The following is a 72,089-nucleotide window of genomic DNA, read 5'->3' on the forward strand; positions in this document are numbered from 1 at the left end:
TGTCAGATAGCACATAACGTTGTGTGGCATTCATAGCAGGGGTATAATCCACACAGGTGACTCTTGTGGGCTGGCCATACTCCAGCTCACTGTGTAGTGCTGTTTGTATTCCCCACATGTGTAGTTCTGATCTCTAGTACATGTCCCTACAGTGAACCACACCTCCACCATTATGCACAGCTGCCCACACATCTGGCAATGACAGTTTGTGAGGTTTCATGTCGGTGTTTCACATAGTTTTCAATTATTGCACATGGGTAGCCATTGTGATGCATTGCAGGTCCGAACTGTATATTGTGACAGAACCATACATTATGTGTACATGTGGTAAATGGCCATATGGCAGATAGATCTATGCATTATCATGCCTGATAAATAATAACAGTCTCACCTACAATAGGCTGCTGTCGCAGCAGAATGCCGGAGGTACCTAAATAGGAGTGACACAGCAGTATGATCATTATCCACACCTGTATGATAGCTACCGGGTGCAATGTGCATGTTAACACATATGCCAGTACAATGGACTATACTATGGAGTATGCAGATGTGTGCATACACAGAGTAGCAAACTATAGTATGCGGCATGTGTGTATATATGCCTTGCATATGATGTTACATTACATATTGTACAGTGACACATGTAACTATATAAAATATAGTTGTTATATGTGCAGTAGTGACTTGCCAGGCAACTCCAGGCTTGGTGGTTGAGAGACACCCACCTCCACGATATCAGCTAAAGCTTGTGGATGTTGTTCTGCAGGTGTCCCCAGGTTGGCCAGTAGCTCCTTGGTACATGTGAATGGGGGCTGGGTTGGTGGCCCACCACCTGTTGCACCTTGTTCCCTGGCGATTGCATTTGCACGCTGTTTCGCCCATCTAATTAGATCTGTACAGTGTCTGCTCACCTGCTGATATGTGCAATTGTGGCCATTTACATCATTAACCCTCCTGCGAAGTTCCTGCCACTGGGCATCCTGCTGCTGTCCATCCTGTGGCACATGGCTGAAGAGTACATGATGATTATCAAGGAGGTATGGGATGAGGACCTCATCCTCCAAGCGGGTATAAGGTGGCAGCCTTGCACGGGGCATACCTGGAAGACATAATGATGGAGACAGGTCACAGTAACTCACAGAGACGTACAGAGGTACAGCTGAACATACATGTGTATCACATTTATTACAATTAAATAGTTGCCTTTGCAAATCTACGTGACACCGACACCACTGACATGTTTGTGTCACACACATTTGACACTCAGTGGTGATTGGATATTATCACCATATATGTGTGTGTCACCTGATGACATTGCTCATACTCCATGTGTATTCTGTCTTGATGTGGGCATGTCTGTTTGCCTGTACTGGTGTTCTTACCTATCAGCACATGCCTGGATGTGTTCACATTAATGCAGTAGACCTTGATGCTGTGTATATGTCACATATATAGACTTACACTGCCTTAACGGACATGACCTGTGACCTTGCAGACTTGCTCACGGAAGGTTTTACATGTATATGTTTTGCCATATACATCTACATGGCACTGCACAGCAGTTCAACATCCTGCCATGTATTAACTGTTGCACATGTGATACACATGGGACACTGGCTAGCCTGATGGTATTTGCAGGGTTGGATATCAACTATAGCATGTACGTTCAAAGTCAACTAGTAGGCTATATGCTCTGGGCCATGTATGAGCCTAGGATGAAAGGTTACCTAGCTGTAGCAAACAGGCAGGTTTCTGGGGCCAGGTCAAGCAGTGCCACATAACTGATCCTCACAGAGTTAATGATATATTTACCATGGGGTCATCACACCATGTATGAAAGAGGGGCAATGTGCAGCTTTGCTGGACAGGGATGCATAGTATGGCAGGAGTATGTAAAGTGTATGGGACAAGGATCTGTCCAGCATGTGGTGATCCTTGTACTAGGAAGGTGGATGTCCATGAAGTATGTGTTTGAGATCAGGATGTGTAAGTGTAGCATGTCCAACATCACTGGGTTGGACATGGCTTTATTCAGGGTAGGCATCATGCTACATAGTGGAGATAGGGATTGGGAAGGCTGGTTTAGGCCATCTGAACATGGCCAATACCCCTTAAAGTAAATATGTGATCTGATATGGGTCACTTGAGTGGTGAGTATGGCTGAACAATAATCTCTATATTCATGGATGGCACCCTGTCATGATTATGGTTGTCACTTATGACTACCTGACAGGTGTGGTGATGTAACTATCAGAGGAAACACAACTGTCCAGCTGCATCCCTTACACACATTGTCCATTATGTTGACCGCTGCGTAGGTGGTAGTTCATGGGTACAGGGTTTTTAACATAGGGGTTGACAATGCAATATGTAGCGGTCAGATTGTGGCCATATGTCACACACCTCACCCACAAAGCCTCTTCTGTATGTTGACCGCAACACTTATTGAGTCAGCTATTGCTCCTAGTTCATAGTCATTTGCAAACTTCAATAGGCAGATGCCTTCTGTGTTAGTCTGTGTGGTATAGACTACAATGAGGTGGAGTACAATGAATTAACCCTGTCTTACTGTAGCTGGCACTGGTGTGATGTGCATGTATTATTCAGACACCTTCTGTAGTGTTGGTTCTGCCAGCAGTCCAGTTGCAAAACACTCCTGTGACATAGGAATGTACATCTAGTATACTGAGTGTAGCTGGAACACAGTATGGGTGATGATGTCCTATGACCTGGCAAGGTTATGATATGCTGTGTGAAATCAACCTTACTGTCATCTACATCTCCACTGCTGACATCAAATAAGTTGATCAAGGTTCATGGCCTGTCAAACCAGACTCAGCAGGGTAGTAGTGCAGTAATTCCCATTATCAGTGGTGTCTCCCCCTTTGTGGGTTGTGATAACTGTTGGTGTGCACCATTCAGTGTGTACACAGCCTGACATGAAGCTATGATTTTACATGATGTTTATGTGGAGAGCAAATTGTTTTCACATTTGTGTATGATACAACCTGGGATGTGGACAGGTCCCATGCAGCCTGTATGTATGGTATTGGAGAGTGCAGCTTGTACCTGCATAGTTGTGATTACAGGGGCTCTGTAGTGTACATGGATATATGAATGTGTACCTGTTGGGGTGGACAGTGTGTTTATGTTATCCAAGAACCTATCTGGATGAACATGTGCTATTTCCACAGGCGCAGTACTTCTCATGCCATAGTGCTGTGAAGCACAGCAGGTCTTGTTGTTGACATTATGTTTCATGACACAGCTATGGAATCCTCTGTGGTTGGCCTCATAATATGTGGATGATTAGTTTCACAGTAGCTTTGTGTGGCATTATATGGTGTATCTGCATCTTACAGAGGCTGACCATGGGTCATCTTTCCTCATGTGTGTTGACTCTTGCAACAGTTACTGCCTTCTGTGGTACACTTTAAGGCAGGGTACCACCGGTTTATGTTTGGTTGAATCCTGTTCCTGTTTCACTGGCACAATCACTGCACATATGTGAGTGCCTAAAGTGCATTTGTGTAGCCCAGCATTTGCACATACATTGTACATCTGCATGGGTGCCATGACAGTCACCACTTCACTCTTAAGGAGCATAACACTGGCTTTGAAGACTGACCATGTGTGGCATACTGTTAGCCCTGTTGGTATGACTATGGTGATCCAGGTCATTGGTGTTGTTAAAATCCAACATGCATTGAGCACAGGTGTTGGTACATGATAAGTCTTCCCACTTCATAATGGGATAGCTGAGTGGCCATGATTATGGTTTCCTGTCTCAAAACTTGTATTCCCCATTACAGCACAATGACAGTTGGGAATTCTGAGGCATGGTGGATGATCTGTCACAAGGTGCATTTTAGATTAAACTTTGGCACAAAGGTAGTTGCTCAGCATAATGCATCTTACATTGTGCAAGTGCAACTAGCGTGGGGGTGTACATATCCCTCAGGAAGTTGGACACACCTGTGGCCCATGTGTTCCAATAAAGGATGATGGCCAAGAGGTGAGGTATGTGTTATAACATGGTCATGCAGGGGTGCTCTCCAGAGCATTGAACCATAACTAACACTGCACAGATATGTTCTCCATGTTTCAGATTGCCGTAAGTGAGTCCATATTGAGTACCTGATTTGTATCATTGAGTATCAAGACCCACAGTTTATTTCTTGGCTGTCCCTGTTGCACCAGTGGACTTTCACTTGAACTTGGCATGATGAGGGCACTATAGGGGAAGCACAGGTTTTTTGGCAGTATCCAGATTTTCAAGGGTGACAGGTGCAGGCCCTGTCTGGCAAAGCATTATGGTCTGCCAGCAATGTTATCCCAGGCAGAGAGATGATGGATACTCTTTGAATTACACTAGTACATTACACGATTGTGGAATACAATCCTTGTCCCTGTACTGCTGCATCAATCTGGCCAATGGCAGAATGCTACCCAGGACTTGGGACATACCTGCATGGGCTACAAGACCTGATGGTTCCTACATGTGTTTCCATGCAGTCAAAGCTACTGCATCACAGGTCCTGCACAACAACTTAGAATATGCCAGAGACATGTGTATAGTTCAGAAGGTGGTCTGAGTGTATGGGTATGTGGCTAATCATGGCAGACAGGTAGTTGACAGTATGTTTGCCCTCATATAGCTTGGTGTGTAACATAGTGCTAGAGTTTGCATTCACAAATAAGTACTGTTGGCCACGTTTCTGGCCACGTGTTCTGAGGTGTGACACAATTATGCAAATTATGTCATACAGTCTTTGTATTCTGTTGTCTGTCTATTCCAACTTGAGAGGCCTCTTGCTTGGCCATAAACTTAGAGGCCTCTGTGGATGTGTGTGATTTCTGGTGGCATGTGTGTGTGTCCTTACTGTGTTCTGGTAAAGGTATGTCTTGGTTGTGGTGATGGGATGCATGTGTTAACCTACACCTCTTGACTGATCAGATCACAAACTAATCACACTGGGCACCCACATAACGACCCCCCCCCCAGTCAAGGAAATCAAGGTAAAAAACTTGTCTAAAGCCAACTTCACACTCCTCAAGACCGAGGTGGGAAGTTTCAAAGCTCCCAATCAAATGGAAAATGATGACCCATCGGCAGAATCCTTTACAAGTGCATTCTATGAACACCTTCAAGAATGCATGGACCGAGCCATCCCAAGTAAAACCAAGACCAACTCCTCAAAAAAGAGGAAGCCTGTCTGGTGGACCCTGGCCATAAATAAACTTTACAACAGAAGGAGGAAACTCCTGCAAGATAGAACAAAATCCCAAAATAAGAAGGCATCTCTGATTAACATCAGTAAAAAACTGCGCTCCCTCATTAAATCATCCAAGGCCAACTTCGAAAGAAAAATAGCCAATGACTCTAAGGATGACCACAAGGCCTTCTTTAACTATGTCAGGAGTCTAGGGGCAAACTCTCAGATATGGTCCGAGCTAGTGCATAATGACCATAAATACACTGAACCAACTGACATTGCCAACATCCTGGCTGACAAGTTCAGTGCAAACTTCACCCCCCCCTCCACCAAAGGGGCTAGCACCCATCCCAGAAGAATGTGGCTCTCCAGATATCTCAGACACACAAGTAAAGACAACCCTTGCAAAGACCAAAAACACAGCATCAATGGGACCAGATGCTATCACAGGTTGTGTCTTACACGAGCTTCAAAATGAACTAACCCCCCATCTCAAATCACTATTCAAACTCAGCCTCTCTACAGGCTATGTACCCAAAGAATGGCATACAGCAACAGTCGTATCACTCCACAAAGGTGGTGACACAACTGACTCTGGGAACTATCGCCCTATAAGCTTGACTAGCTTGGTCTGCAAAGCCATGGAACGCATTATCATGGAGCTCATTAACAGGGACATTGGGAACCTCCAGACACTGGACCCCACCCAGTTCGGCTTTGTTAAAGGCAGATCTTGCCTCCTGAACTTGGTCGACGTCTTTGAAGCAGTCACCAAGGCCATAGATGAAGGGAAGGTGGTCCACACAGCATATCTGGACCTCGCTAAGGCGTTCAACACCATCCCACACTCAGGAATCATAGACAAACTCACCAGCTTAAATATCAACCCCCATGTCACAAGATGGGTTGCCAATTGGCTCTCAGACAGAACCCACACGGTAAGAGTGGCAGGCGCCATGTCTGACTCTAAACCAGTCACAAGCAGAGTGCCACAGGGCTCACTCCTGGGACCCCTCCTGTTCGGTATATATTTCTCCGAAGCACAGGCAAAGGTGGAGGGACTGTGGCTAACCAAGTTCGCAGATGACTGTAAATTGGGTGCAATAATTGACTCTCCAGCTGACACAGACATCCTGCAAAAGGGTCTCACAGAGACAAACACCTGGTGTCAAAGTCATGGCCTCAAGCTAAATGCCAAAAAATGCATAGTAATCCCATTTGGGAAAAACAAAGTACCTACAAACTACCACATAGATGGGAATCCACTAAGTACAGAAGAAGTAATTAGGGACCTGGGTACCCAAGTAGATAGCATGCTCTCCTTTGATAACCACATAGCCAAAACAGTCAGGAAATCCTTCTATGTGGCACACCTGATCACAAAGGGTTTCTCATCCAGATCCAAGGAGGTGATTGTGCCCCTTTACTCCTCACTCATTAGGCCCATAATAGAGTACAATGCCCCATTTGGGATGTACTTCACTAGACACCTGCAACAACTAGAAAGACTACAGAAGTACCTCACTAAGAGGATTAAGGGCCTTAAACAATTACCCTATGAAGCACGACTAAAAAAGCTCCAGCTCTTCTCAGTCGCTTACCGTCTGCTCAGAGGTGACATGCCTGGCCTATAGGGCCATGTCAAACCCTGAACTAATGGACATGCTTCACCTCAAAAAAATGAGATCCCTCAGAACCACTCATTCTAGTGACTTGAACCTATGTACAACAATAAACAGGACATGCTGGAGGGATAGATTCCTGTCCCAGTGACTCCCCTCACTCTGGAATAGAATCCCAGTCCATATTCGACAGAGCTCCTCTCTGACCCTCTTCAAGAGAAATCTTGATGAATGGATGGGTAATCGTAAGTTCTACCCTGGGATCACTTCAGGAGCCCTGTTGACAGAGGCCCAGGTTACTAATCTAGTGGAGAGGCAAAAGCCATCACTCTGTGGCTAGGCTTATAAATGCCCATGGGCAGATAGCCTAGTACTTACCTATGAACCTATGAACTGCTTATGCAGATGTTTTAGACAGTGATGCTCACAAGTACATATTTGTGTTATGGATGTGGCAACACTAGCTATTACAGGAACATGGTAGCTACCTTTAGTAGCAATCCCCCTCTGAGGGCCACATCACATCCTGATAGTTAAGTACAGATGATGCACGTGTTAACAGGTCTGTATCCTTGTCTGGGTATATGCTCACATACCCACCAAAACCATGAGCTCTGTTGGGCACAGACACCCACTCCCCACACAGAGTCAAATATCAATAGACTCTGCTGCCACTATCGACATGATCAGGATATAATCAGATAGTGTAAGCCATCACCTACGAAGCAGCTATTACACATGGGCAGTGGTTTCCTACATCTTACACTCCTACTACAGATGTCACACTGGAGTTAAAGATGATATGCACCCTGTTTCATTACCAGTACTGTCCACATATTTCCAAGCAGCTGTTAGTCTGCCAATGAGAGGTTAGGCTACACAAACCTAAACGATCAACCAGTGTGTCTCTACTGTCAATATCCACACTATGTAGGTGTGCACATAGCCATTTGGCACAGCCCTGTAACAAGGGTCAGTACACATTTGCAGAACATGTAGACATGCACAGCTGTCGTTGCTGGCAAACAATACTAGAGAGGTGGATATTAGGCAATGTGGACTTTTAGGCAAGGCTCAAAAGACAAACCCACCACCGTATATAGCACAAATAACCAAAAACTGAGGGTAATGCTACTCAATGCCAGAAGTCTGGACCTCACAATCCATGCACTCGAGGCACTCCTCAGTATGGAGAACATCGATATCTTTGCAGTAACAGGAACCTGGTTTAAGGCTCCAGAGAGCACCACAGCACTACCAGGCTGTAACTCATATGACACCTTTCGGCCACAGAACCCGGACCGAAATAGAAAAGGCAGGGGTGTATCCATATTCATCAAGGATACTCACACCTCCAGGTTAGTGGCACAGCATGATGCATCACAGCTCATCCAAGTGCAACTAACAATGGCCAAAACTGCATTCCAAGTTGTAGCTTGCTACAGATCGCCCACCATGACCCAGGACCCACATTCTGCATTTCTGGAGACACTGGGACATATGAAGGTCCTAACAAATACCCTAATACTGGGTGATTTCAACTACCCAAACATTAACTGGGAGAACTACTCAAGTACTAACTCCCTTGCCCAGCACTTTCAAGAATGTATACACTCAAATGGCCTGGATCAACTGGTCAACACCCCACCAGAGGGAACAACATATTGGACCTGGTCATCACCAACATGGGTGACTGGTGTTCCACACCTGACGTCAACCCCTCCCTGTTTAGATCAGACCATAGACTAATCACTCTGGATATTCACATTCCACCCACAACCCCAACTAAGGAAACCAATGTGAAATACTTTTCCAAAGCAAACTTCACATTGCTTAATACAGAGGTTGAAAGGTTCACAGCCCCCACGCCAATGGATAATGCTGTCCAGGATGCTGAAACCTATACAAAGGCACTCTATGATCAGCTGCAGGAATGCATGGATCGTGCTATCCCAAGGCAAACCCAGACTCACTCCTCCAAGAAAAGGAAACCAGTCTGGTGGACCCCTGCCATAAACAGGCTCTACAATAGAAGGAGGAAACTAGTACAGATAAGAGCAAAATCCCTAGAAGGAAAGACATCCCTGATCAGTATCAGCAAGACACTACGATCCCTCATAAATTCTTCCAAGGCTAGCTTTGAAAGAGATAATTCCAAGGACTCTAAATATGACCACAAAGTGTTCTTTAGCTATGTCAAGAACCTAAGTGGAAACTCTCAGATCTGCTCTGAGTTGGTGCAGACTGGCACACAATACACTGAACTGACTGATATTGCCAACATTTTGGCAGACAGGTTCAGTGCAAACTTCACACCCCTCTCACCCCCTAAAGGGCCCATAACCATACCAGAAAAATGTACGGCCCCAGCAATCACCAACACACAGGTTAAAACAGCCCTATCCAAAGCCAAGAACACAGCCTCAATGGGACCAGACGGTGTCCCAGGCTGTGTCTTACAAGAGCTCCAAAATTAACTAACCCCTCACCTAAACACACTATTCAAACACAGCCTCTCTACAGGCTATGTACCCACAGAGTGGTGCACAGCAACAGTTATCCCACTCCACAAAGGTGGTGCCACAACGGACCCTGGGAACTATTGCCCTATAAGCCTGACTAGCCTGGTCTGCAAGGCTATGGAGCACATCATTATGGATCTCACTAACAGAGACATTTCACATAGGGCTGTGTTAGTGTGTCTCTGACAAAGTATGTTAAGGCTTCAGCAGATGTCGTACAATGAGTGAATAATTTGTAATGCTATCACAGTATGTATTGTTGTAATTTGTGTGGGTGTGGGGGAAATGTTGGTGGGTGTACATAGCAGATGCAAGTGTGTAGGAACTGCTTTTATACATATTCGATATGTGTGTGAGGGTTCCTTCCCTATTTGAACACCTATCCTTTAGTGGACTAATACTATGGTAATTGCAGGCTGATTCATTAAGGCACTGTTAAATTCTTCCTGTATAGCATGCAGGTGATGTTAGTCCTTGAATCCTTTTGGCAATACATCGGAATGTAATAAAGTGTTGCTACATGAAAGATGTTTGTATTTCTGTCATAGATATTTGCAGTCATTGGAGTTGTGTTGGTGACTGACCCTCTTTGGCTCATGTCCAAAACACATATTTGTAATAGTGTATAGGCATATACTCTCCATATCCTTTGTTCATATTGTTTGGTCGTGGCAGAATGTGTGATTGCTATGGTCCATGTTATACTTATATATGAACACTTCAACTGCTGTATATGGGATACCTACGGAATCCCGAACGCACACAATCCCAATGCCTACAGTACCGGGCCCAGACTCCCGAAACCCTACATTACCAAACACTCAAACCCGCGACAGTCAAACTCGCCAAATTAACACAAGCACAGAACACACACACGCACACACAGACACACTGCTACCCACCACATCCAAACAAACCGTCCTACACTACGTATGACCAGGGGGGCAAGCCCCCCTACACCCCCCATGTGGGTGGCTGCGCCCTCACATCCCCCCTACTTTAATATTCTACCTCCGAGATCATACAGACACACAAGGCAAAACCCCACCCACGCATTACAGTCCCCCACAAACACACAACACACTCAGAACACACACTTACACACACTAAAGCCCCCAGAAACACACTTACACACAGTAACCTACCTGAACTGCAACACCAGAAGCACTAACTCAAAGTCCCTTAATATCGGGATTTTAAAAATCATGCTTCTGGTGTTTTGGTACTGTGGTCTTTCGGTCTTTAAGCCTCGGGATTGCGCACGTCGGTATGTCAAGCATTCGGTATTTGGTAGGTATCCCGTTTATATGTACCTCCATGGTTGTGTAGATGTTGTTAACCTATCTATATATCTACATATATATGTATATCCCTATATATCGACATATATCTCTCTCTCTTTTATATATATATATATATATATATATATATATATATATATATATAGAGCATACACCTTTCATTGGGTACATGGCGGTTTGTCCTATTTCCACACAATCTTCCCTTTTGTGTTTTAACCTGTCTGAATACACAACTGCCGTTGGTACATCTCAGGTAGCTTAGTGGTAGGTTACTGTGAAGATTGTGTACATGGTTGCGTGTTCTAATCCTGGCAGTGGTCATTTTACCTCTCAGAGCAGGCACTGGTAGTGCAAGAGTGATTAACGCACATTTCAGCGGTTGTGAGCGGCTTTGCCTGTGATCTGCACGATGTTCAGCAAAGGTTGAACCTGTGTAGCGCTTATCCGTGTAGTCATGTTTAAGCACCGCTTACCAGCGCTTACTGACGCAATAACCCTCTAATGACTGCTTAAAAGTGCTTTAATCACCCTGCATCCAACATCCCTTATTCGGGCCCTCAAAATGAAGTAACAGCCCTTGCATGTCTTGAAACCGGGACCATGAACACCACAGTCACTGACTTTACCACTGAGACATCTGAGATATGTACAACTTTTATGGTGTTTAGTATATACAGTGTACTACAGCCGTTCCTCACTACTGCAAACAAATGTTTAAGTCAGTTGGTATATATATGTATGATACCTGTTAATGTTCATATGTTTGTTGAATTCAGTGTTGCAATGTGACCTGACAGGGTGTATTATGGATGAGAATGGTTCTTGTTTTGTGTCCTTTTTATATCGTCCCCATACTCTATGTGTAACCCTCCAGTTCACGTACTGAACATCCAACACAGGCCCTCCTTGATGCATATTCCATTAGCCAGCGGTCCTCCCCCACACCAGTCTCCACATACACAGCAACCATTGCTTCTATGGGGAATTAGGTTAATATTAATAGTTATAATACCAGAGCTGCATGTGTTTTGCGTACACTTCAATCCATTTGGATTGTTTCTGTGTCACAAAGTGTGTTTATAGATGTTTATATACATATATATGGCTATAGATGTTACTGTATATATATATATATATATATATATATATATATATATATATATATATATATACACATACACATATACATATTTATATATATATATATATATATATATATATACATACACATACATATTTCTGTCTATGTGCACACATCAGTGACGTGTGTGTATATATATATATATATATATATATATATATATATATATATATATAGATATATTTAGTATTAATTTGTAACACTTATACATATGTAGACTTGTATATGTTGATTCACACATTACAGTACATTACATTGTACTGTACATATGTACACAAAGTGACTGTCCCATTTGTGGTCAGTACTGTGAAATGCCTGTAGTATAAGGTGTAGTCTAACGAACACTAAACATGTATACAGATTAGATGGCTTAGTGGTAGGTCCCATGACTATGGTGTGCATGGTCCAGGGTTCAACACCTGCAATGTATTAGACATGTTTTACTCCAGAATAAGGCTAATTTAAGCAGTTGTAAGCAGGTTTAAAGGTGTTTGTATGACATTATACCAGGGGTTATACACAGTTAAACAAACTTTACATCCTACAAACTGTGCACGCAAATATGGCCACTTCTGATAACTACTCAGGATATATACATTTCAGTGACATAACATCTCACTATGTGCTTACATAACATTACATTCTCTGTGTTAACTGTACTCTCCTGCAATGTGTGTTCCAAATATTTATTATTCTGAGGAATACTACCTATATATGCAAGCTGTGGTTAAGGTATACTTTGTAACATGTAAAACATCTCTGACTTTATTGGGATTTGAACCATGAATGCACAGATATTATGCAAATGTGTAGCAATTACACTATTGACATTAACGTTCCTTCTGCCTGTTTCCTATGTTCATGAATCCTATGTGTAAGCTTGGCTACCCAACAGGCGGAGTCACCCACACCCAGGGGGCTTCACAAAATACCGACATAACAAATGAATTGAGAGACATACATTAAATTCCTAACTACATTTGGCATGGCCCCTCACTGACACACTTCAAAGGAAACCTTGATGTGTGACTGGGCAACAGTATATACACCCCTGGGATCATGTGTCCCAGAAACATACAGCCAGGGTGTGGGGGAGCCCCTCCAGTTTTATAGCTGCAAGACCTGTTGGGGAAATTGAATGTTGTTGGGTTGTCATGTTAACATGCCCTTTTGAGATCACTATGTGCCCCTATCACCCTAAACCACCCCAGTCTTCAACAGCTTCCAGCAACTCTCCCTGGAATCACTTCATTGGCTATGCTTGACAGAGGCTCAGTTACTTCATCAAAGGTGCAGATAAAGCCACCACACTGTAGCTATGCTTCTAAATGCCCTTGGGCAGATAGCCTACTACCTATCTGCGAACCTCTACAGTGCAGGCCATCTCCAACATCATATGTTATTATACAGAGTTTTCTGATCACAATATATAGTGTAAAATCACCATGTAGTCAGACAACAGTTAAGTATAGCAATAGCATACAGACTACTGATACTTATACCATGACCCCCCATTAATATTCCAAAACGTGCACGCTGATTGTCCAGTGTGCACGTTGTAAATCGACTTATACTAATGGGAAAAGGTCCGGTCGCCCGGACTTTTTCCATTAGTATAAGTCTCTTTTAAAACACTGTCTCGCTATGTTAAATGGGTTTAACATAGCGAAACACTAAAAAAAAGCAACGGAGATCTTGCTTTCTCCGTTGCTTATTTTAAAGCTGTCTCGCTATGTTAAACCCATTTAACATAGTGAAACAGTAAAAAGCAATGGAGATCTTGCTTTCCCCGTTGCTTTTGGCCACAGCTCTGATGTACTGCATAGGCATGCGCAGTACATCAGAACTGCCGCGGATACCAGGCAGCTGCAGAAGGGCAGCAAAGAGGCATTATACAATGCCATTATTTAAGAAAAGTAATTATTTCTTTTCTTAAATAATGTCATAGTATAATAGCAATAACCCACTTCTGGGTGTGGGTAATGCAGGATTTACCCACGGTTGTCTTTGTTTGGTAACCAGGCGTGGGTTATTGCTATATTAATCACTCCAAAAGCCTATCTTGGCACTAGTAGACTTTTATAGGTTTAAGGCTTTGTATTGCTTACCAGTAGGTTACCTACAGGAAAGATGGGACAGAATGGGGGTTGGGAGGGTGGCCTAATGGTTAAGGTGTTTGCCTTAAAAACACAAGGTGCAGGGTTTGAGTCTCACAAGGGATAATTGGGATAGGCTTAAAATGACTCACAAGAGCAGTTAGCCTACTACTAACCTATGAACCTATGAGAAGCACAGATGGGAAACATGCCTGCAAAAATACCATACCAACTTGCATGTGTCAGCCTTAGGCTTTGGAATGCTGAGCAAGGCTATTGACGCCCCCCTGGTGCCGTTTTTAGGCAAGTCTCAGACGTGCATCTCACCTCCATGAACTGCACAGTAGTGGAATCAATGAGGGTTAGGCTACTCAACACCAGGGGTAGTACTCACAGCATGCACGCACTCACAGCACCCCTCAGTATGGACAACATCAACATCTGTTCTGTGACTGGGACCTGTATAAGGCTCCTGTGAGCACACCGGCACTACCAGACTACAACCCATAACACACATTTCAGCCACTGAGCATGGACTGGCACAGACATGGAGGGGGTGTATCCATATTCATCGGGGATACCTACACCTCCAAGTTAGTGGGGCAGTATGATACCTCCGTGATCATCCATGTGCAGCTAACATCAGCCACGACTGCAATGCAAACTGTGGGCTGCTACAGATAACCCTCCATGACCCAGGAGCACCATTACAACTATCTGGAGACGGTGGTAAACATGACAGTCCTACCAGACACCCTGTTATTGGTCAATGTTGGCTACCCTACCCTTAACTGGATAACCTACTCGAGTATTCACTTCCAAGCCCAGCACTTCCTGGGATTTATCACCTCATATGGCCTGTATCAGTTGGTAGATGGACTAACGAGAGGTGAAAACATACTAGAAGTGGTAATCACCAACATGTGCAACAGGTGCACTACAGCAGAGGTAAACCGGTCACTGTTTAGATCTAACCATGAACTATTCACTGATGATTTCCTCTCCCAACCATCTCCCCCACCCAAGGAACACACAGTGAATACCTTTCCTACAGCTAAATTCACAGTACTAATGACAGAGGTGGGAGGGTTCACAGCCCCCACGCTCAGGGATGACACTGCTCAAGATACAGACAGAATTAGAAATGCACTCTATAAGCACCTAAAAAGATGTATGGGTCGTGCCATCAATGGTAAACCAGGACTCGCTCCTCCTACACAAGGATGCCAGTCTGGTAGACCCCTGCAATGTACAGGCTACACAACAGAAGTAGGACAGTAGTCCAGAACAACAGCAAATCCCAAGACATGCAAACATCCGTGACCAGTATTAGTAAGACACTTATGTTACTCATGAGATCATCCAAGGCTGACATCCACAGGTAAATAGGCAAGGATTTGGAAGATGACCACAAAGTCTTCTTTGGCTATGTCAAGGATCTAAGCAGTAACATACAGATTTGCACTGTGCTGGTGCAATATTGCACTGAATATATTGACCCTACTGATATCACCAACACGCTTGATGATACATTCGGTGCAAACTTCACCCCCTACAGGGCCCACAACAATACCCAAAACATACAGTATCCCAGACATCAGAGACATACAGGTGGTAATGGCCTTTTCAAATGGCATGACACAGCATCACTGGAGGCAGATGGTGTCCCAGACTGCATCCTGCAGACACTACAAGACAAAGTAACCCCCTGCCTAATATAGCAATTCAGCATCAGCCTCTACACAGGCTACATGCCCATTCAATGGCGCATGGCAACAGTTATTCCACTGCACCAAGGTGGTGTCACAACTGACCATGGTAACTACCACCCCATAAGCCTGACTAGCCTGGTATGCACGGCTATGGAGCGCATCCTCATGGCACTCATTAACATAGACAATGGTAACTTCCAGACACTTGACCCAACCCAGATCAGCTTGATTGAGTGCAGATCATGCCTACTGAACCTGTTTGACATCTTACAGTCACCTAGACTTTAGGTGTGGGGTGTGGTAGTTCACACATACTACCTGGACCTCACCAAGGGTTTTGACACCATTCCCCACTCAGGTATTATTTCTAAACTCACCAGCCAGTACATACACCCATACATCACAGGTTGGTTTGCCAACAGGCTTACACACAGAACCCACATGGTAAGCCTAGCAGCCTCCAGGTCCAACTCTTGACCAGTCACAACTGGTGTCCCACAGGACTTAGTCCTGGGACCCCTACTATTTGCCATATATTTCTCAGTGGTACGGGCAAACACAGGTGGACTACAGCAGACCGTGTTTGGTTATTACTGCAAACTGGGAGTCATAATTGACAGTCCCTTCAAGGGACCTCACATAGACCAACACAGGGTGTCAGAGTCATGGCCTCCAGGTAAAGGCCACATACTGTATGGTCATTCCATTTTGGGAAACTACACACCCACATATTAACACATGAGTGGCAGACACTATAATTCAGACAAGGTAATGGGTATGTGGGACTACATTAGATAGTGATCTCTCCTTTGACAATCATATCTCTGAAGTAGTTAGGACGTCCTTCTATGTAGGCCATCTGATTACTTAAGGGTTTGCATTTAGACAGACTGAGGTTATTGTGCCCCTTTACTCATCACTCACCAATCCCATCATAGAGTATGATAACCCATTTTGGATGTACCTCAGAAGACACATCCAACAGCTGGAAGGTCCATGAACATTCCTCACCAAGAGGATTAATGGCCTCAGACACGTGTCCTATGTTGCCAAACTGCATAAACTCTTGCATTACTCAGTGGCATCTCGTTTACTCAGAGATGATATTTGCTGGCCAACAAAGCCGTGTCCAAGTCAGGCTTAACGGATATGCTCCACCTATGGGAATCCATGTCACAGTGAGCCACGCACTGTAATAAGCTACACCTTGCCACAACCATAACTGGAAGATGCTGGAGTGACAGATTCCTGTCACAGGTACTCCTCATGCTTTGGAACTACATCCCTGATTACATTATACGGAGCCCCTCACTAATACTCCAGGGAATCCTTGCAGAGTGGATGGGGAACAGTGGATACAGCCCAGGGATCCCGCAATTGGCTCTGCTCCACAGAGAGACAGTTAGTTAATCAATGGGGTGGCGACAGCAGACACATTTTGGCTAGGCTTATGAATGGCCTTGGGCAGTTAGCCAAGTACCTACCTATGTACCTATGAACCTATACATACAATATCAACACATGCTGATAGCTTAATTTACTTTTCAGGTGTTGACTTACTTTGTGCCAATGGCAGTTGTGTGTACAATAGTTAAGGGCTGCCTATGTAGGATACACACAGTAGACCGCCTATACATGACAATTTACAGGTGGTCGTGTGTGTGTGTGCCATCCATGTTTACTGTGTGTGTGCAGGTGGAGAAGGGTGTCAGTCCATAGATGCCTACACTGTCAGTGTGTGTGCTATACATTCCCTCTTTGCCAAGGCATGGGCATACTGGGCACACCTCCATCTGCCTACTGGGGCTGACACAGGGTGTTCGTGGTCTGAGTCTCTCTCTGTGCCTGTGGGGCCCTTGGCAATGGTGATGGGCTGTGAGGGCCTTCATCAGTCTGTCCCTGCTGCAGCTGTTTCTGCAGGATCATATTGTGTAGCATGGCACATACTATGAAGATGTGGGCACACGTGCCTGGAGAGTACTGCAAGGCTTCATCAGATATGTCCAAGCAATGGAACCATGATTTCAGTGTCCCAAACACACGCTCTATGATGATTCTGGTTTATGCGTGTGCTTCATTATGGCATTCTTGCATGGGTGTGTGTGCATTTCTGATGGGAGCCACCATCCATGGTTCCAGTGCATAGCCAGCATCCCCCACCAGGTGGCCATATGGGATGTCCCCCCTGGCAAATACCTGATACAGCTGTGAGGCATGCCAGATGTGGGAGTCGTGATAGCTTCCAGGGCTGCCAGCACACACATCTATGATAATGCCCTGGGCATTGCACATGACCTGGCAGTTGATGGAGGGGTATCCCTTGTGGTTTACGTATCGCCTACCCTGCTCACAGGGTGGTGACTTGATGTGTATGTGTGTGCAGTCTATTGCACCCAGTACCTCTGGGTAGTCTGCCACACAGTGGAAGAGATGCATATTGCTGGCCAACTCTTCCTGCGTTCAGGGGAAGTATATGTGTTCATTGGCATGTGGTAACATGGCATCCAGGAACTGGTGGAGTACCCTGGATGCTGATGCCTGTGAGATCCCCATGATATCCCTAGTTGGCCGTTGAAAGGTACCTGTGGCTAGTATTCTCAAGCTTACACATACCTTTGTGTCCACTGGGATGGGTTCCCCTCTGTTATTTCTGACTCCGAGGCGTGGCCGGAACAGCTCAACAAGTTGCTGTATGGTGTCCCTGTCCACCCTGTAATGCTCTGCTATCTCCAGATCATGTAGCCCCTGGTAGGCTACCCTGGGTCTGAACACTCTTCTCCTCCTCCGGTGCCTGAGATGGTTGTCAGCATCATCCCCCACACCACCTTCAGTCTCCAACACATGCTGGTGAATCAAAGCTATGGCAGCCCCTAACATGTACATATTAAAAGTTCCCCATCTGTATACACCGATGGTGCAGAGTGTCTGGGAATACACAAGTGTGTGAGGTGCTTTCACACTTTATACTGTTGTGCTATGGATGCTGCTGGTGTAGTTGGGTGTGTATGTGCAATTCCATCTGCTGGGTATCTTAATTATGGGTTTTACAATGGGTACTCCAATTGTGGGGCCTTTGGTGTTGAATTATGCTTGCCTGCCGTGATTCATCTGTTGCCCTTTAATTCACTTTTCAACCCGAATCCCCTCCCATTGTCAGGCATGCATCCAGCTGCCGGCTTTCTTGTTTTGTACTTTCCCAACCCAGGATTGTGTTGCAAAATGTGTTATGTAGCTGATCTACTGCAAGTTTGCTTTGTTCTGCTGTGACAGTTCTCTTTTCTTTGCAGTACAGCACCTCCCCTTTCCTGTTCTGCAGGTAGCTGGTAGCAGCCTTGTTAGCTGTTGTCAGTGGCCCACTGTGGGTTCCTAGGTGTTGATTACTCATTTGTACTCCAATTACCATTCTGCAGCATTTCCTTATTTGTTCCCGTATTCTTCCTGTTTCAGCTCTAGTGTGTGCCACGAACAGCCTTTTACCGGGTTTCGAGTGCATTTTCATCCACGTTCACATGCACATTCGGTTACCTTGTGCGCTCTCAGCTAAGCAAAGCTATGGCTACTTCAACACACCCCTATCCTGCAGCTTTGCTTAGCAACAGGCAAACCAGATTAACAGTGCTCCAATGTGCTTACAGCAAAGGTGGTACACCCCTCTCTTGATGTCATCTTTATCTCCAGGCCACACCTCGGTGTTGTAACGCTATGCTGCGAGGTGCATCCTTATGCCGGGAGGGATTTTGTGATTCAGTATTATTCCTCTCATTTGCATGGCATTGTCTACTAATTCCTAGTTCACACAGAACACTGTCACAGCCCCTTAGCAACCCTTGCGCCACGGTGTGGTGTAGCATGGTGCTCAAATGTAAATAAATAATCTACCCCGTTTAATTTCAGTACCTTCAAATATGTATTTACACTGTCCCCACATTTTAGCATGCCTTTTGTAACTGTTCTATGAGTTGTCAACTTTCACTTTTTGTTTCCAAATGTTCCTTAGTATCTGTATGTCTTTTGTATATAAAAATGTGATGTCTAATCATAATGACAGCTATTTCAGTAGAACAGTGAACTATTTTCAAGCTTTGTTAAATTACATTTTCTGTCTTACTACTCTCAGGAGTATACTTTAATATCATGACTTTTTCATAACCACAAATATTACTGGTATTCTCATCTCCCATTTTAATACTCAACATCTGTCCCGAACAGTGACATATATTTGTTTCTTTTTTCAGCTGGCATTTCTTCAATAACTTTGTTTACTAACAATATGGGATATCCCCTCTGTAGAGACATTTCTGTTAGTAAGCTTATCTCATTCTTAAGAATGTTATCATGCCTTGAAGTTTGGAAGAATTCATAAACATTCAAATGGTGTTTTGTACTCATATAATGGGTGTAATATTTTCAACTACAACAATTTAGAAATCAATACTAAATATTTTGAATTGTTTCAATGGGGATTCACATTTCTGCACTGCAGTTACACTGGTACTGCAAATATATTAGAGTTAAAACTGTTTACTAGGAAAATACATTTTACAATCTTATTTAATGACATTAGTAGGGCATCTAGTAATAACATGGATTTTACCACCATGAGTACATTTACCCCCACTACATCCAACAGTAGATCTTTTTGAAAAAAAAATGAGACCAAGATATCAGGAAAGTTATAAGGTCCAGGAAATCATTGTATTGTCAACATTTAAACACTGATGAAAGGAATTTATCTAACTTAGTGAAAGATAGAAACACAAGATTAATGAAACCTGATAGAGGTCGGGCTGGCTATAATGAACAGCATAGATTATTCAAGCAGAATGTTTAACTTGTTAAACCAATGTAACTAATAAGCCAATGCTTCAAAGAATAAAATCAATATTGCACACTATAAGATTGATATGTTGTTATTATTATTAGACATGGCTCTACAAGGTGTGACGATAGGAGGTACTGCCAGCCATGCCAGGAGAAGTAGGGCAGTAGATGTGTAACATATGCCAGCACAGCTAGCTGGAATTTTGTAAAGAATTATGTGTCATTTGTGTATTAAACTGATTTGTGCAGGTGCTTGTATTTAAAAATGTATGTGCAAAGGTGCTTGTGTAAAAATGTATCAAAGTGTACTCTGCTGGAAAGAAAAGAAATGTACATGTATTACTGTAACTGAATTAAATGTATATGTTTTGACAGAGGATACTGGAAGAGAAGAGGTTAATCTCTCACTTCTAAAATAGTAAGAAAATTAAACTACTAGGCCTAGGCCATAAAGATGTTATCTTACAGTTTTGAATGGATCCAGAGACACAGTGTCTATAGGAAGTAATGCTTAGTAGCTCGGTAGGAGGACTAGAAGTGTTAAAATGTTTTTTTGGCTTCCAAGAGCAGCAGCAGATCTGAGCAAAGCTCTGTGTGTGTGCATGGTAATGCATAGGTGCTAAATCCAGACAGCTTCTAGTGTTGGGGATAGTGTGGGAAACAGTCAGATGACCAGATGTGTATGATGTCATTCTGTAAGCCAGAAATAATATTTAGATATTAGTAGAAGATTGCTCTCAGTATTCTGTATTCTGTCTTGGATGACTCACCCACATCATCTTGCCTTGCTGTGTTCAGTAAGTAGGAACAGTAATTCTCTAGATCAGTCAGGAAAATATAGTGAGAATAGCTAAGTATTGTTTTTCTGTAACTGTGTGAATCTTTCCAGCTGTGTTATTTTCAGTATCCCTTGTGTCTGAAATTGTGGTGTTTATTGTAAGTAGATATTTAGTATTTTTGTGTTTTTATTATTTATTATTAAATATTTTTAAACTTTTCATTGTGGCTGATCCTTCTAGAAAAATATTATTTGCACATATTTATTTGGTGATAACTCTTGATTGGAAGACCAGATGGCTTAGTGGTTTAGGTCTTCGCCACCCATGCACAAGGTACAAGGTTTGAGCCTGACCTCCGACCAATGCTTGTTTGGAGTTTGCATGTTCTCCCTGAGTCTCCGTGGGGTTTCTCCATCTGAAACTCACCAATGAATGGAGCTGTGGGCAGCAGCACAGACTCTACATGGTGCCCTATAGGGGGAAGAGTTGTACAGATCAACCACTCTAGGCATCTACTGTGGTGCGCAGCATCCTCAAGGTAGGAGAACACGGATTACAGACTGCACCCTGTGGCAGGGCTAGACACTCAATGGTGTAAAATATGGCTCTAGGTGATTCGGTCATGTTGACTAATGTTGCCAAAAATGGGCATGGGTAGTTACTGGTGATAAGTGGGTTGAGGACCCGGCCTACTCTGATCCACACCAGGGACTCGTGCTAATGGTGGGAGGGGTATATGTGCCCCTATTGGCCAGTGTGTGCCTGCCATAAAGCCCAACAGGCCTGGGTCAATAAGCTACTGGGTGGCCGGTGCCTATTTGCCCAGCCTGGGTTACCTGGGGTAGCTCTGTTGAGCGAAAGCTGGATGTAAAGCAAACTAACCTGCCAAACATGAAATGAGAATTGCTACACTTAATGTAGGTTCACTGACAGGATGCAGCTTGGAAGTGGATGACATGATGATACGGAGGAGGCTGGAGATCCTATATATCCAAGAGACAAGATGGAAGGGCAGTGCAGCAGAGCCACTTGGCTTGGGATCCCGAGTCTACTCCTGAGCCCCACCGCAGGGTTGTGATAGTGAGGACAAGAGTGCATTCAGACAGCAGTTGTAGGACCTACTAGATAAAGCAGGACAACATGAATTCGTATTGATAATGGGTGACTTGAATGCAGGTATCGGGACAGACAAAAACAGGATATGAGGACTACCTGGGTCCACATGGGTGGGGCAACAGGAATAAAGAAGGAGAAGCCATTCTAGACTTCTGTCTGGCAAATGGCTTGATAGTAGCCAACACATGGTTCAGAAAGAGAGACAGTCACAAGATCACATACAAGAGTAGTCAACATGCAACTCTGGTAGACTTCCTCCTATTAAGGAAAAGGCACTGGGATAGAATCCATGATAGCGAAGTCATCCCCAGTGAAACAGTTTGCCCACAGCATACACCACTAGTTGCCACAATCAGCTGCAAGCAGTGGCCAGAGAAGGCTCTAAGATCTACAGAGACCAGGCTGAAGACCTGGAAGTTGACTGGAGAGAAAGTGCAACAGTTCAAGGAATTACTCAGGGCTCTAGCACCTCAGCACCTCAAGAAGAGAAGGAAATAGGTGGAGTTGAAGAAGAATGGCAGCGCCTAAAACAGCATGTGTTAGGACTACAGAAAAGATATGTGGCTGAGCCAAGTATGGAAATAAGGTACATAAGAAAAGCTGGTGGTGGAATGCAGAAGTCCAGAAAGTCTTCAGAAGAAAGAAGGGGTGCAGGAAGAAGTGGGAGATAGAAAAGACTGACCAGGCTAGGAAGGACTACTGGTTGGCTAATAAAGAAGCTAAGAAAGAAGTTGCAATAGGAAAGAATAGGGCATTGGAGGCACTGTACCAACTTCTGGAAAGTGACTCAGTAAGGGGCACAAATAAACTATATCAGGTTGCAAGCAAAGACAGAAAGATAAAGAAGATAGACAGACACCTTCATAAGGGATGCCAGCAACAACCAGTCCAGAGGACATCAAAGGCAGATAGAAGGAGTATTCCCAGCAGCTTCTGAATTAAGGAAGATGAAGTCTGGGAAAGCAGCATGCTCAGATGAGGTCACAGCAGATATGATAAAGATGCTGGGTGAGATAGGGGAGAAATGGCTCCTGAGGGTATTAATAGCAGTGTGGAGAGAAAGGCATATCCCAGATAACTGGAGAATAAGCATACTCGTGCCAGTGTACAAGAACAAAGGGGACATCAACAACTGTGGACACTACAGAGGCATCAAACTCCTATCACATTGCATGAAAGTTCTGGGGAGGTTGATTCATAAACGGATACACAGAGTAGTAAAATGTAATATGGAAGATGAGCAGTTTGGATTTGGATCAGGATACAGCACAATTGACCCAATGTTTGCATTGAGACAGATACTTGAGAAGAAGCTAGAGATGAGGAGAGAGTCCAACAGGGCATTCCTAGACCTCGAGATAGAATATGACAAGGTCCCAAGAAAGCTGATCTGGGCAGTACTGCGGTAGTTTGAAGTCCCAGAAACATTGGTAAAATTAGTGCAGGCTATGTACAAGGACTCAATGACTCAAGTACGAACAGTGTTCGGTCTCACAGAGGGTTTCCCAGTGGGAGTGGGTGTACATCAGAGTTCAGCTCTGAGCCCACTGCTGTTCATATTGGTGATGGACTACATTAGCAAACAGGTTGGGGGGATGGATCAACAAAGCTGCTGTATGCAGGCGATGTGGCAGTACAGGCAGACTCTGAGCTAGAACTTCAGCAAAGGATAGGAGAATGGAATGCAAATCTGAAGGCACATGGGATGAAACTAAGCACAGATAAAATGGTGGTAATGGCAGCAAATTGGGGAAATCAGAAGAAGCTGAGAATGGAGATAGAAGGGAAGATAGTGGAACAGGTAAACAGCTTCAAGTATCTGGGAGGGGTAGTTGAGGAGAAGAGTAGTCTGAATGAAAAGGTCAAAGCTAGAATCAGAGGGGCTGCAGCCAACTGGCATAGAGTATCAGCTGTTGTCTATGACAGAAGAATGCCAAAGAAGCTGAAAAGTAAGGTGTACAAGACAGTGGTGCGACCAGTACTACTGTATGGTACAGAGACCTGGGCAGTAAAGGCAGAAAAGTTGAAGAAGCTAGAGGTGATGGAAATGCAGTGCCTGAGAAAGGTGGTAGGATGCACAATGTGTGGCAGATGAAGAAATGAGGACATAAGAGCAGAAGCCAAAGTAGCTCCAATTGCAGAAAAGATCAAAGAGAACAGATTACGGTGGTTTGGGCACATGTGCAGAAAAGCAGAAGACAATCTGGTGAGGAAGATTTGGGACAGACAGGAAGAAGGTAAGAGGAAGCGAGGATGTCCAGCAAAGAGGTGGATGGATTGTGTGAAAGAAGATCTGCGACAGTCAGGCATGAGTGTTGAAGAAGGCAGGAGTGTGGCACTGAATCGAGAGAGTTGGCGACAGTTAACACGATACCCTGACCCCATTTAGAAAAATGGGAAAAAGGGGGATGATGATGATGAACTCTGGCCACTCCTGAAAGCCTGGCTGTTTGGTCAACATTACCATTTGTATTAATGTTAACTTCACTCTGCATAATTGGATACCCTTTTAAGAGCCTTATAGTAGCTGACTAGTGGTAGTGAATCTACCTTATCTGAGCAAAGTTGGTAGAGCGGGTAATCTGTGCCAGACTTTCCCATGTGTGTGTGTGTGTGTGTGTGTGTGTGTGTGTGTGTGTGTGTGAAAATTAAATTTCAAAGAGTGTGTGTGTCAGCTATTTGCAGCAGGGGCACAAAACACTGGTTTCACAGAGAGGGTACTGAAAGACTTGGCTTGGACATTCAGCTGAGGACCTAACCCTACAGTAGTACCAGTGGGGAGCCTTACTTGGAACCTGGGGAGAGACCAGTGGGGAGCCTTACTTGGAACCTGGGGAGAGACAGAGAGAAACCCAGACCCTGGGCTGAGTGGGTTCCCTATTTGCTCTTAAGGGATATTGTGCTTGATACAGAGAGGTCTACATCTGGAAATACTGAGTGTATCCATTTGTATTCCAAGTGAAAGTCCCTCTCCAGTGTCAGTGGTGAGGATTCAGGCTCCTTGATTACTGGCCCAGAGTGGGGACATCTCACAAGGTACAGTAGCTCCAGAATTCTGTAAATATTTGAGTCTTGATACTCCTGTAGTACCTATTATTTTTGGAATCCCCAAGATCCACAAAATTATTGAAGATCTCCCTACACCCTATTGTAGTAGCAGCAGGGTCTGGAACACATTCCCTAACTGTATACATAGATGGACATTTAAAAAAATATCACACATATTAATACATAACAAAATACACATAGGCATTTCTGGGTAACATCAAGAAGGGATTATATGGTCAAGATATTATATTTGTAATCATAGCTGTTGAGGATTTGTTCTCTATTATACTCCAACAGGAAGGTTTAAGCTGGTTCCAAGAGACATTGCTAGAATGAATTTAAGAATAGTGAAGACATAAATGCTATTATGCCCTTTATGGAAACAATTTTATTCAACAATTTTATATGTTTTGAGGTGGAGTACTTTAAACAACTGAGTGGAGTTGTTATGGGTCCAGACTGTGCCCCTTTATGTACAAACCTTGTAATGTGGTACTGGGAGAATAACTATATGTTAATTAATTAAGCCTACAATGGATACATTAAATTGTATTAGAGCTTTTTGGATGATATTTTTATCCTATGGAACATCAATGAACAGGCGTTAAAGGACTTTTTGAAATATATTCAAAATATAGTGCCATTTTTAATATTTACATACAATTATTCTTACAAATGAATCAGTTAGATGTTTATATTGATAAGAGTAACAAAACTGGGAACTTTACATCAACCATATATTGAAAACCCACATTTTCCAATAATTATTTATTCTTTAAAAGAAACCATCCCTTGAGGCAAAAGAGAATTCTGCTTAACTGATAAATGGTGAGACTGAGCAGAATTATCTCAGAGGATGAAATTCTTAAGGCTGAGATAAGCTTACTAACAAAAATGTTTCTACAGAGGGGATATCCTGTACTGTTACTGAATGAAGCTATTTAAGAAGTGTTAGCTGATAGGAGAAACAAATGTATCCCACTGTTGGGAGTGATTTGGAGTATAAAACTGAAGATGAAAACCCCAGTAATATTTGTGGCTATGAGAAGGCATATAGTGCAGAGTGGCAAGGTAAAATGTAATTGTACAAAACTGGAAAATATTTACTGTTCTAATGGAATAGCTGGCATTGTGTTAGGTACCACACTTTACATATAAAAGACATATGAATAGAAAGGAAAAGTTGGAAACAAAAAGTGGAAGTGTGACAATTCATAGGAAAGATATAAAGGGTATGCTAAAATATGGGGCATGTTCACAGTGTAAATATATATTTGAAGCTATTGAACTTAAATTAAATGGGATAGGATTATTTTAACTTGAACAACATTATAATTGTGATACGAAAAGTATTATGTATTTAGCATTCTGTGATCCTTGTAATTCCTTCTACGTGGGAAAAACTGAGTGCCCCATGTAGAAGGATATACGAACACTATTATGACATCATTAAAGATAATGTTAAAATGCCTTATATAAACACGCAGGAATACCCACATTATATTAAGTTCTTATTTGTAGTTTTGAAACAGATTCAAGTGAAACCCAGAGGTGACCCCTGGGAATAAAAACTAGAGTTACATGAATTAATTTGGCAGTTGCACTTAAATGCATGGTATAAATGAAAATATAAGAATCACCAGTGTACTTAAAATGCGTGTCTCACAGGCAACATCAAATAAACCTGTTTCTTTTAAAAGTTATTTTAACCAGCTTGATCGTAACAGTGTAATTCATCACAATTTATTTTAGAATTTTCATATTTATTGTTTTTTTGGAGAATATTACTGTATTTTTATACTATTTATATATAATATATACATTTGAATCTCCAATATAGCTATAGTCTTTGTTAGTTAATTGCCTAATTTTATTTCTAATTAATAACTGTTTGAATGAACCTTACTTTTCATCTAATTTGTTACAAATCATGTGATCTTTTAAAGTTATATAAAGCATTTGATAAACATTCTACAGTTAGTTGTGATGAAGTTTTATGCAGGACAAAAATGCTAAGTTAACTGTCGTACAATAATGTAGTTTTTAACTTCATTGTATGTGACTTATTCGTGTTCAGGACTGTTTGCTTCTGCTTTTATGTTTTGTTTTTGGTTTCTGTCACACAGAAGGAGGCTTCTTTTATTTTGTCTATCCTGTATATAGGTGCTGCAGCACGAGTGGTGCACTCAGTGGATAACAAACATGTGATAATGGTCATGCTACATGCCACATGATGTGCATGCTACTGACAGCTGTAGGCCCACAGCCAGATATGAAACACTTGTCCGTGGCAGTGGTTCCCTGTGTCTGTATGCCTGATGTACCTGTGATGGACAGAGGAGGTGGCTGTTGTATGCAGCATTATGTGGGTGCACTCATAGTAGCAGTATGCCTACTGCAGTATGGGTACATACCTGGCTTATTTTCATGAGAGATAAGTAGCATCTGGCCACTCCCAGAACCACAATCAATGTCTCTCCCTTCTTTTCTTAAAGATCTTTTCTCTTATCCCATTTTCTGATCAGAACTAAAAGCACATTACAAGACTCAAGGAAAATGTAGCTGCGCTCTCTTTTTTCTCATATAATGTAACCCTTTTTCTACCCTACTTCCCTCTATGTAGCTTGCTCTGACTCTAGTAAAAATGAAAAAGCAGCAAACCAAAGACCAGGAAGGAACCGGACCACAAAACTTATAAGCTTTTGTTCATTTAATAAAACACTACATACTTCATCAGAATAAATACAAAAACTTGAAACCACCCTATAAATACTCGTCATGTGCAAAAAATTATCCAATGACAAAATGCTTCAAATAAATTATTTAAATAGCCACTGTGATGTCATGAACATTTAAAAATACACTACAAATTTAATATTGCATATGTATAAAAACATGAAAATGTATTTATATAATTGTCAACAATAACAAACTACTACACAGTGTTTCATCAAATAAAGCCCATTTTGTGAACAGCTTTGCTCACTACATCAAAGCCTTTGTAACTGAAGAAAACACTTGATGTTATAGATTCATTTAGTCCTGGATGGTAGTCTGCCCTTAAAGCTATCTGCCATTTAGTTTCCCTACATTCTAATAAGGCTTTAAAATTACTTACCAAAGGATCACAAACTACTTTGTCTAAAACAAAGAATGTAAATTTCTTAAAATTGTTACATAATAAAACAAGTTGTGCCAGTGCATTATTCCTGTCTTTGTTTCTCACTGCCAACACATGTTCATAAATTCTTCAACTTAGCGACCTGATGGTCTTGCCAACATAAAAACTGATACAGTAATTACATACTGTGGGATAAACAATGCCCACAGAATCACATGTAAACCTGTCCTTTGCCCAAAAAACTTTTTTGAAATGTTTCAATTCAACAGAACCTGAATTAGCTATGTATCTACATTGCCTGCAATGATCACAAGCAAAAGTCCCAACAGGGTCTATGACCACATTGTGTGATGTCTTAGAAGTACTTTCAAGTATACTTCTTATGTTACGTACCTTTTTATAAGTGAACAAATGTTCATCACCCAGGACTTTCACCAATTCAGAATGTCCAAGCAACACCTTCCAATTTTACTTAATAATACACCTAATAATGTCCATTCCACCTGAAATGGGCAATGGGAAGACAAGCTCAAACACCTTGTTGTTTTTATTCACCCTACTTGCTACACTGAAATTGCCTCTCAAAATGGGGCTAGCTGAACTGTCTCTGAGAGTTATAACTTCAGCAACAATGTTACGTAACCAAAACAAATCATATCCCCTGGCTGTAAAAAATCCAGTCAGTTTGTTAACCTCACCATCAAAGACGGAATCTTCACTAGTCAAACAGCTCAACCTTATAAGTTGTGCCTTGACAACCCCTTTTTTCATATGTTGGGGGTGAAGACTGTCCCTGTGCAGGTACTGATTGACAAAGGTAGATTTCATATGGATACTACTACTGAAACTAAAACTGTCACCAAGTAGTTCCAAATGAGTATTCAGGAAGTCTATTATTTTCCCAAACCCTCCCAAGGTAAAGTTCAATAAACTGGTGGAACAATTCAGGTCTTGCAAGAATAACTGGAAACTGTCAAGGTTCCCTTGCCACAAAAAAACAAACAAAAAAAAAAACAAATCATCAATGTAATGCCTGTAAAATAAAATGTTCTTGGCCAAAGGATGTGTCACAAGAAATTTCATCTACCACATAGCCATAACTAGATTAGCAAAAGAGGGAGCCACTCTAGAACCAATGGCCACACCAGAGATTTGCTGAAAAATACTAGTTCCAAACGTAAAAAAATTGCTTTCCAAAATCATTTCCATCAAAGCACACAAAGTGTTGATCTTAACATTATCAAAGTCAGTATAACCAGTCAAATACTCCCTAAATAAATCAATTCCAACTTCTTGATCTATACTTGTATAAAGGGAAGTGACATCAAGTGTTACAAAAAATATAGTTGACATATCAAAGTTTTCCAAATTAAATTCACATAACAACTCTAATAGATGCCATGAATCTTTTAAATAAAACCTTGAACTTTGATCAATAGGGTTCAAAATTTTATCTAACCAAATAGAAATTGGTTCAGTCTTAGAGTATGCTACTGACACTTGTTGTGTCTTTCGGCATTTCCCGGTTAGGGGTCGCCCCAGCGGAACTCCGGTCCGCTAATGATTGGCAGTAGATTTTTACGTGCCGAGCTGCTGGCCCTGATGCACAACCTTCAAAGAAGGTATGCCCATTCACGCATGACTCCACACAGAAGACGCTCTAACTGAGAATCGAACAGGACAACGTCTTACTGTGAGGCGACAATGCTACTGCAGCACCACCACCGCAGTGGGTCTAAAAGGGGGGGGGCACGTCTGCATTTGTGGACTTTAGGAATACCAGAGAGAACTGCTAACGTTGGATGTTCAACCTGTAAGAACATGTATACTGAGTGTCCAGTATTACCTTGACAAAGTAAATCAAATAATAAAGTGTCAATACGCTTGAAACACAGTAAAACTTCATTTATATTGACCTGTTTGTAGTTTCTATGGTCACTCAAAAGTTGCAGCATAGCATTTTCATAGTCCACAGTATGCATAATGTCTAGGGCCCCACCCTTATCTGCCTTCATTACTTTCAGATTCTTGTTAGTAGCATTGTTCTGTGGGTAAAACAGAAGTAGACAAACCATCAAAAATGAACTTCAACTTCAACTTTCTTAAGTATAACTTAAAATCCACAAACAAATTTACTACATTCAGTTTGTTGGAAGGAATAAATGTAAAGCCACATTGGAACACCTTATAGGTGTCATCTGTTAAGTTAACATCAGACAAATTTAAAATGTCTGTACAAAAATTTAAGTTCTCTTTTTGTTGTTTCTGTTCCTGTTGTTCCCTTTCTTCCCATGTTCTTTCTTGTGTGTGGCCTGAACTTCTTTTGACCACCTCGGGATTCTCTGCACCCCTGATTTGTCCACTAAAAAAGGTCCATTCATTGTGGACACAGCAGCATCAACATTGGGAGAATTAGTGTGCTTGTAAGAAAAAATCCACTTAAGTTCTACCTGATAAGTTCTGTTTACCAGGTCTCCCTTGTTGATGTTATCATAAATTAATTCTAGTGCTACAAACCTAAAAGAATGTTCCATGTCTGTGTTTATCATGTGTTTTCCCAGGCACTATAGCTCATACCTCTACGTGCACAGTATAAGTGGTCATGAATGCGCTCTTGTAGGTGCCTATTCATTTTGCCTACATAGAACGAACAACAACCATTACATAATGCAAGATAAACTAGATCCTTGGAATTACAGTCAGCTGAGGGCAGATGTGAAAACTCCCTATTATTACAAGCACACTATTACTCTAGGATGAATGACAACATATCTATACAACCTACACACACTATTACTCTAGGATGAATGACAACATATCTATACAACCTACACACACTATTACTCTAGGATGAATGACAGCATATCTATACAACCTACACACACTATTACTCTAGGATGAATGACAACATATCTATACAACCTACACACACTATTACTCTAGGATGAATGACAACATATCTATACAACCTACACACACTATTACTCTAGGATGAATGACAACATATCTATACAACCTACACACACTATTACTCTAGGATGAATGACAACATATCTATACAACCTACACACACTATTACTCTAGGATGAATGACAACATATCTATACAACCTACACACACTATTACTCTAGGATGAATGACAGCATATCTATACAACCTACACACACTATTACTCTAGGATGAATGACAACATATCTATACAACCTACACACACTATTACTCTAGGATGAATGACAACATATCTATACAACCTACTTTAAGAGCAAGACCTTTGAAAAAGAAGTAAGCTGTATGTACATTTCCCTGCTACATTAGTTTCATCAGATATATTTTATTTAGTATCTATGCATTTTTTACATATATATGTTCTTTGAGATGTTTATACTCACATCTATCTTGATTTTGCACACCATATATGGTTTTATGTGATATAGAGTGTTTATAGCTTTAAACATATATTTGTGTAGTTACTATGGCAGCTAATAATACTGGGTGCACTTTGTTCTGATTTGCTGATTGTGACTGCTTTTGCACTTTTAAGATTGTAGTTTTGAAATGCGTTTTAGATCTGATGAAGCTTACTGCGTAAGCGCTTATCTGTATTTTAAGAAACTTCGATGGTGGTGCTGCGGTAGCATTGTTGCCTCACAGTAAGACGTTGTCCTGTTCGATTCTCAGCTAGAGCGTCTTCTGTGTGGAGACATGCGTGAATGGGCGTACCTTCGTTGAAGGTTGTGCATCAGAGCCGGCAACTCGGCACGTAAAAATCTACTGCCAATCATTAGCGGACCAGAGTTCCGCTGTGGCGACCCCTAACCAGAAAAAGCCGAAAGACACAACAGCAACATTAAAACTTGTGTTTTACATCTGCTGTGGACTACTTGGAGAAGAATTTGTTTGTTTATTTTCACTTGTTGCACTCCAGTGGTTTACTTTCTTCAGGTATCGCCCTCCTGTTTTGCTGTTTTATTTTGTTTTGCTGCCTTAGAAGGACATGGCTGATGGTGATATTGAACTAGAACTGGGCTTTACTCCACATGAACAATGGAGAGATAAGCTGACACATCTATCTACTTTCCTGAGGGATGATGTTACTCCACTACTTATAGATGAAACCATCGGAGGGAATATGGGCAATGAAGAAAAAGTAAGTGAAACCAAACTGTTACATGAACATTTGAGAACTGTGAAAAATGACCTGTATAGGTTAAAACGTCTACAGTGTCAACGGTTTCACTTAGAAGCCTGTTGTAAATATAAAATCATTCTTCATGGGCTAAGAGTTTTGTTGATGCCCACATATGGAGAGCAATACCCCAACTGCTTGCTCAGTGGCAAAAATTTAACATTGACACAAGTTTTGCGTACATGCACCTTCTTATTGACTATTTCCTACCTCTTGAAAAGGAATTAGTGACTAATATTCAGCATCAACAGGAAGAAACTTATAATAAATGCCCTGTTGATTCTGTGGATGTGTTACTAAGTGAAATAATAGACCATGTATGCATTTATGAACAGAAGCTTCTTGCACAGAAAAAAATGAAGCTTTCCAGAGATTTGAAGGACTTTGCCAACAATTGTGTGTTTACATGGCTGAAAACACAACAGAGAAGAAGTTCCACCAACAATTCAAATATTGAGCAAGTTAATATAATCAGCAATAGTGAAGCAAGGCAACTAGTACCACGCCCCTTGCCGATGATGATGCAGATGTCCTCAACAGTAGACACGCCTGTTTTGGCAGCTGACACCATCACTGTGGAGCAGCGCTCAGTATACAACATGCCACAGGAGGGAATAAACACTGAACCCGAAGCCGTAGTGAGAACCAAAGTTCCACAGCAGCAACCAGCAACTGCAAATACTTCTTTCCAACCAGCAGTACAGTCATTTTCCAATTTTCCACTCCCTTTTCGACAGAACAGGAAGTGATCCATTGAGGGAACGGATTACAGGCAAAGGAACAAACAGAGGGCACAAATCCAAGAAGGAACCATAAGTACTCTGACCAGTATGTGGAAACAGGTGACAAAGTCAAATTTAGTTTGAAACATTTCAGCAACAGCACAGCTGATGTTGTAAATCTTTGTTCATTAATTACTATTAGGACCTCAGTCCCGTCATCGGAACCGATACGGCCGTTTCCAAGCTCGCACCAGCCAAAAACTCTCAGCTAAGACCTACCCATAATGCCCCTCTCTTAGTTGCTCCAGATCTCATTTGACGCGTTCCTAGTCAGATGTGCTAGCCATCTCTGTCAAAGCTAGGTAGAAAAATGTTATTTTTAAGACAGTTTCTCTTCAAAATTGTTTATTTTTTAGCAAATTTAGCCCTTTCTCACTGTCGCCTATAACTTAATTCTATTTCCTACCCTTTACCTTGTTAATTTATTTTCTACCATTTTTGGTACTGTCTCTCTCTCCTGCCTTTGACAGGCCCTTCATTTCCACTTGTGGTATTTTTTTAAATACCATCATTGGTATTCTCTTACCTTTTCTTTCCCTTATTTTGTTTTTTCTATAGGATAGCCTTACTATGTCAAAAAAAGCTAATTTGGGCTTTAAACAGTGTGACAAGTGTGGGCATAAGATGCCTAACTCGGATACACATGCTTGTTGTGTCTACTGTTTGGGCGTAGATCATATTAAAGCTGACTGTGACATTTGTGCTAGTTTTAATAATCATACAGTAGCAGAATGTAAAAATAAACTTATTTTAAAAGGTTTAATCAAGGCACCTTTTTTGGAGGCTCAGTCTGGGTTGGAGGTCTCACCCCCTCCAAAGACCAAAAAACATAAGGAAAAATGGAGTCACTCGGTTCCTGCATCTCCATCAGTTAAGGAACTGAGTCTGCTCCGTGCTTCGCCGGCACCCTTGGTGCAGACCTCTTTGGCACCAGGGTCTGTATATTCTCCCTTGGTGCCATCCATGATATTCATACCTATTTCGGTTCCAACCTCGGCACCACTCACTTCGGTGCCATCATTGAATCCAACATTGGCTCTGATGACTGTACCTGCTTCGGCACCATCCCCGGCCATGGTGCTGGCAGTTTCTTCGGCTCCATCAGATCCAAAACTCGAATATCTGCCAAGGACAAGATACTCTCCAACTTACAACCCTTTTTTGGGACAGAGGTTTAGCCCCTTTCTAGAAAGACCTGATTCTCCTTCAGCAACCTCCTTTAGATCCACTAGGTGTTTTTCTGAATTAGATCTAGTGTGGGTTGTAGACCAGCTTCTGGCAGCTAGGAGATTGCCCATTCCAGCTAGACCTTCTGTCCCTCTTGGCTCGGAATCTTTTACTACATCTTCCCCTGTTTATCCTCCTCTGGCCTCTACCCAGATCAGAGTACCGATGTCCACTCTGGTACATACTGTTGTGGCTCGGACAGCAGTTTTTCCCCTGTCGGCACCAACCACCCTTGCTGCATTGGCTCCAGTGGAGCCGATGTCCTCTCAGAGCAGTGCTTGGACTGTCCGTACCTTGGTACCTAGCCTGGCACCTATTATCTCGCTGGTGCCATCCATGTCCATGGCTCCCAAGGCTTCCAGTCCTCTCGGAGCTCCTCACCTGGAGGTGGGCTCCTTAGGGTGGGGTGTGACCCCGGTTCCGAGGTTGTCCTTCCCGGTTCTGGGCTCCCATCCCTCTTCGGGTGGGCCTGCTGTCCAGGTGATGGAGAGGGTCCTTCACTCCGAAGGCTCGCAGTCAACACCATTGACATCAGTATCAGAACCCCCCCCCCCACAGCATGCACCTCTCCCAACCCTCTGTTTCAGGACTCCAGGCATGGGAGTCACAAGAACCCCCTTTGAAGAGAACCCCTTCTCCGGAGTCCTCCTCAGAAGATCCCACTGGGGAGCCACCCCAGAAGAAACGGTGCAAGAGGAAGCACCTTGATTCCTCGGAGGAATCTATCACCGAAGACACTGATTGTGATGAGGGGGAAGGATCCCCACGGTCTCCCCCAGACGATGTCTCATTCGGAGACATTCTCGAAATCTGCAAGCAGCGGGGAGACTGGAAGTCCTCTAACCCTTCTTCTGAGGAATCGGTGTTCTTGCAGGCCTTCCGTGCCCAGCCATCTACTTCCTGGGTGACCCCACTGGCAGATGATCTTGTTAAACTCATTGTGCAGTGTTCCTGGAAGGCCCCGGACAATGTAGAACCTGTCCCTCGGAGGCCAGACAAAATTTTATCTACACCTGAAGACCAGCCCCACTGGTCCAAGCAGTTGACGGTTGATTCTATGGTCATGGTGGCAGCCACCAAGAGGGAACTGGCAGAAGATAGTTCTACTGTCCATCCTCTAAACAAGGGAGTCCTGGACCATAGACAGAGTAGGGAAGTGGACCTATGCTTCAGCGACCTTCACCATTTGGTTGCTGAACTATCTGGCACACTTTACTCTCCTTCAAAGAGACCTAATTTCCGAAATGTCTTCCTCTTTGGTGGGGGTACTGCCTGATGAGGTGCGTGATACTGTCACCTTGTGGCTAGCTACCCTTGAATCCATCTCAAATGCCTCAATGCATTTGATATCTCACACCACTGAGGGGGCAGCTTGAGCTGCCGCATCAGGCATTTTCATGAGATGTAATACTTGGATGTGGTTGTATGACTTAGCAGACCCCTTTAAATCTTCCTTTGTCAATACACCTGTCGACGAATCTGCACTTTTTGGACCCAAAGTATGAGACACACTTGCACGTAGTGAGAAAGACCTTGTCTGCTGTGGGCATACATTTTTCCAACCCCCAGAGGTCCTACTCCAGGAACCCGAAGGGAGGAAAAATGTGGTTCAAGAAATCCCAAGGATCTTTTTGTGACACTCGTGAACAATCCCCCCCGGGGCAGAGGGGGCAACTCATATGGAAGACACCCCTTTTGGGGTAGAGGGGGTCCGCATAACCAGTGCGCTAGGGATTCTTTCTCTGGCAGACCCTACCAGCGCTCCTGAGCAGCATCCTGATTGCTTTCCTCTGGAAGCAGTCAGGGGTCATTTTTCTCTACACCTACCAGCCTGGCATCTTATTACTACCAATGTTTGGGTGCAGAGAATAATATCTAGAGGCTACCAAATAGCATTCGATTTAATTCCCAGACCCATCAAACGAATCCCTGATGTACCATCCAATCAGAGGGAATTAGCAGCCTTAGAAATAGAAAAGCTGCTAAAGAGTCATCCAGCCAGTCCCACCAGACCAGACAGGATCCGTTTCACTCAAGGTGCTTTTTAGTGCCAAAAAAGACAGGGGACTGGAGACCATCCTGGATCTCAGCCTATTGAACAAATTTATCAAACCTCAAAAATTCCGGATGGTCACGGTACAGTCCATTCTTCCCTTCCTAGGGAGGCACAACTGGATGTGCTCTATAGACCTCCAGGACGCATACTACCATATAAAGATGGATCACCACTCCTGGAGGTTTCTCTGCTTCCGGCTGGGAGCCAATCACTACCAGTTCAGGGCACTGCCATTTGGTCTCTCAACAGCCCCCGAGTGTTCACCAAATGTATGGCAGTTGTGGTAGCTCATCTTCGACTACAAGGATTCCAGGTGTTTCCCTATCTAGACAATTGGCTCCTTACCGCTCTGACCAGAAATCTCCTAGTCCGCAGCCTCTCTTACACTCAAGGTCTCGCTCTCTGATTGGGGATTACAATCAACAAGGACAAATCTCTAATGTCCCCATCAAAGACACTGGAATTTATTGGAGCGATCTTCGACACAACATCCTGTCAAGCTTCTATCCCCCCTCACAGGCTTTCAAAAATAAGACACCAAATCCAAGGCCTTCTTCCTCAAACCTATGTACCAGCACATCTTGTACTGCAACTCTTAGGCTCCATGGCGGCTGCCATTACGTTGGTACCACTGGAGAGACTGCACATGAGAATCCTGCAGTGGCTTCTTTCTGCACAATGGTAATTTCTAACTCACTCACTCGACCACATGATACATCTTACAAACCATTGCAAGAAAGAAATGCTATGGTGGATGAAGCCAAAAAGGAATCTTTGGTGTCAACCGTTGTCTTCCCCCGCCTACGGCCATGGTGACCACAGATGCTTCCCTATTAGGGTGGGGGGGGCATTTCCGGGGAAAGACGGTCCAAGACACCTGGTCCCCCAAGACACCTGGTCCCCCATGGAGGCCAATTTGCACATAAATGTCCTGGAACTGAGGGCAGTTCTCTTAGCGTTGCAAGCGTTCCATGCATCCCTACCCTCTGGGACCATTGCAATTCAGTCAGACAACATGTCAGTTGTCTGGTATATCAACAAGCAAGGTGGAACGAGGTCTTACCCCCTGTGTCAGGAAACAATGAGGATTTGGCACTGGGCAATAGCTTCCAACCACTTTCTTATAGCAATGCACATTCCCAGGAGTTCCAACCTTATTATGGACAATCTGAGCAGGAACATCCTGATGCCTTACGAGTGGTTTCTCAACCCATAACAGCGGATCGAATCTTCCAATGCTGGGGCAAGCCTTGCTGTGATCTGTTTGCTTCCCCCCCTAAACTACAAATGCAGAAGCTACTTTGCCCTGATCCCCCCCTCAGGGGGAACCACCGAGGGACGCTCTAATGCACGATTGGCCCCTGGGTCTTCTGTATGCCTTTCCCCTGTTTCCCCTCATTCCAAAATTTCTCCAGAAACTCAGAGGTTGAGAAGCAAAGTGATCCTCATTGCCCCCTACTGGCCCCGTTAAGTCTGGTTCCCGTTTCTATGGCCTCATCTGATTAACAGCCCGTAGATCCTGGATAATTCCCAAGACCTGTAATCTCATCCTCAGGGACTGATTCATCTGAACATCCACAGTCTCAAGCTCACAGCTTGGTTCCTCCACTTCCAATGATTGCCAGGCTGCCTGACATCCCATCTCCTGTTCGTGAAATTCTTCTGGCTTCACACAAACCTTCCACCAGAAAAGTTTATTCTAGTAAATGGACTACGATCTCTATTTGGGCCAAAGATCAGAACTTAGACCATTTCTCTATGCCTATTCAAAAGATCCTACAATACCTGACTACTCTTTTACATGCAGGAGCCTCAGCATCGACCATAACTGTACATTTAGCAGCTATCGCCAATTTTCATAATGGACTTGATAATTCTTCGATTATGTCACACCGCCTATGCAAGACTTTTTTGAAAAGAGTATTACATGCTAAACCTCCGGTCAAGCCTCCCTTAGAACCCTGGGACTTGACTTTGGTACTTCAATCTTTTACAGGTCCTCCTACCTTTCGAGCCCTTTGATTCATGTGATTTAAAATTTTTGTCATGGAAAACCTTACTTCTAGTAGCACTTACCTCAGCGAGAAGAGTATCTGAACTGCAGGGCTTGAGTGTCAAGAGACCTTACTTGATTTTCCACATTGATATCGTGTCCCTTCGTACTGACCCTTCTTTCTTGCCCAAGGTCATTTCTGGATTTTCCATTAACCAATCTATTGACCTGCCAGTTTTCTTCCTTCAGCATTCTAATAGAGGGGAGTACCTTTTGCACACCTTTGATGTGCATCGGCAGCTTCGTTGTTATTTGGACAGAACTAAATCTTTCAGGAAAACAGGTCAATTGTTTGTGGCCTTTGCAGGACCCAGATTGGGTAAACCTGTTTCCAAAGTGACTTTATCCTCCTGGCTTAGAAACGTCATTACCTTTATCTACCAACAGAATAATCTATCCTTACCTTCCAGAATAAAGGCTCATTCAAGCAGATCTATGGCTACTTCTGTAGCATTTCATTCCAGAGCCTCTAAGGGTGATATCTGCGCAGCAGCTACTTGGGTAAGACCTCATACCTTTATCTCTCATTCCAAATTGGATTTGGCCTCCAGGGGACGAGCATCTTTTGGTTCTATGGTTCTCAGGAATATCCTTCTTTAGGGCCACCCAGGACTCAAGTAGCTGGGGACTCGGTCCTAATAGTAATTAATGAACAAAGATTTACAACATCAGATAAAGAAGTTATGTCTTACCATAATGTTCCATCTGTGTTGTAGATCTTTGTTCATTCATTACTTCCCCCTCCTCCTTCCTCCTGCCTGGACTCCTGGTGGACTTTAGGAACTCCTGGTTAGGGTATTTGCTCAGACAGAGCCTTCTACTATTTTTTCTGTTTACTACGTCTATTATATAGGGGCGGGCAAACTCAATCTGGAGTAACTATGAGAGGGGCATTATGGGTAGGTCTTAGCTGAGAGTTTATGGCCGGCGCAAGCTTTGAAATGGCTGTGTCAGTTCCGAGGAAGGAACCGAGTTCCTAATAGTAATGAATGCACAAATATCTGCAACACAGATGGAACATTATGGTAAGACATAACTTTTTTCTCTCCTATAATAGAGGAAGTGCTGAATAAAGGTTTATCTTTTATTCCTGCACAGCCTGCTGATATAGCAGACACATTAACTGAATTGAGGAGATTTACTAGAAATGTATCTTTAAAGTTGTTGTATGGTAACTCTGAAGTTAGTGGTAGTAGTTTTATGTTTAGAAAACCAAGCAGTTTTACACCTTCTCAGCATCCAGTTTTGGATATATTTGTTAAACAATGTGAGAATGACATTTATACACTGTTAAACAAGTCTAATAGATGGAAAGGTTTTGTAAATTTATCTAAATGAGAACAAGTGCTTTATGACCTAGAACGCAAGGATAGTATTGTAATTAGGCCAGCCAACAAGGGTGGCTTAATTGTGATAATGGATAGAGTCTATTATTTTAGAAGTATGTTAGCCATGTTGCCTGATGTTAATGTATATAACCAAAGTGAATACACTGAGGTAGTAAGGATGCAAGATGAGATTATTAGAACATTAAGAGATTATTTTTGAGCACGGAGGTAGTAAGGATGCATGATGAGATTATCAGAACATTAAGGGATTGTTTTTGAGCACGGAGGTAGTAAGGATGCAGGATGAGATTATCAGAATATTAAGGGATTGTTTTTGAGCACGGAGGTAGTAAGGATGCAGGATGAGATTATCAGAACATTAAGGGATTGTTTTTGAGCTCGGGGGTAGTAAGGATGCAGGATGAGATTATCAGAACATTAAGGGATTGTTTTTGAGCATGGAGGTAGTAAGGATGCAGGATGAGATTATCAGAACATTAAGGGATTGTTTTTTGAGCTTGGAGGTAGTAAGGATGCATGATGAGATTATCAGAACATTAAGGGATTGTTTTTGAGCACGGAGGTAGTAAGGATGCATGATGAGATTATCAGAACATTAAGGGATTGTTTTTGAGCACGGAGGTAGTAAGGATACATGATGAGATTATCAGAACATTAAGGGATTGTTTTTGAGCACGGAGGTAGTAAGGATGCATGATGAGATTATCAGAACATTAAGGGATTGTTTTTGAGCACGGAGGTAGTAAGGATGCATGATGAGATTATCAGAACATTAAGGGATTGTTTTTGAGCACGGAGGTAGTGAGGACGCATGATGAGATTATCAGAACATTAAGGGATTGTTTTTGAGCTCGGAGGTAGTGAGGATGCATGATGAGATTATCAGAACATTAAGGGATTGTTTTTGAGCACGGAGGTAGTAAGGATGCATGATGAGATTATCAGAACATTAAGGGATTGTTTTTGAGCACGGAGGTAGTAAGGATGCATGATGAGGTTATCAGAACATTAAGGGATTGTTTTTGAGCACGGAGGTAGTAAGGATGCATGATGAGATTATCAGAACATTAAGGGATTGTTTTTGAGCACGGAGGTAGTAAGGATGCATGATGAGGTTATCAGAACATTAAGGGATTGTTTTTGAGCAATACACTTGACAAGGACTTGCTTAGTTATTTCATAGTTGAATATCCCAGGGTACCAGCCCTAAATGGACTGCCTAAGGTACACAAGGATCCCTTGAACCTCCTCTTTTCAACCCATAATGGCTGGAGCAGGGTGGGCAACCGAGCCCCTCTCTATTTATCTCGATAAACAATTGAAACCAGTTCTTGCCATGTGCACTTCAGTGTTAATAGATAGTAAACACTTCTTACAAGAATTTTATAACTTTGTTGATGAAAAAATGGATCATATACCAGGTTATTTGGTCACCTTAGATGTGAATTCTGTTTTCACATGCATACCAAATATGGAGGGAATACAGATGGTTAAGCGAGTACTTTTGAAGAGTGGTATATATGATGAAACACACACAGACTTTCTGTGCTTATTATTGGAGATGGTTCTTGAGTTCGACGTATTCACATTCGATGACCATTATTACCGTCAGACATCTGTCATGGCCACGGGGACCTCGTGTGCCAATGGCCACGCCAGGTTAGTCATGGTAGCTTGGGAAGATGACATTATGTATAAATTTGATTTACATCAGCAAAATGTATTATTTTACCGTTGTTTTGTTGATAACCTCTTCCTTTTTTGGAAGGGTTCCCCTAGTGAATTACAACAGTATGTTTCTATGTTGAACTCAAGCACCACATTCCTTAAATTTTCTCATGTATTTTCTAATACATCCATCAGTTTTTTAGACATCACACTGCATATGAATGCATATGGTATTTTTTACACTCAATTATATAGGAAAGAATGTTATAGGCCCAGCTATGTACATCGAAAGAGTATGCATCCACAACATATTTTTAAAAACACGTTAAAAGGCCAAGGCCTGCGTACTAGCCGATTGCACAATAGGAATGAGGACTTTTTGAGAGGGCTCTTGAAAATGAAGACTGATTTTATCTCTAGGGGCTATGATACCAAAGAGATTGATAGAATATATGATGCTCTTAGGGCTGATAGGATAAATACTGGGAGACCATACTTTTCGACACCACTTGGATGTGATGACATCACATCCAAATATAACAGGAAAGAACAAGGAAGTATGATCTTCTTTGGGTTAACATACTCTAGTGATGACAAGAAAATTAGAGACATTATTTACAAACACTGGACATTATTACACGCAGATCAGGACATAAATAGGATTGTTGGTGATAAACCATCCTTTGGATACAAGAACAAGAAATCATTAAAACATAAGTTATGTTATCCCAAATCAACCAACCAACTACATAGGACTACATCTGGTTATGGGATGAGGAGATGTAACAATATTGTATGTATATTGACTTGTCTGGGCCCTTCATACATCCCAACAATAATAGGGAGTTTTCACATCTGCCCTCAGCTGATTGAAATTCCGAGGATCTAGTTTATCTTGCATTATGTAATGGTTGTTGTTCGTTCTATGTAGGCAAAACTAATAGGTGCCTATGAGAGCTCATTCGTGACCACTTATACTGTGCATGTAGGGGTATGAGCTATAGTGCACTGGCAAAACACATGATAAACACAGGCATGGAAAATTCTTTTAGGTTTGTAGCACTAGAATTAATTTATGATAACATCAGCAAACAAACCTTATCAGGTAGAACTTAAGTGGATTTTTTTATTACAAGCACACTATTACCTTGGGTTGAATGACAGCATATCTATACAACCTACTTTAAGAGCAAGACCTTTGAAAAAGAAGTAAGCTGTATGTACATTTCCCTGCTACGTTAGTTTTATCAGATATATTTTATTTAGTATCTATGCATTTTTTACATATATATGTTCTTTGAGATGTTTATACTCACATCTATCTTGATTTTGCACACCATATATGGTTTTATGTGATATAGAGTGTTTATAGCTTTAAACATATATTTGTGTAGTTACTATGGCAGCTAATAATACTGGGTGCACTTTGTTCTGATTTGTTGATTGTGACTGCTTTTGCACTTATATCTCATCTCACAAACTAGTTTATACAAAAACAAAAAAGAAACACTATTATCAGAAATATTGGGGTTACTTACTAGATTTAATTCTTAACAAAGAAAGATAGTCTGTACACTGACATGATAAGACAAATTTATATTATGCAATAACTGCATTATAACCAGTTTTTAGTTTTTTCTTTTTTAATCTTCTTTCCCTTTTTCCTCTTTATATATATGTTAATTGTATTCCCTAATTACATTAAGTATAATACGTGGTTGAATTTCTATATTTATCTTCTTCATAAAATATGTCCCTTATACTATCCTTCACTTTCTTAAGTGATGTTAAAAACCTTTTATATAAAAACCTTTTATACTCCATTTGATGATGTAGTGATTTCTATTGTCTATATAGTGTATATATACTTCTTGTGTTATTAGTTTTTTGAATGTTTCCTTTTTGTATGTACTGTTTGTTTTGTGTGTTTGATTGGATGCATCACTGTTAATATCAGAAAATTCAAATAAAGAGATTTTGGGGAAAAAAAAGAATGTAGTTTTGAAATGCATTTTAGATCTGATGAAGCTTACTGTGAAAGCGCTTATCTGTATTTTATTCTGTCATTAAAACTTGTGCTGTGGACTACTTGGAGAAGAATTTGTTTGTTTATTTTCACTTATTACATTCCAGTGGTTTACTTTCTTCAGGCATCGCCCTCCTGTTTTTCTGTTTTATGTTTTTATACATATGCAATGTTAAAAAATATGTAGTGTATTTTTAAATTGTCATGACATCACAGTGGCTATTTAAATAATTTATTTGAAGCATTTTGTCATTGGATGATTTTTTGCACATGACCGGTATTTAAAGGGTGGTTTCAAGTTTTTGTATTTCATAGGTTCATAGGTAGGTACTAGGCTATCGGCCCTGGGGCCCATACAAGCCCAGCCAAAAAGGTACCCTGGCTTTTGCCACCCAAGAAAATTATTTTCCTGTGCCACTGTCGAGCAGAGCCACAGAGGTGATCCCCGGGGTGAATTTCCTATTTCCCATCCAATCATCAAGATTTTTCTTGAAGAGTGCTAATGAGGAGCTTTGTTTGATATAGATAGGTAGTTTATTCCAGAGTATGGGAAGTCTCTGGGACAGGAATCTATCCCTCCAGCATGTTCTGTTTATTGTGGTGACAAGGTTTAGGTCCCTAGAGTGTGTAGCTCAGAGGGATTGGGATTTCTTTAAGTGGAGCATGTCCAACAGCTCTGGGTTTGACATAGCTTTGTATGTTAGGCAGAGATCACCTCTGAGTAGGCGATGTGCGACGGAGTAAAGCTGGAGTTTTTTGAGACGGTCAGCATAGGACATCTGTTTGAGGCCAGTAATCCTCTTTGTGAGGTATTTCTGCGGCCTTTCCAGTTGTTGTAGATGTCTTGTGAGGTACATACCAAAAGGGGCATTGTACTCTATAATGGGTCTAATGAGTGACGAGTAGAGGGGAACAATGATCTCTTTTTTCCTGGATGAAAAACATTTTGTGATGAGGTGTGCCACGTAGAAGGATTTCCTGACTACTGTGGCGATGTGATTATCAAAGGAGAGACTACTGTCCACCTGTGTCCCAAGGTCTCTTATCACACTTTCAGTGTTAATTATACTACCGCCTATGTTGTAGTTCATGGGTACAGAGTTTTTACCAAAGGGGATGACAATGCACTTTTTGGCATTGAACTTGAGGCCATGGCTTTGACACCAGGCATCTGTTTCAGTGAGGCCCTTTTGTAGGATGTCCACATCGTTAGGAGTTTCGATTATGGCTCCTAGTTTGCAGTCATCTGCGAACTTTGTTAGCCAAAGACCTTCTGTGTTAGCCTGTACTTCAGAGAAGTAGATACCAAACAGGAGAGGACCCAGGACTGAAACCTGTGGTACTCCACTTGTCACTGGTCTGAAGTCGGATTTGGAGTCTGCTACTTTCACAGTGTGGGTTCTGTCAGTGAGCCAGTTGGCAACCCATCTTGTGAAAGCCTTGGCAAGATCTAGATAGGCTGTGTGAACCACCTTACTCTTGTCTATGGCTTTGGTGACTGCTTCAAAGAAGTCTATCAGGTTTAGGAGACATGGTCTGCGTTTTACAAACCCAAACTGGGTGGGATCCAGAGTTTGGAGATTACCAATGTCTTTGTTTATAAGTTCCATGATGATACGTTCCATGGCCTTGCAGACCAGGCTAGTCAGGCTAATGGGGCGGTAGTTCCCGGGGTCAGTGGTGGCTCCCCCCTTGTGGAGTGGGATAACCGTTGCTGTGCGCCATTCAGCAGGCACAAAGCCTGAGGTGAGGCTATGATTGAACATGGTACTTAGGTGGGGTGCCAGTTCGTTCTGTAGTTCATGTAGAAAGCAGCCTGGGATGTTGTCTGGTCCTGTGGATGCTGTGTTCTTGGCTTTGGAGAGTGTGTTTTTTACCTGTGCAGCCTTGATTACAGGAACTTTGCATTCTTCCGGTATAGAGATGGGTTCTTTAGGGGGTGAGAGGGGGGTAAAGTTAGCACTGAACCTATCTGCCAGGATGTTGGCAATATCAGTTGGGTCTGTATATTTAGTGCCATTGTGCTGTAACTCAGAGCAGATCTGAGTGTTGCCATTCAGATTCTTGACATAGCTATAGAATGCTTTGTGGTTGTCTTTAGAATCAGTGGCGATTTTGTTTTTGTAACTAGCTTTGGATAATTTTATCAGGGATCGCAGCTTTTTACTGAGGCTGACCAGGGAGCTCCTCCACTCGTGGGATTTTACTCTCTTTTGCAAGAATTTCTTCCTTCTGTTATATAGTTTGTTTATGGTAGGGGACCACCAGATTGGCTTCCTTTTTTTAGAGGATAGTGTCTTGATTCTGTTTGGGATAGCACGATCCATGCACTCATGTAAGTGTTTATAAAGTGCAATTGTGTAGGACTCAGTAACTGTATTGTCCATCTGCATCGGTGTCATGAAGTTCACCACTTCTGTCTTAAGAAACATGAAGTTGACTTTGGAGAATTTTTTTATTATGGTTTCCTTAATGGGGGGTGGAGGCAGGATGTGGATATCTAGGGTAATTAGCTTATGGTCGGATCGGACCAATGAGGCATTGACTTCAGGTGTGGAACACCGGTCACTCATATTGGTAATGACTAGATCTAGGATATTGTTGCCCCTGGTGGGGGTGTGGATAAGTTGATCCAGGGAATTGGAGTTTATGAATTCCAGAAAGCGTTGAGCGAAGGAGTTGGTACATGAGTAGTTTTCCCAGTTAATGGTGGGGTAGTTGAAATCACCCATTATTAGGGTGCTTGGTTGAACCCTAATATTGTGCAGTACATCAAGAAAACTGGAGTGGGAATCCTGGGGTATGGTGGGTGATCTGTAGCAAGCTACAATTTGGATTGCAGTTTTGCCCAGAGTTAGTTGCACTTGGATAACCTCGGCTGCATTATGCTGAGCAACTAGCCTGGAGGTGTGGATATCCTTAATGAATATGGATACACCTCCGCCTTTGGTGTTCCGGTCCAGGTTACATGGCCGAAAAGTGTGGTATGAGTTATAGCCTGGTAGTGCAGGGGTGCTCTCTGGAGCCTTGAACCAGGTCTCAGTCACTGCACAGATATCGATGTTCTCCATTTTAAGGAGTGCCTCGAGTGAGTGCATTTTGAGATTTAGACTTCTGGCATTGAGTAGCATCACCCTCAGTTTTTGCTTGCCTGTTCCTGTTACGGTGGTGAATTTATCATTTGAACCTTGCCTAAAAAAAGGCACTATTGGGGCGGCAAGAACCTTAAAAAAAAACAATGAGCCAGCACGTACGGTTCGGTCGAACCAACTTTATTAACACCAAGATTCCCTAAATAAAGGAATCTTAATAAACAAGCACCCGGTTTTTCGGCCATATCATGGCCTTTATCAATGCAGTTATGTAAAGATATACTCCATGTTTAAAGGGGTACATAATCTTATATTATAAACAAATGCATTGGAACAAAACAGCACATTCCCCACATAATAATACAAAAACTTAAACATAATAAACATATAAAATACATTGACAATATTAAATATCATCAAAAAATAATAAATAAAAAAAAATAATATTGTAAAAATAATACTGTAAAATAATAAAATAAAATGAAATGTATATCTCTCGAGGCCAAAATGTTTAGGGACCTAAATAGTGATAAGAACAACTTATCAGGACAGTCTCTATGTATAGACAACCTTATCCAAATCGTATATGTTATATACCTAGGTCTATAAGCCCATAAACTCAAATCCTGTATCCTCTGGAAATATGTATATATCCACCACATTCCTATTGGTATTGTTCTTATCACTATTTAGGTCCCTAAACATTTTGGCCACGAGAGATATACATTTCATTTTATTTTATTATTTTACAATATTATTTTTACAATATTATTATTTTTTTATTTATTATTTTTTGATGATATTTAATATTGTCAATGTATTTTATATGTTTATTATGTTTAAGTTTTTGTATTATTATGTGGGGAATGTGCTGTTTTGTTCCAATGCATTTGTTTATTATATAAGATTATGTACCCCTTTAAACATGGAGTATATAAGGTTGGTCCACCAGGGGTTTCTTTATTTTACATAACTGCATGATGATAAGCGCATGATATGGCCGAACCGTATATGTTTTGTGTTTTTAAGATTCCTTTTTTTTTAGAATCTCTTGGTGTTAAAAAGTTGGTTCGACCGAACCGCACGTGCTGGCTCATTGTTTTGAATGCTCATCTATTTTTGGCCGTTGCGTTGTGTCCATGCGCGTACTTTTGGAGCATCGCGCGTACTTTGGTGTGGAGTTGTTAAGCGGCAAGAACCTTAGCCAGTATCCGGAAACCCAGGGGTGACAGGTGCAGGCCATCTCTGGCAAAGCATCGTGGTCTGTCGACCATGTCATCCCAGGCAGACAGATACTGGATCCCTTTAGAATGGCACCAGAAGCTTAGCCAATTGTTGAAGTCAATCATTTTGTCCTTGTACTACGGCATCATTCTGGGTGATGGCAGAATGCTACTCAGGGCTAGGGTCATACCTGCCTGAGCTACAAGATCGGAGAGCTCTTCCACATCTCTTTTCATGTAGTCCAGGGAGGTACGTCTCAGGTCGTTCACACCACCATGGACAATGACAGAGTCATATTTGTACTTGTTGTGGAGTGACCTGAGTGCGTGGGTTATGTGGTGGATCCTGGCACCTGACAGGCAGCTGACAGTAACCTTCTCCTTGTTTAAGCCTGATGAGTGGGACATCAGTGTGCCTGACTATAGAGTCGCCTATGACTAGTGTGTTGGGTACGTTGTTTTGCATTATTGGCTGTGGTTGAGTGGCACACTGAGTCTGCGGGCTATGTGTCATTTGGGTTGTGTTGGGGGGTGGAGGTTGCTTGCATTTCTGCTTTGGAGGTCTCTGTTGCTTGAGCAGATTATTGTTGAGAGCCTTCGCAAATGTTTTTGTATTTCTATGTGTGGATTTTGGTGGTGTAGATTTAGTGAGACTATGTGATGAGAGTGGTGTGGTGCAAGTGTTTACCTTCTCCTCTTGACTGTCAAGTTCAGTCTTGATTGGAGAGAGATTTACCTCCAGTTTGGCTAGATAAGTGCATCTCTCACAGGTTGTAGTGTTGGGTGGTAGAAGAAGAGGGTTGTCTATGTACATGAGGCAATTTCTACATTGCCCCAAGATGCCCAGATTCATCAGATAGACAGGAGCGAACACTGGGAGCTGACCCTTGGACATGCCTGAATAAAAAAACTATTTTCCTCTAGATAAGTGAGAAAAGTGAGTACAGGAGCTGTTTTTCTCTAAACAAGTGAGGGAAGTAAGTACCAAAACTGTTTTCCTCTAGATAACGAGGAAGGTTGAGTGCTGTAGTAATTAGTAGCTTATTTAGTGCTTACAACAAGTTCTGAACAAGTGCTGATCATGAATAAGCAAATTCAAGTGCTAAAAGTAAGAATCTGTATCTGGACTAAACTAGTTACAGGAAAGGGGGGAAACAAGTGCAAATGTGGGCTTTTAAATCAGAAAGTTGAGACAGATGGAAAAACTACCCAAACGGCCAGTAACTACAATTTCTGGGCCAGAACCACTCCTTATGTGGTAGATAGGTTACCTAGTGCTTACCACTCCCACTGATAAGCTAGAAGGCTTCCCTCCAACACAGAAAGCTTGGGGGGGGGGGGCTTAGAAGCTTACATACAGTCCTGGATACAGCAAATCTGAATCTGGGCTACACTAGTTACAGGAAAGGTTTTTCTTTTTTTTTTTATATATATATATATATATATATATATATATATATACAGAAAAGTAGCTAAAACAGCAGTCAAAACAATTCAAATACAGTGCAAGCTAGCACACTTGAGTATGATGAAGTGCATGGTGTTTTATTAAACGAACAAAAGCTTACAAGTTTTGTGGTCCGGTTCCTTCATGGTCTTTGGTTTGCTGCTTTTTCATTTTTACTTTGTTCTTTGGAGTTGTTTAGCGGTTTTTGCTCTGACTCTACTTTTCATTGTAATTCTTTCAGTAGGGAAACTCCGATTTCCACTGTTTGTGTAATATATGTATATAGCTTCATTAGTAAGTACTAGGCTAGGCTATCAGTCTGCAATGTATTAAAAGCCTAATCAGTAAGAAGACGTCATATTCAAACTCTGTACCTTGTAGCTGTGAGGTAAAAACCTTATCCATTATGCCAACCTTTTTCAGTCACTCTGTATATAATGCCATGTTATCTGTTGTTTTTATGCCCTGAAACCATCTCTGATGTTCCCTTTGTATATAATACACATACACATTGTATTTGCCAGTCACTTTGTGTATAATGTTATGTATCTGTTGTGTGTATTCCCAGCTAAGAATGCAATAAGTGAAATGGGATCAGTGTTCTACCCCAGTCAACAAATTAAAAATAAAGTAAAATAAAATAATGACAATTGTTTCTCGTGGATACCACCTGCCTGGTTTGAAAAGGAAGCACCAACCTATCTGTCTTCTAAACCTAACCTCCTTTCACACTTTCCCCTCTCTATTTTCATCTCTCCTTCATCTCCCTATAACTAAATTGTATATATTGCACATTGTGTATATGCACCCTAACGCAAACGCATATTGTGATACTATATTATTACTAATTTTGACATTGTTAGTTTAGCTAGAGAAACCCCATTTGTAATAGTAAATTGTTCACAATATGGTTGCTGTGATTGCTTATTGTACAGCTGAACCTGAAAATGGTTTACTTGGATCAGAGTTTTATACCAGTTAACAAATGGAAAATACTTGAAAAATAAAACATTCATGAAACTCACCCACTGCTGTCTGGAATCCCCTGACTTCCACAATCAGGGTTTTATCCCCCTTTTCTCTTTTCAGTTCTGCTGTCCTTCAGCACTTCTGTGATTCTGACAAATACGTTGCTTCTCCTAATTATATATATACTGTGTTCTCTTAATAAACAGAAATAACTCTCTGCATCACCTTGCTTTTCTATTTCAGCCTGCACTTGCTTGTCTCACCTCACACTCATTTCCCTAACAAATCTTCCTATTACACATTGCTCATTACATAGGCTACACCAATAACTTGGTTCTTATTATAGTCTTAAGGCAGCTAAGCTATCCTATTCCTTCGTTTACAGTCTCTTTATTATGCTTTACACATATAAAGCCTGAATACTTTTACTAATCTTGGACACACAGTTCCACCCTGCCAGACTCTTCCACTAAAACACCATCATTCCCTTAGCCTTACAAATATTGTAGTATAGCCCATTTGACATGACATTAAACTCAACACATATACTCATAATTTCTTGTTGTCATGCTAAAGATACATTTCCAGGATGTATATTAAACATATTCAATACATTTATTGTTTAATTACAGCTCTTTGTATACCATGAATAACTGTCACTATTAAATATACATGTTTATTTGTAACAATGCCATTGTCTTAAGTATAATATAAAAAATCAGTGACTTTTACTGTCAAACACAAATCCTAATGCATCAGTTGATGTACTTTTGTAAAAAAATGGCCAGTATTTGTAGGAAATACTTCTGCAGTGCAACTTACCCTATGCCCATGAGATGAGCTGTGCTCCAGTGCCATTTACTGTTTCATAGTCATCTGCATTCCCAAAAGTGCAACATCTTATTACCTGTAAATATGCATGACTGATTCAAGCCACTGTGTAATTGGACCAGCTATGCAGCGGTTCATCTACCACCTGCACTAGGTACTAAAAGGACCTCACATAGGTACTGACTCCCAAACCAAGGACACTCATACACACTGAAATTCACAGCAGCCATTCACACACAGATAATAATTGAACTGACTCAAACACTGCCCTAAAGCCACACACACACACACACACACACACACACACACACACACACACACGCAGTCTTACACTCCTAATCACACATAGCAGAGTTTACCTACATTGGTCATTTGTGCAGGTTGAATTGGAGTCACACTGTAAGACTGCCACATGTACTTATGCCTTTGGAACCCTGCTTTGCACAGCACTTGTGTAGTTTGAGCAAATATGAATGCCATTCTGTGCAAGTCCTCTAACTGGGCACTGTGCTGGGATGGAAGTCGACAATGGTCCCTCCCACTGACTCTAATATTAGCATGTGGCACTCTAAACCTGACTACCTAAAGCACATAGTAATAGTTTTAGGAAGAGAGGGGACTACAAACTAGAACTGACTTGCAATTATGCAAGACTGCTTGCACTCATCTTGCATATTTTGCAACTGATTAATAACACTGGTCATTTTCATATATTTTGCACTCTTAGCCCAGGTCATGACTGAAAAGTGTATTTGGGGCAGTCTCCCTTGCTCAGTTAACAAGTGGAAATACATAAACTGAGGTGTCAAACAGTGCTAAATGAAAATAACATTAGACGTATAAAATAATAAACCAGAAAATGCACTTGTCAGCATTAGACTAACACTGATTACAATTTTCAGTTAAACAAAATACAGACTGGCATATGAAAGATTTGAAAAACAAACTGAAACTATTTTTTGCAGCATACATAGTAGACAGCAAACGTTTTTTGCTTTTTCTTGATGATAATGAGCATGTTGTTACTGTAGTTGAAATGAAAGCGAAGCATTTCCAATAACTGAGAATCAAAGTCAGTATGGATTTTGGCAATTTACTGCAGTGGCTTTAGACCATAACCTGCTAATGAGCTTCCTGCTTTAGTTCTGGGTTCTATTCCTATAGTCTCTACTATTTGCCTGTTGTCCTCTTGCTCAGTTGACAAGTGGAATTCTGAGCAAGTGGCTTAACGAGAAAATGCTTCTTGGTGGACCTTAAGGAGGTCTATTGTACTTAGTGAGTTCACACAGTTAAATGAAAAAAAAAATATTCATCTTTAAACAACAGTCACTTGTCTCAGAACCTTTTCTTCATATCATTCTGAATCCCTATTATGTAAGATTAGTCCCACATCCAAGTTCAAGTTCAGTGATGATAAATGATCTCATAACTGGTACTGATATCTGAAGACCCAGTCAAAAAACAGTAAAATTCATAAATCATCAAACAGATCTTACAAGCCTTACTCCTTGATTTTCAGATGGACAACTTCTGCTGGATGAAAAAAATCAAAAGCCATGCTGTTTTTTATTGATGTAATATGTGTCTATTAAGGAAACACCCCAGAGGTATGTCTGTATGTATGTAGGTGAGGTCTCGTATGTTAATGGGTCACTAAAAGAAGAAATTAAAAAATATAGTTTTGAGTCTACCTAAATCGATCTCATGCTAATAATGTCAACATGAAAAAATATTTATTATACCATGACCCCCCATTAATATTCCAAAACGTGCACACTGATTGGCCAGCGTGCACGTTGTAAATCGACTTATACTAATGGAAAAAGGTCCGGTCGCCCGGACTTTTTCCATTAGTATAAGTCTCTTTAAACACTGTCTCGCTATGTTAAAAGAGTTTAACATAGCGACAGGTTTAAAAAAACGGAGATCTCCGTTGCTTTTTAAAGCTGTCTCGCTATGTTAAACTCCTTTAACATAGCGACACAGTGTGTAAAAAGCAACAGAGATCTTGCTTTCTCCATTGCTTTTTTTTTAAAACCTGTCTCGCTATGTTAACTGGGTTTAACATAGCAAGACAGCTTTAAAATAAGCAATGGAGATCTCCGTTGCTTATCTTAAAGCTGTCTCACTATGTTAAACCCATTTAACATAGCGAGACAGGTTTAAAAAAAAAAAGCAATGGAGAAAGCAAGATCTCCGTTGCTTTTTACTGTTTTGCTATGTTAAATGGGTTTAACATAGCGAGACAGCTTTAAAATAAGCAACGGACATCTCCGTTGCGTATTTTAAAGCTGTCTCGCTATGTTAAACCCATTTAACATAGTGAAACAGTAAAAGCAACGAGATCTTGCTTTCTCTGCTTTTGGCCACAACTCTGATGTACTGCGTAGGCATGCGCAGTACATCAGAACTGCGGCGGATACCAGACAGCTGCGGAAGGGCAGCAAAGAGGCATTATACAATGCCATTATTTAAGAAAAGTAATTATTTCTTTTCTTAAATAATGTCATAGTATAATAGCAATAACCCACTTCTGGGTGGTAATGGATTTACCCACTGTTGTCTTTGTTTGGTCCCTCGGGCTTCGCCCTCAGAACCAAACCATGCCAACCGTGGGTAAATCCCGCATTACCCACACCCAGGCGTGGGTTATTGCTATAACGAAAAATATCAAAAACACAAAATATTGACAAAAAAGTTGTTATAGCAGGAAAGGATATATGCCCTTTCCCCACTGTAGTGATCTTAGAATTTATATATTTAAGTTGCAGGGGGATTTAGGGATGCGTGGTGGCTTGCCCTTTTCAAAAACATTGGTTTTGCATGTGTTTCAGGTTCTGTCGATATTTTGTGTTTAGATATTTTTCTTGTTAATATTATTAGCATTAAATCAAGTTTAGGTTTATCCATACTCTGTCTTACCATGATGTTCTTCATAATCCAAACCTGCCAGCACCACAATAACTACTTATTACTAATCTTCATTTTTCCCCCTAACCCTGAATGCTCTCATAGGGGTAGCCATGCTGATGTAATCGTATTTACTTGAAAAGCTTCTTCTTGCCCATGATGCACAGTTAGGGCATAGATGATCAGGTTATAATGCCTTACTTTGGGTTGTCAGATCCAGTCCTATCACATGAAATAAAGGAATCATCACATAAATCATTCAACATTCTAAATAAAAGCGCAAACTGAGGGCTGGAAGCTTCTTCATTTTATAATCTCCATTGAAGGGCTGGAAGCTTCTTAATTTCATAATCTCCATCTGCCACAATTACAGTCAACATTTACTGTGCTTCAGATAACTTGACCTATCTATGGTACTGAAGTCTTTTGATATAGATTGACAGTGTACTTCTGAAAGCTGAATCTCAGTTGTGATCTTTAGTTCCCTTAGACATATTGGTACAGTTGCAATTTGTTTGTTTTAGTCTGGTGGAACAATGTCTAATGGGTCTATATTATGATATTGCACGCTCAGAAGAGCGAATGACACATAATCGACCCCATGTAAGCAAAAGCTTACAACATCGAAACCTCAGAACAGCGATTTTTTCCCAAGGGAAAAAAATCGCTGTTCTGAAAAAAAAAACTGTAAAACATTACATAATGTGGGGGGCTGTGCCCCCCACACTCCCCTACTTAAATATACCAAATCCGAGACTGCACTACAGTGCCGAAAATGGCAAAGTAGCGAAAGCGGGCAAGCGAATTATTTCCCAGGGAAAGAATTTGCTGAAAAGCCGCTTCGCTATTTTGCCTATTCAAGCTTTTCAGTTCGACAAAGATGCATTCGACAACCTGCGTCTGCGACAGCATAATAGGGAGCCTGTATAATAATAACAGTAATAATATTACAGCAACAGCAGCAACAACAGTAATAATGACAATGCCTTGGGCAGCAAAATCAAACTTCTCAAAATTGTGGCAGTAGTGTTTCAGCAAATGTGCTGTACATCTTAATCCATTTGAAATATGCATGTGCTGTTCTTTACGGCTACCTTAAGATACCATGCCTGCCTAATGAAGAGCAAGCTGTTCATGTCTTTACACAAACTATGAGTGTAACATAATGTATAGCAACAGATAACAGTTATTTGGACTACCTGTGTTTTCCATGACCCTTGGTAATTGAAAACTATTGGTGCCAGTTAATTTACAGCCAAATCCTCTTCTTCTGCATACCCACACTCACACTTGAAATATATATATATATATATATATATATATATATATATATAAAACATAAGGCCCCATCTGCTTGAGTTGGTGGTAGCTCAGGTGGATATACAAGATCCCATGGAACCTGTTGAAAAGAGTAGAGGTCCTTTATTATACAACCATAAACAAATTTACATATTTACAAAAATTATATTAAATTTACATTTCTCCATCAGAAGCAAAATTTTATATTTGTATGGACCCCTGCTCTTTTTCCATAGCCATTTGATTTTCCTTATTATATTTGGTAATATCCACTTTCCGTTAAACATAATCTCATTTAGTCTTTCATTCCTTATTATCAAAACAGTGTAAGAATCTTCTCAGTGTGGAAGATTTTCAATCCATATATATATCTAGTTAATCACTGTATATTAATCAGATCAGATAATGGTAGTAGAAGTAGCGAACTTAAACTCATTTTAAGTCATAAAATAATTTAAAAATTATAATTTGAAATATTATACAGAATTACTAAGTATTTGAAAGTAATCCAAGCAGGGTAGACAGTCTGTTTCCAGTCGAAAATCCTTCATTAAGTACACAGCAAGCGATCCAAGTAAAACAAAAATAACAGAGTAATAGTTTCCTCACAAGCTTTCTAACTATATTTATACTTTTTATCAGGCAAGAGAGTGGTTTATTGTGCTGTAAAACACAGTGTATTGGTATACATGTTAAATTCACATCACTTCCCCTATCAGTGTGACATTTGAGCTGGTCCTGCCCTACTTAGTAGCTGTCATAATAATACAACCCTTATGTTCTTTAAATAAAGTTAATAATGATGTGGTACATTTTATTTAACCAGATTATTAAGTCTGTGATTTTATCCAAGCAGTATATAGTACATGACTGGAAATATATAAACCTTAGACCATTTGGCAATCTAAAAATATATATAAATATATACATATACAATTTGTATGCAAAAAATCCATTGTAAAAATCACATTCTATTTCCATTACCTGTTGTTAAGAAAGATCACTTTCATCCTTCTAGACTTCTTCAGATCTGTGTACAATAACCCTAAAAACTATCTACAAAAATATTATTGTATAATTAACTAGTATTGTTGTTGCGCATCATTTCGAATAAAGTGGAAAAAAGATTAAGAAAAAGAAAAAATTGCATGATGATGGAAACAAAATATACACTTAACTTAAAACTGATTTAACATGGTATTTAAAACCAACTGGAAGAATAAAATAAAAAAAAAAAAATTAGTCAAGTAAACAATGTGGCAATTTCTAAGTTCTAGTACACTTTTATTTATTTATTGCATTTGTTAATCAGGACAGAGTACTGGGCCTAGGTGAGCCCATTTTCAGTAGACGCCCGAGGAGAAAAGCTCCACATAACATTAAAAATACATACAAGAAGAAACACAATATACAGTGTATATATAGTCTCAATGCATGGAAACAAATATTAAACATAATGGTACAAGTTATTTACAAACATTACACCTCAACATTGTATATAATTTGATCACTGAGGATGGAGTTAGTCAGGTAGGGAAGCAGTTTTGATTGTTACTTGTTAGAATTTTGTAGGCATAAGCAGTTGAATTCAGCAAGTCAGAGAGAGCTCCTAAGTAGTGATATTGTAGAGGGATATAGTAGTGGATCAGGTGTTAGGCGGTACTATTTTGGCACAAGTACATTGCCAGAGAGAAGAGAGGTGTACTCTGAGAGACTTCTTAAAGAGAGCAGGATTACTGATTGTTCTGATAGAAGGTGGGAGGGCATTCCATAGTTTTGAGATGGTAAAAGAGTACAGTATTCGACCAGCTGCAAGGTTAGGTTTTTCAACTTTCGGCATCGTTGTGTTTTTGGATCTTAGTGGCCTGTTAGGGTGGTATGTAGTCAATAAGGAGGAGAGGGAGGGGCTTGTTAGGGTGGTATGAATTTAATAAGGAGGAGAGGGAGGGGCAAGTTGAAGGCCTGTATATGAGTTTATGTGCGGTGGTTAATTGTGAATAAGTGAGGTAGTGTGGGAGTTCAAGCCAGTTTAGCTGTTGTAGAGATAAGCAGTGGTGTGCTGAGTTTTTTTAATTTGTCACAAATTTGGCGATCTTGTTGTAACATGAGTCCAGTTTGGTTTTCAGGGAGGACTGGATAGTGGTGGCGAGGACTGGGGCAACATATAGTTGAGATGGTAGCAGTAAGGATGATGATAGAGCTTTTTTAGCAGTAATATTAAGGTAGTATTTGTGTCTATAGAGGGTATCTAATTTTTGATGTGGTTTTTTGATGTTGCTATGGATATGGAGGTTGAATTAGATTTTCATCAATAATAACTCCTAGAAGTTTGGTACTTGGAACAACGTCAATGAGAGTATTATTATGGGATTGGACAGAAACATCATTCTTGTACAGAGCGGTAGCTATTTTGGGGGATATTAGAACTTTGGTTTTATTGGGATTTAGAGCGAGATGGTTGTTTGACATCTAAGTTTCGGGTGAAGTGAAAGCATTTTGGGTAAGACGTAACTTAGATATAGATTTGGCAGTACAGATGATTGTAGAATCATCTGCAAATTGGATAACTGTGCCATGGATAAGGGTGGTGTGGAAGTTGTTAATGAATATACTGAAAAGGAGGGGACCTAGTATAGATCCTTGAGGTGCACCTGTAGTTGTATTGAGAAAAGTTGAGGAGAGTTGCCATTTGGTGGATTGTTGCCTATTGGTGAGATAGTCTGAGAACCAATTTAAGGTATGGGGTGAGAGACCTAAGTTGGTGAGTTTTGTGAGCAGAAGGGGATGTGAAACCATGTCGAAGGCCTTAGAGAGATCTAGGAACAGTGAGGAGACTATGTAACCAGCATCACGAGCCCTGTTTACTGTGTCCATAAAGAGATCTAGGAACAGTGAGGAGACTATGTAACCAGCATTGTAAGCCCTGTTTACTGTGTCCATAAAGAGATCTAGGAACAGTGAGGAGACTATGTAACTGGCATCGTGAACCCTGTTTACGGTGTCCGTAAAGAGATCTAGGAACAGTGAGGAGACTATGCAACCGGCATCACGAGCTCTGTTTACTGTGTCCATAAAGAGATCTAGGAACAGTGAGGAGACTATGTAACCAGCATCGCAAGGCCTGTTTACTGTGTTCATAGAATTCAACACCCTCATGGAGAGGGAGATATTTGAGTGGGGTCCAGTTGATCCTTTTAAGATTTCATTAAAGGTGTTGGGGAGAAGTGAGATAAATCTCTGGTTTGCTTAACTTGTTGTGTGCTTAGGACTGAGGGGGTCTTACGAGTTATAAAGGCTGGTAAGTGGTCAGTACTACTGTTGGATAGTGTGCCAGAGGAGGAAATTTTGTTAGGCTCGGAGATGAGTATCCAATCCAGAACTGAGCCACTGCCTGTTTTATTGTTGGGCCTGGTTATTAGTTGTGTATAGTTATATAGATTTATTCTGGTGGAAGGGTCTTGATTAGAATATCAAGCCAGTTAATGTTAACATCTCCTAGGATGATGGTTTTGTTTGTAATGTTATTAGCTGACCAAGCAAGAATGTTTTCAGGTATAGGAATGTCGTTGCCTGAGGAGATGTATATAACTGTGATACAAATGTTTTTACTGTTATTCATTTTGGGAAAGGATACTAGTATCTCTGCTGTTGAGAACTGTGGGACAAATTTTGTGTATTGAACTACAGTGAAGGTATTTGGGTATATCAAGGTGATACCACCCCCTTTTTTATGTGTTCTATCTATTCTGAGGCAATTGTAATTAGGGGGTAGGAATTCGGCATCTTTGATGTAAGGTTTTTACTATGTCTCAGTAATGGCAGTGAAGTCTGGATTGTTTTTGTCTAACCAGGCATGTAGGTGTGGTATTTTATTTCTAATGCTTTGGAGATTGATGGTGGTGAAGTTTAGGGACTTTAAGGAGGTTGGAGGGTTATAACAGACTGGAGGAGGACCAGGGTTTGGATGCATATTGCCGCATTGACTTAGGTTGTGGTAGGTGGGGAGATTTAGAGGTTGCAGTTTCTTTTTAATACTGAGGAGATTATTTAGAATTGAGTTTTGTTGTGGTGGTTTTGATGGGAGAGGATTTTTAGTTTGATTTGTAAGATTAAGTCTGTGGTGTATAAAGTAGGGCCTACTGAGGAATAGCTGGGGAGAGATTGTATAAGTATGGTTGTTGTAGAAGTAGGTTTGTCAGGTATGTGGGTTGTGTGATGAGATGTTCGTTGTAGAAGGAGATAGACATATAGAGAGAACAGAAATAGAATAGTTTTGGAGGTGAGAGACATTTTATAGGGCTGCACATTCTTATGTGTGTGAGTATGATGTTGGTTGTAGGACTAATAAGGTGAATGGCAATGATGGTGTTATAGGTAGCTGTGTGTAGGATAGGTAGAGTACTGAGTAGAGTTAGACAGAGAGGATAATAGCAGTAAGTAAAAAAAGGAAATATGTGAGGTGGGAGGAAGTAATATGACAGCAGGGCAGATGAAGTGTAGAATAGTAGTATTTGGAGGTGTAGGGGATACAGTAGTGGAGTAAGTGAGTGGTGCACAGATAGATAAGGTAGAAGGTGGTGGGTGGAATAATGTAGGTTAGGAGGATAGTATAGGGAGGAGGTTGGATAGCTAAGTAGTCTGAGTTAAATGAGGGTTGAGAGGTTAAAGTACAGAAAGGAGATAGTTGTGGGTTGAGTCTATGTTCAGTTAAAGTAAGGTAGTACAGTATGGAAAGTAAGTATAGGAAGAGTGCAGGGAGAGACATTGGTTGGTTGAAAGGTAATGGGGAGGGAGGGTAGTGAAAAAAATGTAGATGACTGTATTGCTATAATGGGAAATATGGAGAGTCACCTGGTGTAGGGTGGAGCAACTGGTTAACTATAAAGGAAATGATGTCAGGGTTGGGTGGGAGTAGGGGGGTAGAGTGGGGAGCGAAGTGAGACCGAGCTTAGCGAGGGCGAATGGAGGAGGCTGAGCCAAAGAACTCATTTCAGAGCAGACAACACTGTTAATGGGAATGAATCAGCAGAGACCCAAGATTACCTAAGTGCAAATAAAGATTTAAAGTCCTGCAAAGAAAATGCAGGGGGGGAGTGCAGGTCCTAGAGTGTGAGTCTTAGCTAGTATTAAACAAAGTTACAGGAACACAAAGTTATTTAAATGTAAACCTACACTGGGTGCTTGTAATACACCAAAAAGCTGAAACTTTTAAAGAGTCCTGTTAAACTGTGAGGCAGCTTGCATATAGGTCTGATGAACAGGTATAAGCACACTGTCGCAGTTTAACTCTAGTGTAAGCAGCCAATAGGTAAATTGACTGCAAAAGAAAAAAAGAGAAACTAAGCATATAAAGCTACAGTTGCTTAGTAAGGAGGGTCAGGATAGAGCAGATAAAGAAGGAGGAAACTTTTTCTTAAAAATAGTACAATGATTAAAGCAGTTGCTAAAAAAGTTCAGCTTTAATTGCCACATGAATTCACGTTTCTCTAGCATATCCGGGATGTCTCCTTCAAGATCATCCATGTCTAAGTGATCCAGTATCTGGAGCTTAAAACCTGTGTGTCTTTTATGAAGAGCAATGTGTTTGGCTAGTGCATTATTTTTACATTCAGAGCAGATTTCTGCCAGATGACATGAAGTCCTACACTTAAGTTTATTTACTGTCTTGCCCACATAAAATGAATCACATTCATTGCACTGTGCCCTTGAAATTATTTTTGTACTGTTACAGTCACCCCCTGCACTGGTCTTAATGATTTTCTTTAAATAAGGGCAATAAAAACTATCACCTTGCTGTATAAATATAAAAAATGTACAGTTAGCTTTACATCGTTTAGTGTTTCTCTCATATAGTCTTGGTTTAAATTCAACAAAATTTCTAATGTTCCTGGCCTTCCTGTAAACAAAGGATGGGGCTTCACCTAAGATGTTAATCAGAAAAGGGTTTCCTGTGACAATGGCCCCGTTTTCTTTAATAACATTTTTGATACTGTGATAATCCAAAGTGTATGTCAGGATGCAGTTATTTTTGCATTTGTTATTCTCTGTGGAATTTCTTAACATTCTCCTACTGGGGAGGTTGAGTGAAGGTGCTTCAGTCCTTTTCAGTTCTGTAATGGGTTCCAGAATGTTTTTTAACATCTGACTTTCATAGTCTCTCAATAGAAAATCATTCTGTAAATTGTTCAGGTTTCTCAAAAATGGCTCCATCTCTGTGGTAATTCTAGCTAATCTATAGCCCTGGACTTCACCACATTATACTTGGTTTTTGCAGGATGCAGACTTTTACTGTGGAGTAATAAGTTAGCCCTTGTTGGTTTTCTGAATAGATCAGTGGTGATTCTGTTATTGTTGGTGTCCTTGGAAGTCTGCATATTTAAGAAAGTGGTTGAAGTATAGCTATGGGAAGAGGTAAACTTCAGGAAGGGGGTTGTTTGATTGAGGTAAGTGATAAAATCCCCAAGCTGCAAGGTGTCACCTTCCCACACAATAAAGATGTCATCAATATAAGGTAAATAGCATGTGATATGCTGCATAAAGTCTGTGTTGTTTAACACAAAGTCCTCCTCCCACTTGCTCAGGGCTATGTTAGCTATGCTGAGAGCCATGGCAGCCTCCATTGCTGTACCAGTTTTTCTTTGTAGTGTTTGCCATTGAAGGTTGTTGTTGTTTGTCTTTCGGCTTTTTCCCGGTTAGGGGTCGCCACAGCGGAACTCCGGTCCGATAATGATTGGCAGTAGACTTTCACAAATGCTGAGGTGCCAGCTCGACGTTCAACCTTCAACGAAGGCACGCCCATTTACGCATGTCTTTTGAACGCCCACCCAACCGCGGGGAGGACATGCAGACTCCACACAAAAAGCACTCCCCGCCCTCCAGCCATCCAATACACGATTAATGAGCTTGCTTAACTTTTGCAGTTTTGCCTGTATACCGTGATTATGTTTCTTAAAACATAGCTGCTGTTATACAGTAATTTTGAGGGAGCACTGTGTACAAGAATTCCACGTCGATAATTAATAAAATACTGTCAGGTTCCACTGTAAAGTTTTTTATTTTCCTCAAAATATCCATTGAATCTCTTATGTATGACTTATGCTTTTCTGCTAGAGGTTTCAGCAGGTAATCAATGTAAATGGCCACGGCTTCAGTAAGGGAACCTCCACTTGCTACCACCAGTCTATGAGGTGAGTCTTCTCTTTTCTTGTGTGGCTTTGGTATTCCAAAAAAGTAAGGTAAACATGGACATGGGCTCCATAAATAATTATAAAGATTTTCAGTTAGACGTTTTTCTTCCCATAATGTGGTGAAATTAGTGTTCCATAAATCATATGCTCCTTTTTTGTCATCCATGGTAAATAACTCATAAAATCTGTTATCCTCCAGCATGTTCTCTAGCTTTTGGTTGTAGCTAGTAAGGTATACCTCCTTCCTTGTCTGCCTTCATTACGTGCCTGGATTTATCATAGCCTAGCTCAAACAATGCTTTTCTTTCTCCCTGTGTTAAGTTATAAAGTTTTTTCTTAGGAGGTTTTTAAGTAGTTTCCTGATATCCATCTCACATTTCACTTCAAAAGTAGCTAATGTTTGATGTAGTGGTGGACAATAGCTGTGAGGCCTTTTTATAGTTTCATCAATAGGCTTATTTTCAATGTCATTACTTTTGCCATGAAACTGTACCTTTAAATTGAGCTTCCTCAGAAACATTTTAAGGTCTATCAGTACCTGAGCTAACTCATTTCTGCAACTTGGTCTAAAAGTAAGTCCTTTGGACAGCACACTGTTTACATCTTAAGTCAGTGCTTTAACAGAGTGGTTCCAGATAAGTCAAGCACCTGTTACTGTGCCTGTAGGTGGTTCCTCCATCTGAGCCTGGGACCTGGGTTGTAGTCAGAGTTACAGTTGGGATTGCCCAGGTATTGTATTTCCCTCACCCCTGTCCACTGTTTTGTTCTCCTGTCTCCCTGGGGGTTCATGGATAGGGTCTGAGACCGCCAAAATTCCTCCTGTGCTTTCTGGAATCTCTGTGGGTTGTAGTAGTATTCCTCGCTGTGGCTGTGGTAGGGGAACCTGGCAAGAGGGAAAAGCCCTGGGGCTCTGGTGGTGGTTGTTCTTGTTCTGGTACTGATGCTGGCTTTGGTATTGGTGTGGTGGTTGGTGTCTGTGCTGTCGATATTGGTCTTCCTGAAGAAGCTAGTCTCTGTGAAGGTGCTGCTGCTCCAGGTAGTTGGATTGACTGTGGTCCCAGTTGTCCTGGTAGTCCTGTAATTCATTCAGTAGAACTCTCTGTTGGTTCTGGTAATTTCTGTGGCTCATGTTCTGTCCTGAGTGCTGATAGCCAGAGGGGATTAGAATGGTAGGGATTGAGATGTTGGGGGGCAGCCTCCTGGTGGTCCTGTTTTGTGCTCCTGTCTGGTTTTGTGCGATGATCTCCCCTTGTAAAATCCTGTTGATGTCTGCTGGCCCTATTATACTTTCCCTTGTATCCCCTGTTATAACTAAAACCTTGCCTGTTGTTGGTTCTCTTGTTGTTATTACTATTATTATTATTATTATTATTATTATTCATAGGTTCATAGATGTGTACTAGGCTAATGGCCCTGGAGCCTTTACAAGCCTAGCCCATAGGATTACCCTGGCATCATGCCACCTGACCTTAGTTCCCAGTGCCTCTGTTGAGTAGAGCCAGTGGAGTGATCCCCGGGGTGAATTTTCTATTTCCCAGACACAAATCAAGATTTCTCTTGAAGACGGCCAGTGAGGTGCTCTGCTTGACATGTATGGGAAGTCTGTTCCAGAGCATGGGCAGTCTCTGGGTTATGAACCTATCCCTTCAGCTTGTTCTGTTGATTGTGGTAATGAGGTTGAGGTCTCTGGAGCGTGTAGTGTGGAGGGATTGGGATTTCTTTAGATGTAGCATTTCTAACAGAGCTGGGTTAGACATGGCTTTGTAAGTCAAGCAGAGATCACCTCTAAGTAGGCGATATGAGATAGAAAATAGTTGGAGTTTTTTTAGTCTGTCCATATAGGACAAGTGTTTAAGGCCTAGGATCCTCTTTGTGAGGTACTTTTGCGGACTCTCCAGTTGTTGCAGGTGTCTAGTGTGGTACATGCCAAATGGAGCATTGTACTCGATGGCTGGCCTAATGAGGGAAGAATAGAGGGAGACAATGACTTCTTTCTTCCCGGATGCAAAACCCTTAGTAATGAGATGTGCCACATAGAAGAACCTTTTGACCACAGTGGCAATGTGGTGTTCAAAAGAGAGGTTGCTTTCAACCTGTGTTCCCAGATCTCTTATAATGCCTTCTGTGTTCAGTCGACTACCATCAATGTGGTAATTCATGGGAAATGGGTTTTTCCCAAAGGGGATGATGACACATTTTTTGGCATTGAGCTTAAGGCCATGGTTCTGACACCAGTTGTTGGTCTCAGTGAGGCCTTTCTGTAGGATGTCAACATCACTTGGGAAGTTAATTATGGCTCCTAACTTGCAATCATCTGCAAACTTTCTCAGCCAGAGTCCTTTTGTGTTGGTCTGGACTTCAGAGAAGTAGTTACTAAATGGGAGAGGATCCAGGACCGAACCATGTGGGACTCCACTCATGACTGGTCGGCAGTTTGACTTGGAGTGAGCTACATTCACACTGTGGGTTCTATCTGTGAGCCACTTTGCAACCCACCTAGTGATATAGGGGTTGATGCCTAACTTAGTGAGTTTTTCTATGATTCCTAAGTGGGGAATGGTATCAAAGACCATGGCCAGATCAAGGTAGGGTGTATGAACCACCTTGCCTTCATTCACAGCTCTGGTGACTGACTCAAAGAAGCCAACCAGATTGAGTAGGCGTGATCTACCCTTCACAAAACCAAACTGTGTGGGATCCAGAGTTTGGAGATTCCCTATATCCTTGTTAATTAGGTCAATGATAATGCGCTTCATAGTCTTACATATCAGACCCATCAGGCTAATGGGGCTATAGTTCCTAGGGCCTGTAGTCATTCCTCCTTTGTGGAGAGGGATGATTGTAGCAGTGCGCCATTTGGTAGGGGCAAAGCCTGAGATGAGGCTGCGATTGAACAGGGCACACAGGTGAGGTGCCAGGTCACCCTGTATTTCATGTAGAACCCAGTCAGTGATATTGTCAAGTCCCATAGAAGCTGTATTCTTGGCCTTGGTCAGTGCTGTTTTAACCTGTGCAGCAGTAATCCTGGGTGCCTGGCAATTTACTGGTATTGTGAGTGGTCCTGTTGAGAGGAGAGGGGTAAAGTTAGCACTGAATCTGTCAGCCAGTATATTGGCAATATCTGTTGGCTCAGTATAGGAGGTACCATTGTGCAATCGCTCCGAGCAAATCTGGGTATTGCTGTGGAGATTCTTTACATAACTATAGAAGGCCTTGTGGTTGTGTTATTATTGTACCTTCTAGTAAGTCTCCCAGGATAGTCTTTGTCCAGTTGATTTTGTTTCATTAGCTGCCTAAGAAAAAGCTTTATAACTTAACACAGGGAGAAAGAAAAGCATTGATTGAGCTAGGCAATGATACATCCAGGTGCGTAATGAAGGCAGACAAGGAAGGAGGTATACTTGTGACTGATACCACTAGCTGCAACCAAAAGATACAGAACATGCTGGAGGATAACAGATTTTATGAGTTATTTACCATGGATGACATAAAAATAACATCTGATTTATGGAACACTAATCTCACCACATTATGGGCAGAAAAACTTATTATTGAAAATCTTTAAAATTATTTATGTAGCCCATGCCCACCTTTACCTTACTTTTTTGGAATACCAAAGCCACACGAGAAGAGAGAAGACCCACCTTATAGACCAGTGGTAGTGAGTGGAGGTTCCCTTACTGAAGCCACAGCCACTAACATAGCCCTGGGCAAGTAGGAGAAGGAGGACTTTGTGCTAAACAACATAGACTACATGCAGCATATCACATGCCATTTACATTATATTGATGACATCTATACTGTGTGGGAAGGTGACACCTTGCAGCTTGGAAATTTTATCACTTACCTCAGTCAAACAACCCCCTTCCTGAAGTTTACCTCTTCCCATAGCTATACTTCAACCACTTTCTTAGATATGCAGATTTCCAAGGACACCAACAATAACAGAATCACCTCTGATCTATTCAGAAAACCAGCGAGGGTTAACTTATTACTCACCAGTAAAAGTCTGCATCCTGCAAAAACCAAGTATAATGTGGTGAAGTCCGGAGCTATAGACAGTGGCGGCTGGTGACTTCAAATTAAAGGAGAGCTGCAGGAGACAGCTGAATGGGTGGGGCCAATGGGAAGAGGTGTGGCCAACCAGAAGGGGTGGGGCTATGCTCAAAACCACAACAATTGGAACTTTAATTAAATACGCTGCCCTGGGTGCCAAACAATCATTACGAGAGTCCAATTAAGACACAATGAAGTGTAGAAGACAAAAATATTTCAATGCATTGGCTACATGACAGCTTACTTAATATCCAGATGGAAACCGGTTGTGAGGCATGAAAAAATAAATTACTTTTTAAATACATTACTGGAATGCCAGTCAAAATCAAGTATAAAAAAACACAAAATCAAGTATAAAAAAACAAGCAGCACTCAACTCAAACCACTACTCCTTGCACTGCAGTTCTAATTATAATTTATATTCAGCTTTATAAAATTACCAAGTAACATGCTGAAAGTAGCTATCTCTGTGATACCCCCACTTGTAAAAATGTTTCTTATCCAAAAAAGACCTGCTGCCTGACACAACTATCTACTTGTTTCATGAGGAAGACATGATCAAAGTAAAAAATGAACAGCAAACAAGAAACAAGCTCAAGATAAATTGCTTAAAGGATTCCTGCACAAGTTATGGACCACACATGATAGATTGGCATTCTGTTTAGTTTACAGGTAAGCCTGTAAAGATGACTGCAAGTCTCCAATAAATGTAATGAGCTTCTGAAAATACTGTAATCCTGTCCTTTTATTACAAATACTGTCATATGCATTTCAATACCCAAGGCTTATACATTATCTAGTTATGTAAATATTCTCTGCATGGCAACAATGAAAAGGCTTTCAATGCTGGTAATTCTTTAACAGTATGCTTATTAAAGCTTACTTGCATCTTACAATCTCTGACAAGCTTACCTGATGCTCATTAAATCATTGTTACTTAAACAGAGCAACAGGGCACTGTGACAGCATGCATTTCCTGAATAATAAGCATAAATCAACAGTATAAAAATCTGACAGAAAACCAGAACATTCTGCAAAATCAAAGACAGATGAAAAGCCACGGTCGTACTTGTGGTCTACCTTGGATGGGGGAATACTCTGCACACTTACACTGCATAACTGCTCCTTGCCTTCCTTGGACACATCCAGAGCCACTACAATGGGGAGTGGGGTGCAACAAGTATGTCACAATTTGAAATGTCTCTGGCTGGCAGTGATGTCTCTGACACTCATACCTCTCAACTTCAGAGCAAGAAATCTGGACAAAGCCATACATAGAACTAGAAGTGGGACACAGGCCCAAAATAAGTGCAATTTTTAAATATTGCTCTTATTAACTTAGATAATAGAACAGTAGTAGGTCTTGCATTAGTATGAATTTTCTGAAGGGTATGAAATCTGAAACTCAAATGTCTGCCATTTTCTAACTTCAGTCTTTAACAATTTGCCACTAATTTGCCAGAAAACCGCAATTTTATGAAAAATTGACCAAAAATGTGATGCAAAAATATAAAGTTGCCACACAATACAGCTGGGAACCTGTCAAAAAAGGGACACCTTTTTAATATTAACACTGTTAACTTGAGCAGCTAACAAAATAAGAGCATCTACATGCATTTCTGAAATAAAAGTAATCTATAACTCTGATCATTACAGTTATTTATAATTGTAAACCCTCCAAGTTTTCTTCCAAAATTGCCATTTTGAGGAGGGATTATTATGGGAGAGCAACATTTTGAGCCAAAATTGGGGACAATTGAGAGGTTTGGATATTCCTAATTCTACAAAGTAATTTGCACGTACCTCTCAATCTCTAAATGCAGGAAATCTGGACAAGGCCAAATATATTGGGGGAACATGCAAACACTACTAAAAATTGCTCTTGTATAAACTTAAGACAGTTGATAGAATAACAGGTCTTGCATTAGTATGCATTTTTCTGAAGGTTATGACATCTGAAACTCAATGTCTGTCATTTAGTGACTTCATTCCTAAATGATTTGCTAGAAAACCACAAATTTTATGAGGAACAAACCAAAAATAAGAAGCAAATATCTATTCCTTTTGCAAAAATATGGAGAACTGAGAGGTATAGTTCAACCGGGGCTGTCTGAGTTTGCTACCCTTGCCCCCCTCACAAAATCATGGTCAAATGGAGCCTCCCCCCTGCAGCCATTCCAACATCCCATTCCTTGGTTATTTTGCCCCATTTACCATAAACACTGTAATGTGCATACTGCTTTACTTCTGCGATGATTTAGATTTCATTTGAAAGTTTTATTTTGCATTTTACAGCACAAACCCTAATAGATATCTGTTAAACAAAACAATGCAGTCTCACACTGAAAATAGACTTAGCATTAAAACTTCTCTGCCCTTAAAACTCACATGCATTGAAACAGCATTAAAACTTCTCTGCCCTTAAAACTCACATGCATTGAAACAGCATTGAAACCCACATTCAAAGAAAGTACACTTTGCCAGTTGCAGATAAAGATTAACTCTGGGCTGTTTTCAAAATCATAGGCCCCTTGAACATGAAACATACACATGCTCTTTGATACACCTTCCTGACTGTATTACATTATATTGTGTGTACAATACAGTACAGTTGTTAGAGGGCATTTTAAATTTATTGTTTTGAACATTTTTCCAGTAAACAATGAAACAACATGCATGCACCAATGACAAAACTGCCCAATTCAGAACATTTCAATCATAAAAAGTCTACTCAACCTTCTACAGTCCACCAATATCAGTAAATATGCACAATCTCTGAAATAGTAAAATCCACATTAAAGAAATCTGTAACTAATAAATAAGTTGCTGCTAGCAAACAACTTTGTATGTCATTGTTTCATCTAAAGTGCCTGTTGCCCTTGAAGAATAAATTGCCTATGTTGCATGCATTAAAAAAATGATAAGCTAGTAATACCGCAATAGGGAATGGATGGCAAATTGATAACAGGTTCATAGTTACTAGGTATCTTTGCCAAAAAGGACTGCAGCATCCACCCCCTTAACACAGTACAGTATCAGCAATGCATCTACCTACTGTGGGAGTAGAACCCACAGACTTCTGCATCAAAAGCAAGTACACTACCTGTTGTGCTATTAACAATGTAAGCAGAGTTAGCATAAGTAGCACTAAACTTTTGTTCCCCTGCAGCTCTCAGCTCCTTGTAAAATCTACTCGACACTCAGCTGTATCTTTGAACTTTGCAGCACAAGAAATCTGGAAAAAGCCAAAATTTATTGGGGGGGGGGTGACAAAAGCCAAAAAAACAGGGACACATTTTAAACATTGCTTGTATAATGTTGGAAAGTTGCTAGAATAAAATGCTGTGTTACCACCATACATTTCACTGCCACATTTTAAACCCAGGGGACCCTGTGCAAAACAGTCAGAGAAACATACCACTATGCCATATCAGCTGTTTTGTGAAACAGAGGAAGACAAAAACTTAAATGGCTACCATTTAGTGAATTCAGTTCTCACCATAGCTGTCAACCTCTTAGCAAAAAACACCTGAAAAAAGCCAATAATGTGGGAATACAGCTGCCAAACATATTCAGTGAATTCAGTTCTCACCATAGCTCTCAACCTCTTAGCAAAAACATGTGGACAAACCAGTAATGGGGGGAATACAGCCCCCAAACATTCAGTGAATTCAGTTCTCACCATAGCTCTCAACCTTAGCACAAAATACCTGGACGAGGCCAATAATGGGGGAATAGAGTCCCAAAAATATGGGCAAATTTTAAATATCCATGTTATAAACTTAGACAATTGCTAAAATAAAAGGTTTTGTGTTACCATGTACTTTCTGAAGAATATGAAGTCTGAAATTTAAATGCCTGTTATTTTTAAACATTTGTTAACCAGGAAACTAGTCTGACTTGGAACAAAACAAAGCCAATTTGCAGCAGACCAGGGAGAAACACTCCAGACACATCTTTGTAAGAGACAGGAGTACATGCAGACTCCACACAGAAGGCACCCCAGCCAAGAATCAAACCAGAGAACTTGTAGCTGTCAGGCAACAATGCTACCAGGGCACCACTGCACTACAGAGCTTTGCAAGGAAATATGAAGATACAGAAACTACAGATTTTATGAGGAACAGAACAAATATGAGGCAAAAATCTGCATTTCTTTTTACAAATAGTGGTGGGTAGGGAATTCAGGTCCTTGCCACCTGCATCCAAGGTACAGGGTTCAAGCCTGAGGATGTCTACCCACCACTTTGTGTTAACTGGGACATTTTACAGACACACACAATGTGTTAACTGGGACATTTTATACACACACACAGTTCTATAGCACGAGCCACCCCTGGATATATGCAAATGATGCCTTAAGGTGTTTCAGCCATTTTTAATTTCTCCAAGTCTTTTGGGTTTCTAATACCATGAAGGGAATGGACCCCACTCCTAAGTCAAATTATGATTATAGTTCATGAAATTAGTATTGTTTCACTCAGCAAAAAGTCAGCCAAAAGTGCTCTTTGCAGCACCCGCAATGTGCCTAGTAATGACTCCTTCTGCAATTCATACGGTGTTACATGAATTGGTAACATATCTTAATACGCTTGTTAATTATTTTTTATAAGACCTGTTGCTCCTACTACTATTGGAACTGTCTGGGTATCTTTCTTCCACATGGCTCTCGTTTCTACCTGCAGATCCAGGTATTTTATAACTTTGTGTCTCTCTGTATGCAAGACACTGTAGTCACTGGGTGTGGCGATTTCAATGATCAATGCTACTTTTGTCTTCTTTTCTTGGACCACTATATCCAGTTTTCTAGCATCTATCTTTTGAACTGTTGATATTGGGTGATCCCATGTGATATAAACTTCATCATTTTCTATGATGCTTTGTGGCTTTATGCATGTCCACAGCTAGTGGGGTTTGGCTTTTTTGGCCTGAATTTGTCCACAGCAGACTTAAAAAGGAAAAAAAAAAGTCATGGGCATTCAGAATTTCCATACAGCCGAAACACCTGATGTCCTTAAGGGGTAATTTGCATATATCCCATGTTACCTCTAATACAAGAGGTTTTAAGGAATCACACAGTGGAAAATCTAGCTTGGCTACATTTTCTTTTAGTTTTTAAGAATTCAGGAGCAGTAAGTAATTATATTCCCATTAGGTGAAAATGGAACAAAAAAGTCATTAAAAGTGAATTCCTAATTGGTGGACAAGAAAATGTGTAAATTATATAAAAGGA

This window comes from Protopterus annectens, chromosome 6.part0 (genome assembly GCF_019279795.1).
Source record: "Protopterus annectens isolate FY-2018-M chromosome 6.part0, PAN1.0, whole genome shotgun sequence".
NCBI lineage: Eukaryota > Metazoa > Chordata > Ceratodontiformes > Protopteridae > Protopterus > Protopterus annectens.